The 71,879-nt window shown below is 44.5% G+C and overlaps 3 protein-coding genes across 8 annotated transcripts; 2 read left to right on the plus strand and 1 right to left on the minus strand.

Moving 5' to 3' along the window:
- Positions 1-20,216: 20,216 nt before the first annotated feature.
- On the plus strand, positions 20,217-38,984 carry cc068 (CC068 protein). Its single transcript, NM_001140764.1, is given in 4 exon segments — positions 20,217-20,303; positions 21,018-21,110; positions 28,314-28,404; positions 38,018-38,984. Coding segments are annotated over 4 exon segments (324 nt in total). The 5' UTR covers positions 20,217-20,284; the 3' UTR covers positions 38,139-38,984.
- An 8,258-nt stretch (positions 38,985-47,242) lies between these two features.
- On the minus strand, positions 47,243-66,375 carry LOC106593704 (5-azacytidine-induced protein 2). 2 transcript variants are annotated; one of them, XM_045696389.1, is made up of 8 exons: positions 66,140-66,375; positions 64,604-64,839; positions 61,460-61,576; positions 60,821-60,920; positions 59,164-59,297; positions 58,303-58,352; positions 53,574-53,704; positions 47,243-48,163 (listed from the first exon to the last, which is right to left on the minus strand). In XM_045696389.1, exons 2-8 carry the CDS (start codon positions 64,826-64,828, stop codon positions 47,724-47,726), a joined length of 1,197 nt encoding a protein of 398 aa, XP_045552345.1. In that variant the 5' UTR covers positions 64,829-64,839; positions 66,140-66,375; the 3' UTR covers positions 47,243-47,723. The 2 variants fall into 2 exon arrangements, with proteins under 2 accessions (XP_045552345.1, XP_045552338.1); XM_045696382.1 differs by having other exon boundaries at positions 64,604-64,861; positions 66,140-66,342.
- LOC106595099 (zinc finger CW-type PWWP domain protein 2) lies at positions 66,343-69,417 on the plus strand. 5 transcript variants are annotated; one of them, XR_006759314.1, is made up of 6 exons: positions 66,343-66,469; positions 67,044-67,391; positions 67,730-67,892; positions 68,175-68,301; positions 68,599-68,686; positions 68,896-68,948. XR_006759314.1 is itself a non-coding variant. In XM_014186471.2 (6 exons), exons 1-6 carry the CDS (start codon positions 66,432-66,434, stop codon positions 69,022-69,024), a joined length of 888 nt encoding a protein of 295 aa, XP_014041946.1. In that variant the 5' UTR covers positions 66,343-66,431; the 3' UTR covers positions 69,025-69,417. The 5 variants fall into 5 exon arrangements, 4 of the variants coding, with proteins under 4 accessions (XP_014041946.1, XP_045552353.1, XP_014041947.1 ...); XM_014186471.2 differs by having other exon boundaries at positions 68,604-68,686; positions 68,896-69,417; XM_014186472.2 differs by lacking the exon at positions 66,343-66,469 and adding an exon at positions 66,487-66,722 and having other exon boundaries at positions 68,604-68,686; positions 68,896-69,417.
- Positions 69,418-71,879: the final 2,462 nt, after the last annotated feature.

Genomic DNA, 71,879 nt, shown 5'->3' on the forward strand with positions numbered 1-71,879 from the left:
GTAATATTTTTAAAATTGTATAACTGCCATAATTTTTCTGGACCTCAGGAAGAGTATCTGCTGCCTTGGCAGGAACTAATGGGGATCCATAATACACCCCAGGAAGAGTAGCTGATGTCTTGGCAGGAACTAATGGGGATCCATAATAAACCCCAGGAAGAGTAGCTGCTGCCTTGGCAGGAACTAATGGGGATCCATAATAAACCCCAGGAAGAGAAGCTGCTGCCTTGGCAGGAACTAATGGGGATCCATAATAATCCTCAGGAAGAGTAGCTGATGTCTTGGCAGGAACTAATGGGGATCCATAATAAACCCCAGGAAGAGAAGCTGCTGCCTTGGCAGGAACTAATGGGGATCCATAATAAACCCCAGGAAGAGTAGCTGCTGCCTTGGCAGGAACTAATGGGGATCCATAATAAATACAAATACAAATACAGAACTAGGCTGTAGAGCCACAGAGCTAGGCTGTAGAGCCACAGAGCTAGGCTGTAGAGCCACAGAGCTAGGCTGTAGAGCCACAGAGCTAGGCTGTAGAGCCACAGAGCTAGGCTGTAGAGCCACAGAGCTAGGCTGTAGAGTCACAGAGCTAGGCTGTAGAGCCACAGAGATAGGCGGTAGAGCCACAGAGCTAGGCTGTAGAGCCACAGAGCTAGGCTGTAGAGCCACAGAGATAGGCTGTAGAGTCACAGAGCTAGGCTGTAGAGTCACAGAGCTAGGCTATAGAGTCACAGAGCTAGGCTGTAGAGCCACAGAGCTAGGCTATAGAGCCACAGAGCTAGGCTGTAGAGCCACAGAGCTAGGCGGTAGAGTCACAGAGCTAGGCTGTAGAGCCACAGAGCTAGGCTGTAGAGCCACAGAGCTAGGCGGTAGAGTCACAGAGCTAGGCGGTAGAGTCACAGAGCTAGGCTGTAGAGCCACAGAGCTAGGCTATAGAGTCACAGAGCTAGGCTGTAGAGCCACAGAGCTAGGCGGTAGAGCCACAGAGCTAGGCTGTAGAGTCACAGAGCTAGGCTGTAGAGCCACAGAGCTAGGCTGTAGAGTCACAGAGCTAGGCTGTAGAGCCACAGAGATAGGCTGTAGAGTCACAGAGATAGGCTGTAGAGCCACAGAGATAGGCGGTAGAGTCACAGAGCTAGGCGGTAGAGTCACAGAGCTAGGCTGTAGAGCCACAGAGCTAGGCTGTAGAGTCACAGAGCTAGGCTGTAGAGTCACAGAACTAGGCTATAGAGCCACAGAGCTAGGCTGTAGAGCCACAGAGCTAGGCTGTAGAGCCACAGAGCTAGGCTATAGAGTCACAGAGCTAGGCTATAGAGTCACAGAGCTAGGCTGTAGAGTCACAGAACTAGGCTATAGAGCCACAGAGCTAGGCTGTAGAGCCACAGAGCTAGGCTGTAGAGCCACAGAGCTAGGCTGTAGAGTCACAGAGCTAGGCTGTAGAGCCACAGAGCTAGGCTGTAGAGTCACAGAGCTAGGCTGTAGAGTCACAGAGCTAGGCTGTAGAGCCACAGAGCTAGGCTGTAGAGCCACAGAGCTAGGCTGTAGAGCCACAGAGCTAGGCTGTAGAGCCACAGAGCTAGGCTGTAGAGCCACAGAGCTAGGCTGTAGAGTCACAGAGCTAGGCTGTAGAGCCACAGAGCTAGGCTGTAGAGCCACAGAGCTAGGCTGTAGAGTCACAGAGCTAGGCTGTAGAGTCACAGAGCTAGGCTGTAGAGTCACAGAGCTAGGCTGTAGAGCCACAGAGCTAGGCTGTAGAGTCACAGAGCTAGGCTGTAGAGTCACAGAGCTAGGCTATAGAGTCACATAGAAAGAGAGCCACTGTCAAGTCAACTAGTGGACTCTGACACACACTCACCCACAGTTACTTCTGAAAGGTTCCAAAAAACGAATTACTCTTGACTTTACATTAAAAAGGTATCCATCAATCTTTATTTTATCTATGGGAGATGGAGATGTTGATAATTTGTCTCTGTGATAAAGGAAAGGCTGTCAGCCTATTCTTCATGATATGTACAGTAATTATGGATGAGAAAAGTTAAATAGGTTTTTTTTTTCTTCCTTTCACATGCCTGCTTTCAGAGGAACTCTCATCTCAGCATTCTTATTAGAGATGTATCTCTCTGAAAAGCTCTGTATGGTTTTCTCTCCGGCCATCCGCTGTATCTCGCCTTTGTTGGCATTAACAAGCCAACGAACCAAAAAGGGGATCTTTTCAACAGGTACAAAGTTTTCTTTCTTGTAATTAACTGAATTCAAGCACTCAGTGGTTCGCCAAAATGAAGAAGCCAAAAGAAGTATACTCCTGGAGAGAAGAGAGAAGAGAAAGGTGAAGATGTTCTCTGTGGAGCCGTTTAGTGCTCTTCCTGGATTCTATATGAAGTCCCATTCAAACAACATCTTCATCTCCCTCCTCTTCCTCCTCCCCAGCTTCGTCCTTTTAACACTTTGGAGTGAGCAGCACTGTACCTCATAATGAGACAACTCTGGGATAGGTAGGTTGGAGATCAGACAGACAGACAGACAGACTGACTGTCTTAATGACCAGTTTAAACACTGTACCTCATAATGAGACAACACTGGGATAGGTAGGTCGGAGATCAGACAGACAGACAGACAGACTGACTGTCTTAATGACCAGTTTAAACACTGTACCTCATAATGAGACAACTCTGGGATAGGTAGGTCGGAGATCAGACAGACAGACAGACACTGACTGTCTTAATGACCAGTTTAAACACTGTACCTCATAATGAGACAACACTGGGATAGGTAGGTCGGAGATCAGACAGACAGACAGACAGACTGACTGTCTTAATGACCAGTTTAAACACTGTACCTCATAATGAGACAACACTGGGATAGGTAGGTCGGAGATCAGACAGACAGACAGACAGACTGACTGACTGTCTTAATGACCAGTTTAAACACTGTACCTCATAATGAGACAACACTGGGATAGGTAGGTCGGAGTGCAGACAGACAGACAGACAGACAGACAGACAGACAGACAGACAGACAGACAGACAGACAGACAGACAGACAGACAGACAGACAGACAGACAGACAGACAGACAGACAGACAGACAGACAGACAGACTGACTGACTGACTGACTGACTGACTGACTGACTGACTGACTGACTGACTGACTGACTGACTGACTGACTGACTGACTGACTGACTGACTGACTGACTGACCAGTTTAAACACTGTACCTCATAATGAGACAACTCTGGGATAGGTAGGCTGGAGTGCAGACAGACAGACAGACTGTCTTAATGAATAGTTTAATCATGACAGAGAGAGAGATAGACTGAATGGTCTGTTTTGTTCCCCATGCCTCGTGCCCCCCCAGCCCGCCCCCCAGGTAGGCAGCCCGCCCCTCAGGCAGCCTGTTGAAGAAGGACCATCTGATGCCGATCTCTTGTTGCAGCCTTAAAGCCAGAAAAGCACAAGGCAGGAAAAGTAATTTTCTTCCAGCCATTCTCTTTGTGGCTTCTTCTTCTTCGTCCACTTTTCCTGTGTGCTCTCCTGAAGCTCCTTAATTACCTGGGTGAGTGGTCCCTCAAGTGAGAACCCAGGAGGCTGCTTTGTACCTTTCTTTCCCCCCGTCTCCTCTCTCTTCTTCTCTCCAAGATGGAAGTCATATTAACATTTCTTCTTCTTCTTCTTCTTCCCCACTTTCTCCCTGACGACGCAGTGGCAAAAAAAAAAAAACAGCCATTTTGTCTCACCACCTCCCAGTTTCCCTTCTGTCAGACATGATGATCTCGGGGTGCAACTTGTTGTACACAGTAACTACACTATATAGCGTACAGATTGGGGACAGTTTTCCAGTTGTTATACATTATCTGCAGATAATGTAGTTCTAGAATACGAACAATACATACAGTTAAAGGGGCAGTCTGCAGTTTGTTTTGGAGTAATACATGTATGATTTGTACCCATTGATTCTTCAATAATATATTCGTATAAATTCCTCCCCCTCCCCAATCAGATTCCCAAAATATAAGCCTGTTTTACTCCAATGTTTGTAAACAAACACTGTATAGCCTCAAAACATGGTTAAAACTATACTTTTGATATCATAAATGGCCGGTCCTTACATTCACAGCCCTGACTATGAATTTGAGAGTGGTTACATTTCTCCGGCCCCAATCCCTCAGCTGTTTACCAATATCCTCTTCTGAAATGGGAGGTTTTTCCTCCGCCAGTATATTTTTCCTTGAGTTCAATGATAAATGGATTCAGTCACCTTCCTAAACCCTTAAAGACACTAACCGTCAACTCCTTGTCTTTAGGATGACACATTTTCTGTGCTTTGTTCTGTGGAGAAGTTGTGACACAGCCCTGGGAAACGTACCTGTCCCTGTACTGGAGGTTATAGCAGGTATGACCCTGGACGGGCAGGACCCCGGACGGGCATGACCCCGGACTCCGGACGGGCAGGACCCCGGACGGGCAGGACCCCGGACAATGGTTTCCAGGAAACGGTGTGTGTCTCAGAGCCCAGAGTCTGGCTGTATCTGACAGATCTCAGAACAGATCATAGTGTCGTAGCGGGGAACAAAACCTCAAGCTGAAATCAGAGAAGCATCTCTGTTTCCTTATGCCCAGGAGTTACGCTATTTATGCAGCTCTCCATCATGTAAACTGACAGTGTGTGTGTGTGTGTGTGTGTGTGTGTGTGTGTGTGTGTGTGTGTGTGTGTGTGTGTGTGTGTGTGTGTGTGTGTGTGTGTGTGTGTTTTTTTTTCTGTGTGTCTGCATGCCTCTGTGTGAGTGTGTCGTGACTGAAGGTGCTGAAGCGTCTCTCCCTGCTGGCTCCACCTGAGGGTGAGTCCTCCTTTTAGGAGCCCCTCCGTGTCACTTCCTGCCAGCTCCTCGTAACACCTGCCAGACGCTGGTCCTCTCTGTTTATTCATCCCATCTGACACCGTAACAGAGAGCAGAGGGGGGGTCTTAATAACATCAGATCTCCCATGGCCAGCAACACAGTGTTTACGTCCCTAATGACACCCTATTCCCTATATAGTGCACTACTTTTGACACCCTATTCCCTATATAGTGCACTACTTTTGACACCCTATTCCCTATATAGTGCACTACTTTTGACACCCTATTCCCTATATAGTGCACTACTTTTGACACCCTATTCCCTATATAGTGCACTACTTTTGACACCCTATTCCTTATATAGTGCACTACTTTTGGTACCCTATTCCTTATATAGTGCGCTACTTTTGACACCCTATTCCCTATATAGTGCACTACTTTTGACCAGAGCTGGGCCTTGGTTAAGCAGCAAGCAATGCAGGTGTAGAAGCACGGTGGCTAGGAAAAACTCCCTAGAAAGGCCGGAACCTAGGAAGAAACCTAGAGAGGAACCAGGCTATGAGGGGTGGCCAGTCCTCGTCTGGCTGTGCCGGGTGGACATTATAACAGAACATGGCCAAGATGTTCAAATGTTCATAGATGACCAGCTGGGTCAAATAATTATAATCACAGTGGTTGTCGAGGGTGCATCGACCTGGCTAAGGCTTTCGGCTCTGTCAATCACCACATCCTTATTGGCAGACTCAACAGCCTTGGTTTCTCAAATGATTGCCTCGCCTGGTTTACCAACTACTTCTCTGATAGAGTTCAGTGTGTCAAATTGGAGGGCCTGTTGTCCGGGCCTCTGGCAGTCTCTATGGGGGTGCCACAGGGTTAAATCCTCGGGCCGACTCTCTTCTTTGTATATATCAATGATGTCGCTCTTGCTGCTGGTGACTCTCTGATCCACCTCTACGCAGACGACACCATTCTGTATACTTCTGGCCCTTCTTTGGAGACTGTGTTAACTACCCTCCAGACGAGCTTCAATGCCATACAACTCTCCTTCCGTGGCCTCCAACTGCTCTTAAATACAAGTAAAACTAAATGCATGCTCTTCAACCGATCGCTGCCCGCACCTGCCCGCCCGTCCAGCATCACTACTCTGGACGGTTCTGACTTAGAATATGTGGACAACTACAAATACCTAGGTGTCTGGTTAGACTGTAAACTCTCCTTCCAGACTCACATCAAACATCTCCAATCCAAAATTAAATCTAGAATTGGCTTCCTATTTCGCAACAAAGCATCCTTCACTCATGCTGCCAAACATACCCTCGTAAAACTGACCATCCTACCGATCCTCGACTTCGGCGATGTCATTTACAAAATAGCCTCCAACACTCTACTCAACAAATTGGATGCAGTCTATCACAGCGCCATCCGTTTTGTCACCAAAGCCCCATATACTACCCACCACTGCGACATTTACATTTACATTTACATTTTTAAGTCATTTAGCAGACACTCTTATCCAGAGCGACTTACAAATTGGTGCATTCACCTTATGATATCCAGTGGAACACTTTACAATAGTGCATCTAAATCTTTTAAGGGGGGGGGGGTTTAGAAGGATTACTTTATCCTATCCCAGGTATTCCTTAAAGAGGTGGGGTTTCAGGTGTCTCCGACCTGTACGCTCTCGTTGGCTGGCCCTCGCTTCATACTCGTCGCCAAACCCACTGGCTCCAGGTCATCTACAAGACCCTGCTAGGTAAAGCCCCGCCTTATCTCAGTTCGCTGGTCACCATAGCAGCACCCACCCGTAGCACGCGCTCCAGCAGGTATATGTCACTGGTCACCCCCAAAGCCAATTCCTCCTTTGGCCGCCTCTCCTTCGAGTTCTCTGCTGCCAATGACTGGAACGAACTACAAAAATCACTGAAACTTGAAACACTTATCTCCCTCACTAGCTTTAAGCATCAGCTGTCAGAGCAGCTCACAGATTACTGCACCTGTACATAGCCCATCTATAATTTAGCCCAAACTACTACCTCTTCCCCTACTGTATTTATTTATTTATCTTGCTCCTTTGCACCCCAGTTTTTCTACTTTGCACATTCATCTACTGCACACCTACCATTCCAGTGTTTAATTGCTATATTGTAATTACTTTGCCACCACGGCCTATTTATTGCCTTAACTCCCTTATCTCACCTCATTTGCACTGACTGTATATAGACTTGTTTTTCTACTGTATTATTGACTGTATGTTTTTTTATTCCATGTGTAACTCTGTGTTGTTGTATGTGTCGAACTGCTTTGCTTTATCTTGGCCAGGTCGCAGTTGTAAATGAGAACTTGTTCTCAACTTGCCTACCAGGTTAAATAAAGGTTAAATCAATAAATAAAGGGAAGAGGGTGCCATTTGGGACGAATGTCCAAATATTAAACGGCCTCCTTTAGGAGGAAGCTCCTTTAATGCCTGGAGCAGGAGGAGATAGCAGAAGGAGATAGTAGGAGGAGATGGCTGGAGGAAATAGCAGGAGGCTGGAAGAGATAGCAGGAGGCAGGAGGATATAGCAGGAGGCTGGAAGAGATAGCAAGAGGCTGGAGGAGATAGCAGGAGGCTGGAAGAGATTGCAGGAGGCTGGAGGAGATAGCAGGAGGAAGTAGCAGGAGGAAAAGCAGGACGCTGGAAAAGATAGCAGGAGGCTGGAGGAAAAAGCAGGTGGCTGGAGGATATAGCAGGAGGAGATATCAGGAGTCTGGAGGAGATAGCAGGAGGCGGGCGGAGATAGCAGGAGGAAAAAGCAGGAGGCTATAAAAGATAGCAGGCTATAAAAGATAGCAGGAGGCTTGAGACTTGCAGAAATCTCTGGAACATGCTAACATCTCTGACGAGTCTACGATTCGTATAACACTAAACAAGAATGGTGTTCATGGGAAGACACCACGGAAGAAGCCACTGATGTCCAAAAAAACATTGCTGCCCGTCTGAAGTTCGCAAAAGAGCACCTAGATGTTGCACAGCGCTACTGGCAAAATGTTCTGTGGACAGATGAGGAGATAGCAGGTGGAAAAAGCAGGAGGCTGGAGGAGTTCGCAAGAAGCTGGAGGAGATTTCAGAAGGCTGGAGAAGTTCGCAGGAGTACTTAGGAGGCAGGAGGATGTAGCAGGAGGATAGAGGAGATAGCAGGAGGCTGGAGAAGATAGCAGGAGGATATTAAAAGAGGATATAGCAAGTGGCTGGAGGAAAATGCAGGAGGCAGGAGAAGATAGTAAGAGGCAGGAGGAGATGGCATGATGAAATAGCAAGAGGCTGGAGGAGAAATCAGAAGGCAGGAAAAGATTGCAGGAGGCTAGAGGAGATAGCAGAAGGCAGGAGGAATTGCAGGAGGAGATAGCAGGAGGCTGGAGTAAATAGCAGGAGGCTGGAGGATAGCAGGGGGCTGGATGAGATAGCAGGAGGCAGGAGGATATAGCAGGAGGAGATAGCAAGAGGCAGGAGATAGCAGGAGGCCGGAGGAAATAGCAGGAGGCAGGAGATAGAAGGAGGAGATATCAGGAGGCTTGAGGAGATAGCAGGAGGAGATAGCAGGAGGCAGGAGGAAATGGCACAAGGAGATACCAGGAGGATATAGCAGGAGGAATTCGCAGGATTTTGGAAGAGATAGCAGGAGGCTGTAGGAGATAGCAGGCGACTATAAGAGATAGCAGGAGGAGTAGGCAGGAGGCTGGAGCTCTGAGCATCTGATATGACCCACCAGGCCAATATAAGGAGCAGCAGGTCTCCACCAGGCCTCCCCATCTGATATGACCCACCAGGCCACACACACACACACACACACACACACACACACACACACACACACACACACACACACACACACACACACACACACACACACACACACACACAAACACACACACACCAGGTCAATATAAGTAGCAGCAGGTCTCCCTGGCCCTGGCAGAAGGGAGGTTAGAAAAGTTAAACCCTATTAGACCACACATCACTGACCAGGCCAACTGCGGTCCACTCCAACTGTCTGTCCACACATCACTGACCAGGCCAACTGCGGTCCACTCCAACTGTCTGTCCACGCGTCACTGACCAGGCCAACTGCGGTCCACTCCAACTGTCTGTCCAGTGAAGGCTGGGCAGGAACACAAGGCCCCTGTCAGAGAGTGTTAAAGGGTCACTGCGTCCTTGTGCCCCTAAAACCTTACAAAGCCAACTATTAGCCGATCTGGTATCTACCCACCTACCTTCCCCAAAGACCAACATTTTTCATTAGATGGATACGGTCCTACAGATAGTGACCAAATCTGGGAAGGACAGGATGTTCATAAGGCGTCTTGTCCAGTTTTATGTCAGTCAGTCAGAGCCTCTCCAAAGGCCCCTTCCCCCACCGTGTAGCCATCCCTACATCCCCTCCTTCCCCCACCGTGTAGCCATCCCTACATCCCCTCCTCCCCCCACCGTGTAGCCATCCCTACATCCCCTCCTCCCCCCACCGTGTAGCCATCCCTACATCCCCTCCTCCCCCCCACCGTGTAGCCATCCCTACATCCCCTCCTTCCCCCACCGTGTAGCCATCCCTACATCCCCTCCTTCCCCCACCGTGTAGCCATCCCTACATCCCCTCCTCCCCCCACCGTGTAGCCATCCCTACATCCCCTCCTTGGCCCACCGTGTAGCCATCCCTACATCCCCTCCTCCCCCACCGTGTAGCCATCCCTACATCCCCCCTTCCCCCACCGTGTAGCCATCCCTACATCCCCTCCTCCCCCACCGTGTAGCCATCCCTACATCCCCTCCTCCCCCCCACCGTGTAGCCATCCCTACATCCCCTCCTCCCCCCACCGTGTAGCCATCCCTACATCCCCTCCTCCCCCACCGTGTAGCCATCCCTACATCCCCTCCTTGGCCCACCGTGTAGCCATCCCTACATCCCCTCCTTCCCCCACCGTGTAGCCATCCCTACATCCCCTCCTTCCCCCACCGTGTAGCCATCCCTACATCCCCTCCTTCCCCCACCGTGTAGCCATCCCTACATCCCCTCCTTCGCCCACCGTGTAGCCATCCCTACATCCCCTCCTTGCCCCACCGTGTAGCCATCCCTACATCCCCTCCTTGCCCACCGTGTAGCCATCCCTACATCCCCTCCTTCCCCCACCGTGTAGCCATCCCTACATCCCCTCCTCCCCCCACCGTGTAGCCATCCCTACATCCCCTCCTTGCCCCACCGTGTAGCCATCCCTACATCCCCTCCTTCCCCCACCGTGTAGCCATCCCTACATCCCCTCCTTGCCCACCGTGTAGCCATCCCTACATCCCCTCCTCCCCCCACCGTGTAGCCATCCCTACATCCCCTCCTTCCCCCACCGTGTAGCCATCCCTACATCCCCTCCTCCCCCACCGTGTAGCCATCCCTACATCCCCTCCTTCCCCCACCGTGTAGCCATCCCTACATCCCCTCCTTCCCCCACCGTGTAGCCATCCCTACATCCCCTCCTTCCCCCACCGTGTAGCCATCCCTACATCCCCTCCTCCCCCCACCGTGTAGCCATCCCTACATCCCCTCCTCCCCCACCGTGTAGCCATCCCTACATCCCCTCCTCCCCCCCACCGTGTAGCCATCCCTACATCCCCTCCTCCCCCCCACCGTGTAGCCATCCCTACATCCCCTCCTCCCCCACCGTGTAGCCATCCCTACATCCCCTCCTCCCCCACCGTGTAGCCATCCCTACATCCCCTCCTTGCCCCACCGTGTAGCCATCCCTACATCCCCTCCTCCCCCACCGTGTAGCCATCCCTACATCCCCTCCTTCCCCCCACCGTGTAGCCATCCCTACATCCCCTCCTCCCCCACCGTGTAGCCATCCCTACATCCCCTCCTCCCCCACCGTGTAGCCATCCCTACATCCCCTCCTCCCCCCCACCGTGTAGCCATCCCTACATCCCCTCCTTCCCCCACCGTGTAGCCATCCCTACATCCCCTCCTTCCCCACCGTGTAGCCATCCCTACATCCCCTCCTCCCCCCACCGTGTAGCCATCCCTACATCCCCTCCTCCCCCCACCGTGTAGCCATCCCTACATCCCCTCCTCCCCCCACCGTGTAGCCATCCCTACATCCCCTCCTTGCCCCACCGTGTAGCCATCCCTACATCCCCTCCTTCGCCCACCGTGTAGCCATCCCTACATCCCCTCCTCCCCCCACCGTGTAGCCATCCCTACATCCCCTCCTTCGCCCACCGTGTAGCCATCCCTACATCCCCTCCTCCCCCACCGTGTAGCCATCCCTACATCCCCTCCTCCCCCACCGTGTAGCCATCCCTACATCCCCTCCTCCCCCCACCGTGTAGCCATCCCTACATCCCCTCCTCCCCCCACCGTGTAGCCATCCCTACATCCCCTCCTTGGCCCACCGTGTAGCCATCCCTACATCCCCTCCTTGGCCCACCGTGTAGCCATCCCTACATCCCCTCCTCCCCCCACCGTGTAGCCATCCCTACATCCCCTCCTTCCCCCACCGTGTAGCCATCCCTACATCCCCTCCTCCCCCCACAGTGTAGCCATCCCTACATCCCCTCCTCCCCCACCGTGTAGCCATCCCTACATCCCCTCCTCCCCCCACCGTGTAGCCATCCCTACATCCCCTCCTCCCCCCACCGTGTAGCCATCCCTACATCCCCTCCTCCCCCCACCGTGTAGCCATCCCTACATCCCCTCCTCCCCCCACCGTGTAGCCATCCCTACATCCCCTCCTCCCCCACCGTGTAGCCATCCCTACATCCCCTCCTTCGCCCACCGTGTAGCCATCCCTACATCCCCTCCTTGCCCCACCGTGTAGCCATCCCTACATCCCCTCCTTGGCCCACCGTGTAGCCATCCCTACATCCCCTCCTTGCCCCACCGTGTAGCCATCCCTACATCCCCTCCTTGCCCCACCGTGTAGCCATCCCTACATCCCCTCCTTCCCCCACCGTGTAGCCATCCCTACATCCCCTCCTTCCCCCACCGTGTAGCCATCCCTACATCCCCTCCTCCCCCCCACCGTGTAGCCATCCCTACATCCCCTCCTTCCCCCACCGTGTAGCCATCCCTACATCCCCTCCTCCCCCACCGTGTAGCCATCCCTACATCCCCTCCTTCCCCCACCGTGTAGCCATCCCTACATCCCCTCCTCCCCCCTGTGTAGCCATCCCTACATCCCCTCCTTGGCCATTCTTCCAGGCTGTGAGTGAGGGGGATCTCAGTAATGTCTCAGCAGATGGGGTTGAGATGGGCTTTTAGAGAGGAGAGTGGTTTAGTCTGGGCGCAGGGAGCAGTGGGGGGGGGATCCGTTTCAGGGTCGATGGAGAGGAGATAATCAAACCGTTCCAGGTGAAGGGATTACCAACTACCAGAGGACTTCAACTGTTGATTCTATACCAGGGATTTGTCTTGTTAAATCTCTTCTTTCCAAAGAGACAATTTAAAGGTTTTTCTCCAAAGTTTTAATGCATGTTCCATATACCTTTTAAAATTAGTTTAATGCTAAACCAAGCATTCCGTTTAGGCTGGAACATAAATTCAGGAATGTGGCTTTAAACTGTCAGTTAGGAGCGAGCACAACCCTTTTAGTTTTCACCCCCACACCTTCACCTCCACCCTTCCCCAGACACTCCACACCTTCTGTGTTCCTCCTATTCTACTGCTATATTAATATCGTATTAATGAATTATAATTACAAGTGACAGTAATATAGGAAAGCACCTTCTCTACCCATGGTGACTATCCTCTCATTGTGACCGTGCCCTCGGCCCTGTACAGTAGACTGCCTTTTGTTCATGTTGTCGTAGGTCGTCCAGGTCACACAGGTTGGTGTCAGGATGCATTTCCTCTCCAACCAAGTGAGGGGGGTTTACCACAGCGCTGCAATCTGGGCCCACTTCTCAAGCCCACTAAACCCTTTGACACCGCAGTTTTTAATTAAAATTACATTACGAGTAATCAGCCGGAAGAGTTAGCCATGGAGGGAGGGGTGGGGAGGGAGGGGTGGGGAGGGAGGGGGGTGGGGAGGGAGGGAGGGAGGGGTGGGGAGGGAGGGGGGGAGGGAGGGGGGAGGGAGGGAGGGAGGGGGTGGGGGGGTACACTTCTTGATTACAAACCTGTGACGGATGAGTCTGTTGTCAGCCTGCTAAAGACAAGGGCAGGCTAATGCCAGGTCAGGTCTGGCCATGGGATTTGGAGGGGATGGGGAGGCTCCGGTCTGGCCATGGGATGGGATGGGATGGGGAGGGGAGGCTCAGGTCTGGCCATGGGATGGGATGGGGAGGCTCAGGTCTGGCCATGGGATGGGATGGGGAGGCTCAGGTCTGGCCATGGGATGGGATGGGATGGGGAGGGGAGGCTCAGGTCTGGCCATGGGATGGGATGGGATGGGATGGGGAGGGGAGGTTCAGGTCTGGCCATGGGATGGGATGGGGAGGCTCAGGTCTGGCCATGGGATGGGATGGGGAGGGGAGGCTCAGGTCTGGCCATGGGATGGGATGGGATGGGGAGGGGAGGCTCAGGTCTGGCCATGGGATGGGATGGGGAGGGGAGGCTCAGGTCTGGCCATGGGATGGGATGGGGAGGGGAGGCTCAGGTCTGGCCATGGGATGGGATGGGATGGGGAGGGGAGGCTCAGGTCTGGCCATGGGATGGGAGGGGAGGGGAGGCTCAGGTCTGGCCATGGGATGGGATGGGATGGGGAGGGGAGGCTCAGGTCTGGCCATGGGATGGGGAGGGGAGGGGAGGCTCAGGTCTGGCCATGGGATGGGGAGGGGAGGCTCAGGTCTGGCCATGGGATGGGATGGGGAGTGGAGGCTCAGGTCTGGCCATGGGATGGGATGGGATGGGGAGGGGAGGCTCAGGTCTGGCCATGGGATGGGGAGGGGAGGCTCAGGTCTGGCCATGGGATGGGATGGGATGGGGAGGGGAGACTCAGGTCTGGCCATGGGATGGGATGGGGAGTGGAGGCTCAGGTCTGGCCATGGGATGGGATGGGGAGGGGAGGGGAGGCTCAGGTCTGGTGAGTCATGTTTTCAGCACTTTTATTTCCGTGACCATGACTGACCAAAACTCGTTTTCTCATGCTCTCTAGCCTCTCTGCAGCAGACATATGGTGAGCAATATGTTTGGAACATTGAATTGCAATATCAAATTGCAATACATATTGAATCGTGCATGATAAATCATGATACAGTGGCAAGAAAAAGTATGTGAACCCTTTGTAGTTACCTGGATTTCTGCATAAATTGGACATAAAATTTGATCTGATCTTCATCTAAGTCACAACAACAGACAAACACAGTGTGGTTAAACTAATAACATACACATTATTGTATTTTTCTTGTCTATATTGAATACATAATTTAAACATTCACAGTGTAGGTTGGAAAAAGTATGTGAACCCCTAGGCTAATGACTTCTCCAAAAGCTAATTGGAGTCAGGAGTCAGCTAACCTGGAGTCCAATCAATGAGATGAGATTGGAGATGTTGGTTAGAGCTGCCCTGCCATATAAAAAAGGCTATTCACAAGAAGCATTGCCTGATGTGAACCATGTCTCATACAAAAGAGATGTTTGAAGACCTAATATTATGAATTGTTGACTTGAATTGTAACTGGGAAGGGTTACAAAAATATATCTTAAAGCCTTGATGTTCATCAGTCCACGGTAAGACAAATTGTCTATAAATGGAGAAAGTTCAGCACTGTTGCTACTCTCCCTAGGAGTAGCCGTCCTGCAAAGATGACTGCAAGAGCATAGTGCAAAATGCTCAGTGAGGTTAAGATGAATCCCAGAGTGTCAGCTAAAGACTTACAGAAATCTCTGGAACATGCTAACATCTCTGTTGACAAGTCTACGATACGTAAAACACAAAACAAGAATGGTGTTCATGGGAGGACACCACGGAAGAAGTCACTGCTGTCCAAAAAAACATTGCTGCACGTCTGAAGTTCGCAAAAGAGCACCTGGATGTTCCACAGCGCTACTGGCAATATATTCTGTGGACAGATGAAACTAAAGTTGAGTTGTTTGGAAGGAAGGAAGGAAGGAAGGAAGAAGGAAGGAAGGAAGGAAGGAAGGAAGGAAGGAAGGAAGGAAGGAAGGAAGGAAGGAAGGAAGGAAGGAAGGAAGGAAGGAAGGAAGGAAGGAAGGAAGGAACACAAAACACTATGTGTGGAGAGAAAAAAGGCACAGCACACCAACATCAAAACCTCATCCCAACTGTAAAGTATGGTGGAGGGAGCATCGTGGTTTGGGGCTGCTTTGCTGCCTCAGGGCCTGGACAGCTTGCTATCATTGACAGAAAAATCAATTCCCAAGTTTATCAACACATTTTGCAGGAAAATGTAAGGCTATCTGTCTGCCAATTGAAGCCCAACAGAAGTTGGGTGATGCAACAGGACAACGACCCAAAACACAGAAGTAAATCAACAACAGAACGGCTTCAACAGAAGAAAATACGTCTTCTGCAGTGGCCCAGTCAGAGTCCTGACCTCGACCCGATTTGAGATGCTGTGGCATGACCTCAAGAGAGCAGTTCACACCAGACATCCCAAGAATATTGCTGAACTGAAACAGTTTTGTAAAGAGGAATGATCCAAAATTCCTCCTGACCGTTTTGCAGCTCTGATCCGCAACTACAGAAAACGTTTGGTTGAGGTTATTGCTGCCAAAGGAGGGTCAACCAGTTATTAAATCCAAGGGTTCACATACTTTTCCCACCCTGCACTGTGAATGTTTACACGGTGTGTTCAATAAAGACATGGAAACGTATAACTGTTTGTGTGTTATTAGTTTAAGCAGACTGTGTTTGTCTATTGTTGTGGCCTAGATGAAGATCAGATCCAAAGGGTTCACATACTTTTTCTTCCGACTGTATATCTAGAATCGCAATAAATATTGTATCACCACTTAAGTATGGTGATAATATCGTATTTTTGACGTCCTTGGCAATTCCCAGCGGCACGCACACACGCACGCACGCACACACACACACGCACACACACACACACACACACACACACACACACACACACACACACACACACACACACACACACACACACAGCTGAGTGTTCCACCAACAGGTTGAGGCCACTGAGGTGTCAAGCCAGGTCGTCCCAGTATGGCGCATGGCTCTAATATTGTCTCATCTAGACTATGGTCTCAACTATACAGAACAGAGGGAGAGGAATCACATCTGGGAGAATGTTTCTGGGAACGTGGAGAAGTCTCCATACGAGGAGGAACTGTCATTTTACCCAATCAAGTATTGAGCGGTGAGACTGTTGTCCAATGACAGGGACAATAGCAGAAATCAAAGGACGCGCAACCTAGCCACAGCAACACCGGATATTTTATGTTGCCTGATAACTGTTTATGTCTGAACCTACAGCTGTTTATGTCTGAACCTACAGCTGTTTATGTCTGAACCTACAGCTGTTTATGTCTGAACCTACAGCTGTTTATGTCTGAACCTACAGCCGTTTATGTCTGAACCTACAGCTGTTTATGTCTGAACCTACAGCTGTTTATGTCTGAACCTACAGCTGTTTATGTCTGAACCTACAGCCCCCTGTCTGATAACTGTTTATGTCTGAACCTACAGCTGTTTATGTCTGAACCTACAGCTGTTTATGTCTGAACCTACAGCTGTTTATGTCTGAACCTACAGCTGTTTATGTCTGAACCTGCAGCTGTTTATGTCTGAACCTACAGCTGTTTATGTCTGAACCTACAGCTGTTTATGTCTGAACCTACAGCCTCTGTCTGATAACTGTTTATGTCTGAACCTACAGCTGTTTATGTCTGAACCTACAGCCTCTGTCTGATAACTGTTTATGTCTGAACCTACAGCTGTTTATGTCTGAACCTACAGCTGTTTATGTCTGAACCTACAGCTGCTTACTGTCTGAACCTACAGCTGTTTATGTCTGAACCTACAGCTGTTTATGTCTGAACCTACAGCTGTTTATGTCTGAACCTACAGCCGTTTATGTCTGAACCTACAGTTGTTTATGTCTGAACCTACAGCTGTTTATGTCTGAACCTACAGCCGTTTCTGTCTGAACCTACAGCTGTTTATGTCTGAACCTACAGCTGTTTATGTCTGAACCTACAGTTGTTTATGTCTGAACCTACAGCTGTTTATGTCTGAACCTACAGCTGTTTATGTCTGAACCTACAGCTGTTTATGTCTGAACCTACAGCCTCTGCACACACACATGATCTCACCAACGTACTGCTCCTCAACCAGGCTACAGATACCAAACACACACACACACACACACACACACACACACACACACACACACACACACACACACACACACACACACACACACACACACACACACACACACACACACACACACACACACACACACATATATACCCATCTACCAGTGGAGGTGACAGACTTGCTGTGGTCCCATTTTGCACCCAGCTCCTTGTCTCATGGTCGTCTCAAAAAAAAGCAGCTGCACGTTTCTCTTTGATTTCTCTCTCTGGTATTTTCTTTTGATGGACGGAAGAAGGGGAAGAAGAAAAACAACTCTGCCACCTTTCCTCTTCTAGTGGGCTGAAAGGAGACGTGGTGTTTAATGTTAGAGGACAGTGTGAGAACTGACGGCAGAGAGACAGACAGACAAACAGACGGGTCCTCTGCTTCTATCTGTTGTTGTGGTGGTCCAGGTGTTACATACTTACATATCAGACCTGTCGTAGATAGACCAGACACTGATACACAAACACCTGTGGGCCTCACATGAATTCCAGACTGCCAGTCTAGAGTCTACAATAGGCCTACACTTCACAGGTGATTGTGGTCAGCATCCAGCATGTTGCACAGCGGCTGTGAGAAGAGACTCCAGCACCACCTTGAATGCAGCTGTGGTCAAAGCTGAAGTACATCTAGGTGAATGTTGTTATTTCTATCGTATACCAAGTTTTTTTTGTAGGATGAAAGCCTGTTGCATGTCAGGTAAGCTGCCACTGTCATCTCTTCATTTGTTGTTGAAGACAATACATTAAGTTATTCACTTGGTAGATCCAGTCTCATTCAAACAGATCATTGAACCACTCTTTAACTTGACAGTTATGCGTGATGGACAATGTAATACACATTTTAAAGTGTACACGCTTCCAAACCAGCTGCCCACTGCACTGAGGATAGGAAACTCTGTCACCTCTGATAAATCCACTATAATTGAGAATTTCAATAAGCATTTTTCTACGGCTGGCCATGCTTTCTACCTGGCTACCCCTACCGCGGTCAACAGCACTGTACCCCCCCACATCTACTCGCCCAAGCCTTCCCCATTTTTCCTTCTCCCAAATCCAGTCAGCTGATGTTCTGAAAGAGCTGCAAAATCTGGACCCCTATAAATCAGCTGGGCAAGACAATCTGGACCCTTTCTTTGTAAAATGATCTGCCGAAATTGTTGCAACCCCTATTACTAGCCTGTTCAACCTCTCTTTCGTGTCGTCTGAGATTCCAAAAGATTGGAAAGCAGCTGCTGTCATCCCCCTCTTCAAAGGAGGGGACACTCTTGACCCAAACTGCTACAGACCTATATCTATCCTACCCCGCCTTTCTAAGGTCTTCGAAAGCCAAGTCAACAAACAGATAACCGACCATTTCAAATCCCACCGTACCTTCCCCGCTATGCAATCTGGTTTCAGAGCTGGTCATGGGTGCACTTCAGCCACGCTCAAGGTCATAAACGATATCGTAACCGCCATCGATAAGAAACAATACTGTGCTGCCGTATTCATTGACCTGGCCAAAGCTTTCAACTCTGTCAATCACCACATCCTCATCGGCAGACTCAATAGCCTTGGTTTCTCAAATGATTGCCTCGCTTGGTTCACCAACTACTTCTCTGATAGAGTTCAATGTGTCAAATCGGAGGGCCTGTTGTCCGGACCTCTGGTAGTCTCTATGGGGGTACCACAGGGTTCAATTCTTGTGCCAACTCTTTTCTCTGTATACATCAATGATGTCGCTATTGCTGCTGGTGAGTCTCTGATCCACCTCTACGCACACGACACCATTCTGTATACTTCTGGCCCTTCTTTGGACACTGTGTTAACAACCCTCCAGACGAGCATCAATGCCATACAACTCTCCTTCTGTGGCCTCCAACTGCTCTTAAATACAAGTAAAACTAAATGCATGCTCTTCAATCGATTGCTGCCTGCACCTGCCCGCCCGTCCGGCATCACTACTCTGGACGGTTCTGACTTAGAATATGTGGACAACTACAAATACCTAGGTGTCTGGTTAGACTGTAAACTCTCCTTCCAGACTCACATCAAACATCTCCAATCCAAAGTTAAATCTAGAATTGGCTTCCTATTTCACAACAAAGCATCCTTCACTCATGCTGCCAAACACACCCTCGTAAAACTGACCATACTACCGATCCTCGACTTCGGCGATGTCATTTACAAAATGGCCTCCAAACACTCTACTCAATAAACTGGATGCAGTCTATCACAGTGCCATCCGTTTTGTCACCAACGCCCCATATACTACCCACCACTGCGACCTGTACGCTCTCATTGGCTGGCCCTCGCTTCATACTCATCGCCAAACCCACTGGCTCCAGGTCATCTACAAGACCCTGCTAGGTAAAGTCCCCCCCTTATCTCAGCTCGCTGGTCACCATAGCAGCACCCACCTGTAGCATGCGCTCCAGCAGGTATATCTCTCTGGTCACCCCCAAAGCCAATTCCTCCTTTGGCCGTCTTTCCTTACAGTTCTCTGCTGCCAGTGACTGGAACGAACTACAAAAATCTCTGAAACTGTAAACACTTATCTCCCTCACTAGCTTTAAGCACCAGCTGTCAGAGCAGCTCACAGATCACTGCACCTGTACCTGTAGCCCATCTATAATTTAGCCCATACAACTACCGCTTCCCCTACTGTATTTATTTTGCTCCTTTGCACCCCATTATTTCTATTTCTATTTTGCACTTTCTTCCACTACAAATCTACCATTCCAGTGTTTTACTTGCTATATTGTATTTACTTTGCCACCATGGCCTTTTTTGCCTTTACCTCCCTTATCTCACCTCATTTGCTCACATAGACTTATTTTTCTACTGTATTATTGACTGTATGTTTGTTTTACTCCATGTGTAACTCTGAGTTGTTGTATGTGTCGAACTGCTTTGCTTTATCTTGGCCAGGTCGCAATTGTAAATGAGAACTTGTTCTCAACTTGCCTACCTGGTTAAATAAAGGTTAAATCAATAAATCAATATAAAAAAACAGGCCTTTGTAGTTCAAAGTTGTGGAGAACTGTGGGGATTGTAGTTCGTTCCACAGTTGAGTGACGCACGCGGAAGTAACGTGATGATGAAGAGAGGTGACTTTGCTTCAGTTTTGTAATGTTTTGATTCAGCAACACTGCTGATAATTATGGAAGCAACCAAAGCAGGTATTGTATAGACAATATGTTGAGTATCATTATCCTATGTCGCTCTTACGGCATTGTTATAGTTGTAAAGCATCTATAGAAAAGTGTGTTATCATACGCACATCCTTAAAAACATAACGTTAGGTTCTGGACTAACAAAGTCTAGGTAAAGAACAAGAAGGCCCAAGCACACTGTTAAAGCTCCCAATTCACCGCTTTATTGACAAAGTTTCGATCCCGACACGGATCTTCGTCGAATCGAAACGTTGTCAGTAAAGCGGTGAATTGGGAGCTTCAACAGTGCGGGGTCTTGTTCTTTACTAGTTGTAAAGCATGCTAGCATTAGCAGTTAGACGTCGCTAGCCAGGGCTAACTAAGCTAGCTTCAGTACAGTCAACATGTCATTCAATTGGCTAGCTAACTATCACGGTGAGCAAGTGTCGTAGCCGATTAAACGTTTAACTTTAAACTGTTTTCCTGACATACTAGCTAACTTAGCTGTCATACTTCTAATCTTCCACGTTCATCGCTTGCGAGCTCAGAAACAACTGGGTTACCTAGATGTTGTTAGCTATAGTTACCTAGCGTCTACTGTGTCTAACTAGCTAGCTAGTTTGATGGATATGCTAGCCCTGGTACAGCAGGGTAGCTATGACTGATGTGTGTGTGTGTGTGTGTGTGTGTGTGTGTGTGTGTGTGTGTGTGTGTGTGTGTGTGTGTGTGTGTGTGTTCCAGAGGAGCCTTTCCTGAGGCATGTGGAGACAGATGTACTCATACCCAAGATGATGAGGGAGAAAGCCAAGGAGCTCTGTGCTGAAAAGGTTACAGGTGAATATCTGAGATTAATAAAACACATGTGTTAGTTCCCTGAACAAATGCTTTAGGTCACAGCGGGCTTACAGTCTTGTGGCTCCCAGGATATATGATCTGGAACCCAAGATGCTCACAGAGATATATCCACCGTTCACCTTCGCTGTTTATACACATTGTATTGTTGAAGTCTCTATGCACCTTCCCAGTTACAATCTCAAGCAAAGGCCCTGTTAATGCCCTGAGCCATGACAGAGTATTAATGGATACCTCCCCTGTTATGTATATTTGTGTTTTTCTGTTGCGTTGATCTGGCTGTCATGCCCTGTCTGAAAACCAGTCAGAAGTAGATGACCCGATGAAGAAAAAAATACAGTCAAGATCAAACCTGATATGGTGGTTAAATATGAATATACCACTTGATACAATGAACTTCCTCTTTTCTGCCTCCAATGTCCTTTTTCTAGCAGTGTATCTGTATTATAAGGAGTGTAGACTGCTGATCTGATCTCGTTATTGCTCAACATGTAGGCCTAACAGAAACTTGGCAAATGTTCTTCTTTTTACAGGAAGATACTTGAAACAGACTGCAGTTGAATGTTTTTGTTACTAACATCTCTAAATTCACTTTATGCTGCTGACATCAACATTTTATTTATTTTTGAACCTTACGAAGACTCTGAGCCGCTGCTCTAATGTTGTGGTCCCGTGTGGCTCAGTTGGTAGAGCATGGTGTTTGCAACGCCAGGGTTGTGGGTTCGATTCCCACGGGGGACCAGTACTGGGGGGAAAAGTTTTTCAAAATCTATGAAATGTATGCATTCACCACTGTAAGTCGCTCTGGATAAGAGCGTCTGCTAAATGACTAAAATGTAAATGTTGCAGGGCAATTCCACGGCAACGGAATGATGCTGAGACTCAGATATTTCACTTTAAAATGTATGTCAAACAAAAAACAATTTTTTTGCAAAGTTAAACAAACCATACAACTCTATGCATAAAGACTACTTTTAACAATTTCCACCATTTTTTATTTTTTTTACATAAACACATTTTATGGATGAACAGTGCAGATGCACCATTTTGGCATGGCACCAGCTGCACAAACCGTCATTCTGTTACCAAAATGTACATCTGCATTGTTCAAGTAAATGTGTTTTTTTTGGTAAAATGTTCTTTGAAAGTTGTTAAAAGTAATTGTGCATGGAGTTGTATTGTTTGTTTTAAGTTGACAATCATTGGTTTTTGTTTTGGCGTCCATTTTAAAGTGAAAACGGCTCTGCATCATTCTGTTACTTTGGGATTGCCCAACAGCAACTCTCGGTGCTGCATAGGTACTTCGATTGTGGTTAGGCCTAAAGTCCTCTTCATCCTCTGAGGCTGCACGCCTGCTGCTGCTCGCCCAGAGAGACACAGCCTAGCCCTCGAGGTGACAGGGCTGTGGAAATCCCCTTCTGGTCTCCTCTCTGCCCCCTCCTTTTCACACCTCCACCCCAGCCCTAGCTGCTGTATTGCCTGCATACTACCCTATTTGTATTACTGATGCTTGCAGTGGCTGTTTGCTCTGACCTGTGTGTTTGTGCATGCGTGTATGTTATGTAATGTTGTTTAGTTAAATACAGTTCCATAAAACATCTGACCAGAGACGGTGTGTTTACTCTGATCAGAGACGGTGTGTTTACTCTGATCAGAGACGGTGTGTTTACTCTGATCAGAGACGGTGTGTTTTCTCGGTGTTTACTCTGACCAGAGACGGTGTGTTTTTTCTCGGTGTTTACTCTGACCAGAGACGGTGTGTTTTTCTTGGTGTTTACTCTGACCAGAGACGGTGTGTTTTCGTTTTACTCTGACCAGAGACGGTGTGTTTTTTCGGTGTTTACTCTGATCAGAGACGGTGTGTTTTTCTCTTTTACTCTGACCAGAGACGGTGTGTTTTTCTCGGTGTTTACTCTGACCAGAGACGGTGTGTTTTTCTTGGTTACTCTGACCAGAGACGGTGTGTTTTTCTCGGTGTTTACTCTGACCAGAGACGGTGTGTTTTTCTTGGTGTTTACTCTGACCAGAGACGGTGTGTTTTCTTGGTGTTTACTCTGATCAGGGACGGTGTGTTTTCTTGGTGTTTACTCTGACCAGAGATGGTGTGTTTACTCTGATCAGAGACGGTGTGTTTTCTTGGTGTTTACTCTGATCAGGGACGGTGTGTTTTCTTGGTGTTTACTCTGACCAGAGACGGTGTGTTTTCTTGGTGTTTATGCTGACCAGAGACGGTGTGTTTTTCTTGGTGTTTACTCTGACCAGAGACGGTGTGTTTACTCTGACCAGAGACGGTGCGTTTTCTCGGTGTTTACTCTGACCAGAAGCGGTGTGTTTACTCTGACCAGAGACGGTGCGTTTTCTCGGTGTTTACTCTGACCAGAAGCGGTGTGTTTACTCTCACCAGAGACGGTGTGTTTTCTCGGTGTTTACTCTGATCAGAGATGGTGTGTTTTCTTGGTGTTTACTCTGACCAGAGACGGTGTGTTTTTCTCGGTGTTTACTCTGACCAGAGACGGTGTGTTTTTCTCGGTGTTTACTCTGACCAGAGACGGTGTGTTTTTCTCGGTGTTTACTCTGATCTGATCTGATGACGACCCGTCGTGCAGCAGCTTCTTTCCCCACTAGTCTACCAGAATGACATCACCTCTCCAAACCCATGCCCTTTTCTAAGACACGTGTCCTTACTACTGCACTGATTTGATCAGCTACTTCAGAACAGTCAGCTCTCCATATCTCATCATCACATAGATTATTCTGTAGAGTCGATTTAATGTCAGTTTCATCTGGGGACTCGGATTAGGAGATTATCATTTTAGTGGGGGGGGGGAATAATCCCTCACTACTCCATACCTCCTCCTGAAGTCCCCTCCCTCTCACTACCACGTCGTCTCTAGTGGAGATCACTGGATAATGGGCGCGTCCTACGTGGCACCCTATTCCCTAATGGGCCCTGGTCAAAAGTAGTGCACTATATAGGGAATAGGGTGTCAGTTGGGAGGCTACCTCTGAGATCACTGTCACTATGGTCTTTTCTGTGACTGTGTTGGGTGACTGCTGATGTGTGATGGGATACCAGCGGCGGTGTCAGGCCCCAGTACAGTCCTCTGTGTTTCTGTTCTACTGATTTAGATTAGTCACACTGTTCTGCCTCTTCAAATTGCTTCTGCAGGTTTTCTGCGTTCGGATGAAAGCAAGTCGTGGTGATAATCACGCTGATCATAACAGGGAGATTATGATGATGGGTTTGCATCCCAAATGGTACCCTATTCTCTATACAGTGTACTACTGTTGAGCAAGGCTCTGGTCAAAAGAAAAAGTAGTGCACTTCGTAGGGTTAGGGTACATTGTCAATTTTGGGATGTATCCCATGGTTGTTTATGAGACGCTGGAGACGGGGGGGGGACGGGGGACGAACGAGGCTAATTAAAGTCTACCAAAGACCTGGCTAACAGCGTGAGAGACAAGGCCAGGACCCTTCAGCACCTCTTTAGCACCACCAACACAATGGCACCTTTCATCCACAACACCTTGATATCAGTTAAAGGATTGAAAGGAAAATACCTTGTTTATTTTTTTTTTATCTCTGTAGTCTTAACGCAGTTAGGCCTAATGGCTAACTCCATCTCTGTGTGATTCACCTTGCACTCAGCTGTTTGTCAGGGTCTCAACTGCTTGCCAAACATCATGTCTTTTTTAGGAAATGGTTAGAAAGGAGAATCCTTGTTAAGTCGACCATCTCAGCCCTAAATGTGTCTTCTATGGTCAAACTAAAAGAGACACACCGAGTTCTGTATGTTATTCAGAGTTAATATAGACCTCGTTGGTTTACAGTTAGCATGTTATTCAGAGTCAATATAGACCTCGTTGGTTTACAGTTAGCATGTTATTCAGAGTTAATATAGACCTCGTTGGTTTAGAGAGTTCTGTATGTTATTCAGAGTAAATATAGACCTCGTTGGTTTACAGTTAGCATGTTATTCAGAGTAAATATAGACCTGGTTGGTTTAGAGTTAGCATGTTATTCAGAGTTAATATAGACCTGGTTGGTTTACAGTTAGCATGTTATTCAGAGTTAATATAGACCTGGTTGGTTTACAGAGTTCTGTATGTTATTCAGAGTAAATATAGACCTGGTTGGTTTAGAGAGTTCTGTATGTTATTCAGAGTAAATATAGACCTGGTTGGTTTAGAGTTAGCATGTTATTCAGAGTAAATATAGACCTGGTTGGTTTAGAGTTAGCATGTTATTCAGAGTTAATATAGACCTGGTTGGTTTAGAGTTAGCATGTTATTCAGAGTAAATATAGACCTGGTTGGTTTAGAGAGTTCTGTATGTTATTCAGAGTAAATATAGACCTCGTTGGTTTACAGTTAGCATGTTATTCAGAGTAAATATAGACCTCGTTGGTTTAGAGTTAGCATGTTATTCAGAGTTAATATAGACCTCGTTGGTTTACAGAGTTCTGTATGTTATTCAGAGTAAATATAGACCTGGTTGGTTTACAGAGTTCTGTATGTTATTCAGAGTAAATATAGACCTGGTTGGTTTAGAGAGTTCTGTATGTTATTCAGAGTAAATATAGACCTGGTTGGTTTAGAGAGTTCTGTATGTTATTCAGAGTTAATATAGACCTGGTTGGTTTACAGAGTTCTGTATGTTATTCAGAGTAAATATAGACCTGGTTGGTTTAGAGTTAGCATGTTATTCAGAGTAAATATAGACCTGGTTGGTTTAGAGTTAGCATGTTATTCATAGATCATTAGTGTTGAGCGATTTAACGTCCGTTTCCTATTTCTTCCGGTTATTAAACAGCTACTTGACCGATGTCGGTTCAATTACTTGAATTCCATTTAGTTAGTTTTTTTGGGAGCCCAAATAATTCATGAGAGAAATCAAGTCAATAACGATGTGGGAAGCTGGGCTGAAGGGAGTTGTAGTTTTCATAAGTAAATATTCAAACTAAGTTCAGCGCAGAAACGTGGTAATTAACTATACTGAACAAAAAATATAAACGCAACATGTAAAGTGTTGGTTTCATGAGCTGAAATAAAATATCCCATACACACAAAAAGCTTATTCCTCTAAAATGTTGTGCAAGAATTGGTTTACATCCCTGTTAGTGAGCATTTCTCCTTTGCCAAGATAATCCGTCCACCTTACCGATGTGGCATATTGTGCTTTGGACAATATATGGCCACTCAAAAATGTGCAGTTTTGTCAAACAACACAATACCATGGATGTCTCATGTTGAGGGAGCGCGCAATTTACATGCTGACTGCAGGAATGTCCACCAAAGCTGTTGCCGGAAGATTGAATGTTCATTTCTCTACCATAAGCCACCTCCAACGCCGTTTTAGACAATTTGTCAGTACGTCCAACCGGACTAAAAACCACAGACCATGTGTAACCACTCCGTCCCAGGGATCGTCTGAGACCAGCCACCAGGACAGCTGATGAAATTCAGGACTATTTCTATCTGTAATAAAGCCCTTTTGTGGGGGAAAAAACTCATTCTGATTGGCTGGTTTCCTTATATGAACTGTAACTCTGTAAAATCTTGAAATTGTTGCGTTTTTATATTTTTTGTTCAGTGTATAATGACCATAATCCATTGCACCATTTTTTATTTTTATGGCACAGAGACGGATGAAAGAGGCGAAGCGAGACGTTTCACTCTTCACTAAAATCTGTCTAAAATGAATCCCAATGCGTTTCAATGAGCTTATTTTTGGACCTAAGCCTTCCCGCCTTTGGGACAAACACTCCCATTTTGTTAGGGCAGCGATATGAGCATTACGCCTGCTATGTTACGTTAGATACACACAGACCGCATAGACCACATGACAGAGGACTGTACACAACACAACTAGGAGAGGAGGTAGAGACAGTTAGTGAAAGTATGCCTTATCTTCTTTTGAAGAACTAGTCAAATGATTTGAGCAGACCGCTCTGCAGTGTACTTAGGCAGGCTAGCTAAATAGGGTGACTAAAGACCGTACAGTATGGGGAGCACATAGCGCTAGATGGCCTGGCTGGCTGCTTCTGTCTGAGCAGAGATCAGATGATTTTACTTTAAGGAATGAAAAGAATAAAGTCATCAAATAAAAACCAATTAAAATACGCAACTGAAATATTGTATTATTTCCTAGTAATTTCCTGTTCTATTGATGTCTACCCAATGTGGGCCTGACAGAGACAATATAACATTTTCAATGTTTTGGAAATTGAATTTTCTATTTTTCTATTTTAAAAGCTCTCAAATCATTATAACATCATTATTTCATAATACATTATCAAAACCGAAATCGAAAACCGTGATGATAAAAAAAAAATAAAAAAAAAAAATGGAACTGAAACTCGAACCAACCTCAAAAAGCCCTTATGGCTCAGCACTATTCTTCATGTATGGCCTCTCCTCCTCCTCTGTATGAATAGAAAGCCCTAATGGCTCAGCACTATTCTTCATGTATGGCCTCTCCTCTGAATGAATAGAAAGCCCTAATAGCTCAGCACTATTCTACATGTATGGCCTCTCTGAATGAATAGAAAGCCCTAATGGCTCAGCATTATTCTTCATGTATGGCCTCTCCTCTGTATGAATAGTTTAGATTGCTGCTCTTTTCCATTCATATTAATAGCCAGATAGGCCTGGTCTGTGTGAAGAACAGTTATAATGGGCCATGCCAGCCAGATAGTTACACTGGTGCCAATGTGGACAGAAACACCAACCACAAGTATGAATACATATGATAGTCAGTCTTTTACTTCAGCCTGGCGGTAGAGGAAACATTGGGGCTGGTAAGATAAGAGGCCTGTCAGTACTCACTACGGTAGTATCTACTTTGACCAGGCTTGTCACCGTGTGGCAGAGATGCCTAGCAGAGACGGTATGGTTGGCTGTCCCCTCTCTCTCCTCTCAGCCTGTGGCTACACTCAGATTGGCAGAGGGGGACAGATTTGAAAGAGACATGACCTTTTTAGACTGGGGCTCTTACCCTGGCTGCTTTTTAAAAAGCCCCTGTCAAGAGACTGGCTTCCTGATGGTGGTCATTTACTGGCTAAATCTATGTCTCCTTGCATCTATCTGGTTTCAGCGTTCAACCACTGCTGTAAAGAGACTGGCTTCCTGATGGTGGTCATTTACTGGCTAAATCTATGTCTCCTTGCATCTATCTGGTTTCAGCGTTCAACCACTGCTGTAAAGAGACTGGCTTCCTGATGGTGTTCAAGTGTCGGGATCAGAACGCTGCCCTGAAGGACTGTCTAACCGTACAGTGAGTCAACTAACTCACACCTCATGTAATCAATAAGGCTTCATAAAACATGTCTTTTATTTACACTTTAAAACAAATACATTTATTTTATTACCATTTAAGACCAAACAAATTATATCAAGTACAATACATGTATTTTTTTCTAGTATATTCTTCATACTAGTTCTGACTCAGTGTTCTAATGATAACTGTTCTTCATACTAGTTCTGACTCAGTGTTCTAATGATAACTGTTCTTCATACTAGTTCTGACTCAGTGTTCTAATGATAACTGTTCTTCATACTAGTTCTGACTCAGTGTTCTAATGATAACTGTTCTTCATACTAGTTCTGACTCAGTGTTCTAATGATAACTGTTCTTCATACTAGTTCTGACTCAGTGTTCTAATGATAACTGTTCTTCATACTAGTTCTGACTCAGTGTTCTAATGATAACTGTTCTTCATACTAGTTCTGACTCAGTGTTCTAATGATAACTGTTCTTCATACTAGTTCTGACTCAGTGTTCTAATGATAACTGTTCTTCATACTAGTTCTGACTCAGTGTTCTAATGATAACTGTTCTTCATGGTAGTTCTGACTCAGTGTTCTAATGATAACTGTTCTTCATACTAGTTCTGACTCAGTGTTCTAATGATAACTGTTCTTCATACTAGTTCTGACTCAGTGTTCTAATGATAACTGTTCTTCATACTAGTTCTGACTCAGTGTTCTAATGATAACTGTTCTTCATACTAGTTCTGACTCAGTGTTCTAATGATAACTGTTCTTCATACTAGTTCTGACTCAGTGTTCTAATGATAACTGTTCTTCATACTAGTTCTGACTCAGTGTTCTAATGATAACTGTTCTTCATACTAGTTCTGACTCAGTGTTCTAATGATAACTGTTCTTCATACTAGTTCTGACTCAGTGTTCTAATGATAACTGTTCTTCATACTAGTTCTGACTCAGTGTTCTAATGATAACTGTTCTTCATACTAGTTCTGACTCAGTGTTCTAATGATAACTGTTCTTCATGCTAGTTCTGACTCAGTGTTCTAATGATAACTGTTCTTCATACTAGTTCTGACTCAGTGTTCTAATGATAACTGTTCTTCATACTAGTTCTGACTCAGTGTTCTAATGATAACTGTTCTTCATACTAGTTCTGACTCAGTGTTCTAATGATAACTGTTCTTCATGCTAGTTCTGACTCAGTGTTCTAATGATAACTGTTCTTCATACTAGTTCTGACTCAGTGTTCTAATGATAACTGTTCTTCATACTAGTTCTGACTCAGTGTTCTAATGATAACTGTTCTTCATACTAGTTCTGACTCAGTGTTCTAATGATAACTGTTCTTCATACTAGTTCTGACTCAGTGTTCTAATGATAACTGTTCTTCATACTAGTTCTGACTCAGTGTTCTAATGATAACTGTTCTTCATACTAGTTCTGACTCAGTGTTCTAATGATAACTGTTCTTCATACTAGTTCTGACTCAGTGTTCTAATGATAACTGTTCTTCATACTAGTTCTGACTCAGTGTTCTAATGATAACTGTTCTTCATACTAGTTCTGACTCAGTGTTCTAATGATAACTGTTCTTCATACTAGTTCTGACTCAGTGTTCTAATGATAACTGTTCTTCATACTAGTTCTGACTCAGTGTTCTAATGATAACTGTTCTTCATACTAGTTCTGACTCAGTGTTCTAATGATAACTGTTCTTCATACTAGTTCTGACTCAGTGTTCTAATGATAACTGTTCTTCATGCTAGTTCTGACTCAGTGTTCTAATGATAACTGTTCTTCATACTAGTTCTGACTCAGTGTTCTAATGATAACTGTTCTTCATACTAGTTCTGACTCAGTGTTCTAATGATAACTGTTCTTCATGCTAGTTCTGACTCAGTGTTCTAATGATAACTGTTCTTCATACTAGTTCTGACTCAGTGTTCTAATGATAACTGTTCTTCATACTAGTTCTGACTCAGTGTTCTAATGATAACTGTTCTTCATGCTAGTTCTGACTCAGTGTTCTAATGATAACTGTTCTTCGTACTAGTTCTGACTCAGTGTTCTAATGATAACTGTTCTTCATACTAGTTCTGACTCAGTGTTCTAATGATAACTGTTCTTCGTACTAGTTCTGACTCAGTGTTCTAATGATAACTGTTCTTCATGCTAGTTCTGACTCAGTGTTCTAATGATAACTGTTCTTCATGCTAGTTCTGACTCAGTGTTCTAATGATAACTGTTCTTCGTACTAGTTCTGACTCAGTGTTCTAATGATAACTGTTCTTCATGCTAGTTCTGACTCAGTGTTCTAATGATAACTGTTCTTCGTACTAGTTCTGACTCAGTGTTCTAATGATAACTGTTCTTCGTACTAGTTCTGACTCAGTGTTCTAATGATAACTGTTCTTCGTACTAGTTCTGACTCAGTGTTCTAATGATAACTGTTCTTCATGCTAGTTCTGACTCAGTGTTCTAATGATAACTGTTCTTCATACTAGTTCTGACTCAGTGTTCTAATGATAACTGTTCTTCGTACTAGTTCTGACTCAGTGTTCTAATGATAACTGTTCTTCATACTAATTCTGACTCAGTGTTCTAATGATAACTGTTCTTCGTACTAGTTCTGACTCAGTGTTCTAATGATAACTGTTCTTCGTACTAGTTCTGACTCAGTGTTCTAATGATAACTGTTCTTCATGCTAGTTCTGACTCAGTGTTCTAATGATAACTGTTCTTCATACTAGTTCTGACTCAGTGTTCTAATGATAACTGTTCTTCGTACTAGTTCTGACTCAGTGTTCTAATGATAACTGTTCTTCGTACTAGTTCTGACTCAGTGTTCTAATGATAACTGTTCTTCGTACTAGTTCTGACTCAGTGTTCTAATGATAACTGTTCTTCATACTAGTTCTGACTCAGTGTTCTAATGATAACTGTTCTTCGTACTAGTTCTGACTCAGTGTTCTAATGATAACTGTTCTTCGTACTAGTTCTGACTCAGTGTTCTAATGATAACTGTTCTTCGTACTAGTTCTGACTCAGTGTTCTAATGATAACTGTTCTTCGTACTAGTTCTGACTCAGTGTTCTAATGATAACTGTTCTTCGTACTAGTTCTGACTCAGTGTTCTAATGATAACTGTTCTTCGTACTAGTTCTGACTCAGTGTTCTAATGATAACTGTTCTTCGTGCTAGTTCTGACTCAGTGTTCTAATGATAACTGTTCTTCGTGCTAGTTCTGACTCAGTGTTCTAATGATAACTGTTCTTCGTACTAGTTCTGACTCAGTGTTCTAATGATAACTGTTCTTCGTGCTAGTTCTGACTCAGTGTTCTAATGATAACTGTTCTTCGTACTAGTTCTGACTCAGTGTTCTAATGATAACTGTTCTTCGTACTAGTTCTGACTCAGTGTTCTAATGATAACTGTTCTTCGTACTAGTTCTGACTCAGTGTTCTAATGATAACTGTTCTTCGTACTAGTTCTGACTCAGTGTTCTAATGATAACTGTTCTTCGTACTAGTTCTGACTCAGTGTTCTAATGATAACTGTTCTTCGTGCTAGTTCTGACTCAGTGTTCTAATGATAACTGTTCTTCGTACTAGTTCTGACTCAGTGTTCTAATGATAACTGTTCTTCGTACTAGTTCTGACTCAGTGTTCTAATGATAACTGTTCTTCGTGCTAGTTCTGACTCAGTGTTCTAATGATAACTGTTCTTCATACTAGTTCTGACTCAGTGTTCTAATGATAACTGTTCTTCGTACTAGTTCTGACTCAGTGTTCTAATGATAACTGTTCTTCGTACTAGTTCTGACTCAGTGTTCTAATGATAACTGTTCTTCGTACTAGTTCTGACTCAGTGTTCTAATGATAACTGTTCTTCATACTAGTTCTGACTCAGTGTTCTAATGATAACTGTTCTTCGTACTAGTTCTGACTCAGTGTTCTAATGATAACTGTTCTTCGTACTAGTTCTGACTCAGTGTTCTAATGATAACTGTTCTTCGTGCTAGTTCTGACTCAGTGTTCTAATGATAACTGTTCTTCGTACTAGTTCTGACTCAGTGTTCTAATGATAACTGTTCTTCGTACTAGTTCTGACTCAGTGTTCTAATGATAACTGTTCTTCGTGCTAGTTCTGACTCAGTGTTCTAATGATAACTGTTCTTCGTGCTAGTTCTGACTCAGTGTTCTAATGATAACTGTTCTTCGTGCTAGTTCTGACTCAGTGTTCTAATGATAACTGTTCTTCGTACTAGTTCTGACTCAGTGTTCTAATGATAACTGTTCTTCGTACTAGTTCTGACTCAGTGTTCTAATGATAACTGTTCTTCGTACTAGTTCTGACTCAGTGTTCTAATGATAACTGTTCTTCGTGCTAGTTCTGACTCAGTGTTCTAATGATAACTGTTCTTCATACTAGTTCTGACTCAGTGTTCTAATGATAACTGTTCTTCGTACTAGTTCTGACTCAGTGTTCTAATGATAACTGTTCTTCGTACTAGTTCTGACTCAGTGTTCTAATGATAACTGTTCTTCGTGCTAGTTCTGACTCAGTGTTCTAATGATAACTGTTCTTCGTACTAGTTCTGACTCAGTGTTCTAATGATAACTGTTCTTCGTACTAGTTCTGACTCAGTGTTCTAATGATAACTGTTCTTCGTACTAGTTCTGACTCAGTGTTCTAATGATAACTGTTCTTCGTACTAGTTCTGACTCAGTGTTCTAATGATAACTGTTCTTCGTGCTAGTTCTGACTCAGTGTTCTAATGATAACTGTTCTTCGTGCTAGTTCTGACTCAGTGTTCTAATGATAACTGTTCTTCGTACTAGTTCTGACTCAGTGTTCTAATGATAACTGTTCTTCGTGCTAGTTCTGACTCAGTGTTCTAATGATAACTGTTCTTCGTACTAGTTCTGACTCAGTGTTCTAATGATAACTGTTCTTCGTGCTAGTTCTGACTCAGTGTTCTAATGATAACTGTTCTTCGTGCTAGTTCTGACTCAGTGTTCTAATGATAACTGTTCTTCGTACTAGTTCTGACTCAGTGTTCTAATGATAACTGTTCTTCGTGCTAGTTCTGACTCAGTGTTCTAATGATAACTGTTCTTCGTGCTAGTTCTGACTCAGTGTTCTAATGATAACTGTTCTTCGTACTAGTTCTGACTCAGTGTTCTAATGATAACTGTTCTTCGTACTAGTTCTGACTCAGTGTTCTAATGATAACTGTTCTTCGTACTAGTTCTGACTCAGTGTTCTAATGATAACTGTTCTTCGTACTAGTTCTGACTCAGTGTTCTAATGATAACTGTTCTTCGTGCTAGTTCTGACTCAGTGTTCTAATGATAACTGTTCTTCGTACTAGTTCTGACTCAGTGTTCTAATGATAACTGTTCTTCGTACTAGTTCTGACTCAGTGTTCTAATGATAACTGTTCTTCGTACTAGTTCTGACTCAGTGTTCTAATGATAACTGTTCTTCGTACTAGTTCTGACTCAGTGTTCTAATGATAACTGTTCTTCGTACTAGTTCTGACTCAGTGTTCTAATGATAACTGTTCTTCGTACTAGTTCTGACTCAGTGTTCTAATGATAACTGTTCTTCGTGCTAGTTCTGACTCAGTGTTCTAATGATAACTGTTCTTCGTACTAGTTCTGACTCAGTGTTCTAATGATAACTGTTCTTCGTACTAGTTCTGACTCAGTGTTCTAATGATAACTGTTCTTCGTACTAGTTCTGACTCAGTGTTCTAATGATAACTGTTCTTCGTGCTAGTTCTGACTCAGTGTTCTAATGATAACTGTTCTTCGTGCTAGTTCTGACTCAGTGTTCTAATGATAACTGTTCTTCGTACTAGTTCTGACTCAGTGTTCTAATGATAACTGTTCTTCGTACTAGTTCTGACTCAGTGTTCTAATGATAACTGTTCTTCGTACTAGTTCTGACTCAGTGTTCTAATGATAACTGTTCTTCGTGCTAGTTCTGACTCAGTGTTCTAATGATAACTGTTCTTCGTGCTAGTTCTGACTCAGTGTTCTAATGATAACTGTTCTTCGTACTAGTTCTGACTCAGTGTTCTAATGATAACTGTTCTTCGTACTAGTTCTGACTCAGTGTTCTAATGATAACTGTTCTTCGTGCTAGTTCTGACTCAGTGTTCTAATGATAACTGTTCTTCGTACTAGTTCTGACTCAGTGTTCTAATGATAACTGTTCTTCGTACTAGTTCTGACTCAGTGTTCTAATGATAACTGTTCTTCGTACTAGTTCTGACTCAGTGTTCTAATGATAACTGTTCTTCGTACTAGTTCTGACTCAGTGTTCTAATGATAACTGTTCTTCGTACTAGTTCTGACTCAGTGTTCTAATGATAACTGTTCTTCATACTAGTTCTGACTCAGTGTTCTAATGATAACTGTTCTTCGTACTAGTTCTGACTCAGTGTTCTAATGATAACTGTTCTTCGTGCTAGTTCTGACTCAGTGTTCTAATGATAACTGTTCTTCGTGCTAGTTCTGACTCAGTGTTCTAATGATAACTGTTCTTCGTACTAGTTCTGACTCAGTGTTCTAATGATAACTGTTCTTCATGCTAGTTCTGACTCAGTGTTCTAATGATAACTGTTCTTCATACTAGTTCTGACTCAGTGTTCTAATGATAACTGTTCTTCGTGCTAGTTCTGACTCAGTGTTCTAATGATAACTGTTCTTCGTGCTAGTTCTGACTCAGTGTTCTAATGATAACTGTTCTTCGTACTAGTTCTGACTCAGTGTTCTAATGATAACTGTTCTTCGTACTAGTTCTGACTCAGTGTTCTAATGATAACTGTTCTTCGTACTAGTTCTGACTCAGTGTTCTAATGATAACTGTTCTTCGTGCTAGTTCTGACTCAGTGTTCTAATGATAACTGTTCTTCGTGCTAGTTCTGACTCAGTGTTCTAATGATAACTGTTCTTCGTACTAGTTCTGACTCAGTGTTCTAATGATAACTGTTCTTCGTACTAGTTCTGACTCAGTGTTCTAATGATAACTGTTCTTCGTGCTAGTTCTGACTCAGTGTTCTAATGATAACTGTTCTTCGTACTAGTTCTGACTCAGTGTTCTAATGATAACTGTTCTTCGTGCTAGTTCTGACTCAGTGTTCTAATGATAACTGTTCTTCGTGCTAGTTCTGACTCAGTGTTCTAATGATAACTGTTCTTCGTGCTAGTTCTGACTCAGTGTTCTAATGATAACTGTTCTTCGTACTAGTTCTGACTCAGTGTTCTAATGATAACTGTTCTTCGTACTAGTTCTGACTCAGTGTTCTAATGATAACTGTTCTTCGTGCTAGTTCTGACTCAGTGTTCTAATGATAACTGTTCTTCGTACTAGTTCTGACTCAGTGTTCTAATGATAACTGTTCTTCATGCTAGTTCTGACTCAGTGTTCTAATGATAACTGTTCTTCGTACTAGTTCTGACTCAGTGTTCTAATGATAACTGTTCTTCGTACTAGTTCTGACTCAGTGTTCTAATGATAACTGTTCTTCATACTAGTTCTGACTCAGTGTTCTAATGATAACTGTTCTTCGTACTAGTTCTGACTCAGTGTTCTAATGATAACTGTTCTTCGTACTAGTTCTGACTCAGTGTTCTAATGATAACTGTTCTTCGTACTAGTTCTGACTCAGTGTTCTAATGATAACTGTTCTTCGTGCTAGTTCTGACTCAGTGTTCTAATGATAACTGTTCTTCGTACTAGTTCTGACTCAGTGTTCTAATGATAACTGTTCTTCGTACTAGTTCTGACTCAGTGTTCTAATGATAACTGTTCTTCGTACTAGTTCTGACTCAGTGTTCTAATGATAACTGTTCTTCGTGCTAGTTCTGACTCAGTGTTCTAATGATAACTGTTCTTCGTACTAGTTCTGACTCAGTGTTCTAATGATAACTGTTCTTCGTACTAGTTCTGACTCAGTGTTCTAATGATAACTGTTCTTCGTACTAGTTCTGACTCAGTGTTCTAATGATAACTGTTCTTCGTACTAGTTCTGACTCAGTGTTCTAATGATAACTGTTCTTCGTACTAGTTCTGACTCAGTGTTCTAATGATAACTGTTCTTCGTACTAGTTCTGACTCAGTGTTCTAATGATAACTGTTCTTCGTACTAGTTCTGACTCAGTGTTCTAATGATAACTGTTCTTCGTACTAGTTCTGACTCAGTGTTCTAATGATAACTGTTCTTCGTACTAGTTCTGACTCAGTGTTCTAATGATAACTGTTCTTCGTACTAGTTCTGACTCAGTGTTCTAATGATAACTGTTCTTCATGGTAGTTCTGACTCAGTGTTCTAATGATAACTGTTCTTCGTGCTAGTTCTGACTCAGTGTTCTAATGATAACTGTTCTTCGTGGTAGTTCTGACTCAGTGTTCTAATGATAACTGTTCTTCGTGGTAGTTCTGACTCAGTGTTCTAATGATAACTGTTCTTCGTGCTAGTTCTGACTCAGTGTTCTAATGATAACTGTTCTTCGTGCTAGTTCTGACTCAGTGTTCTAATGATAACTGTTCTTCGTGCTAGTTCTGACTCAGTGTTCTAATGATAACTGTTCTTCGTGGTAGTTCTGACTCAGTGTTCTAATGATAACTGTTCTTCGTGGTAGTTCTGACTCAGTGTTCTAATGATAACTGTTCTTCGTACTAGTTCTGACTCAGTGTTCTAATGATAACTGTTCTTCGTACTAGTTCTGACTCAGTGTTCTAATGATAACTGTTCTTCGTACTAGTTCTGACTCAGTGTTCTAATGATAACTGTTCTTCATGCTAGTTCTGACTCAGTGTTCTAATGATAACTGTTCTTCGTGCTAGTTCTGACTCAGTGTTCTAATGATAACTGTTCTTCGTGCTAGTTCTGACTCAGTGTTCTAATGATAACTGTTCTTCGTGCTAGTTCTGACTCAGTGTTCTAATGATAACTGTTCTTCGTGCTAGTTCTGACTCAGTGTTCTAATGATAACTGTTCTTCGTACTAGTTCTGACTCAGTGTTCTAATGATAACTGTTCTTCGTACTAGTTCTGACTCAGTGTTCTAATGATAACTGTTCTTCGTACTAGTTCTGACTCAGTGTTCTAATGATAACTGTTCTTCGTACTAGTTCTGACTCAGTGTTCTAATGATAACTGTTCTTCGTACTAGTTCTGACTCAGTGTTCTAATGATAACTGTTCTTCGTACTAGTTCTGACTCGGTGTTCTAATGATAACTGTTCTTCGTACTAGTTCTGACTCAGTGTTCTAATGATAACTGTTCTTCGTACTAGTTCTGACTCAGTGTTCTAATGATAACTGTTCTTCGTACTAGTTCTGACTCAGTGTTCTAATGATAACTGTTCTTCGATACTAGTTCTGACTCAGTGTTCTAATGATAACTGTTCTTCGTACTAGTTCTGACTCAGTGTTCTAATGATAACTGTTCTTCATACTAGTTCTGACTCAGTGTTCTAATGATAACTGTTCTTCATACTAGTTCTGACTCAGTGTTCTAATGATAACTGTTCTTCATGGTAGTTCTGACTCAGTGTTCTAATGATAACTGTTCTTCTGTACACCACTGTCTCTGTCTCTCAGCTACAGAGACTCGGCATTCTTCGAGGAGTGCAAGCAGGAGTACATCAAGGAGAAGCTGGAGTTCCAGAGGACAGGGGTGGCGGCTAAGAACCGCTCACAAAAACTTCCTACCAGCATGTAGATTCCAAATTGACCCCTGAACATGTTGCTTCCACCTGTCCAATCCTCTCAGATCTACAGGAGTGGTTAGGTAGCAGGGGCTAGGGGTCACGAGGTAGCTAGGGGTCACGAGGGTGGCAGGGGGAGGGACGGCTACTCACAGGGCTTTGCAGTGTGTGTATTGTACATCCGGTTGGGATGCTCATTGCCCCAACGGGAGGAACTAGATCAACGAAGGGACAGGAGACAGGAGGACATCCTAGGCCCTAAGGGACCTGTGTAACGACTATGAGCCAGGTTGGAAAGGTGTGTCTAAAGGCCTCCGTTCACCTGTATGTACAGAAAAGGAATCTCTTACAGATACATGTCCTCCACAGAGTCCCTCTGGTTGATCTGATCAAACAGCCATGATGGAAAAACACACTGTCCTCCTGTTTCAGAATGATCATTAATGTTTTGTTGATGATGCCGTCTGTCTGCTCTGCAGTTTGTGTATGTTTATGAAGAATTCTTTCTGTCAATGCTTTGGGAGTGTTTTCATGTTGAGCTTGTTAGCAACCAATACTGTCCAAAGTGAGATTGATTCCAAGGATAAGACCTGTCCAAAGTACATGAATAATATTCAAGGTGTTGACATCAACATCCTCCACTATGAGAATGTTCCAGATGGTTCCTAATTATACACAGATTGATACTGCGTAGAGGCTTATCCCATAATTAGGATTCACCGGTGAGTTGCCGTAACTAGTGGTGTGATGACAGGTGAAGCATTACGGACAGAGTTGTTGTAAAAAAAAGGTCTGATTATATAACATTTGACTTGACATTGTGTTAACGTACATATAAATAAAGACAAACGGATGTTCATAGCCTCTGTGTGTTGTGACTTTGGCTTTTTAAAACCATACAGGTGTCACAAAAATGACTTCCAGGTTCACAATCACCCTTTTCAATGTCCCTTGAAATCCCTATTTGAAGTGTTATTACTGAGTCACTTAGGCTTGTGACTGTCGTACCTCCACACAGCCTTGATTTATACTGGATGTGGATCACTGACTGTCACCCATATCTCATCTACCTTTTTAGATTACATGTGTTCATCTCTATTCATTTTATTCATACAAGCCTGGCGCTGTATGCTACAAGACAGGAATAGCAACACAATGAGCCGTGGCAGGGGCCATTTCAGTGTTCAGCTGTCAAGCAGTAGTCGCACAAGTAAGACAATTGTTCATGAAATATCACACACAATATCTGCCTATCGTAAATATTCACCCACTTGGATTTCTTCACATTTGTGTTAAAAAGTGTGATTATAATGGATTTAATTGTTTTTTTTGTCAATGATCTACATAAAATATTCTGTCAAAGTGAAATAAAAAAAAATAAAAAAGTTTTTAAAGGTTAATGAAAAATAGAACCCTAAAATACCTTAATTAGATAATGATTCACTCCCCTGAGTCAATACATGTTAGAAACACCTTTAGCAGCGATTACAGCTGGAAGTCTTTCTGGGAAAGTCTCTAACGGGTCGATCTCGATTCAGGAATGTATGCCTTTCTTACACACACTATTTATTTTCCAGTAGCTTAACGTGCGCACTCTGAATACATTTCATTCAACCGCTGAAAAACCTCCCACTTGGTGACCAATAGATATTTTTTTTCGTGGAGTTTTCATTCAATAGAAGTTCAGTACATTTATTTTAGCCATCCTTTTAAATACGGGGTGCATTTCATTAGAATTTAGTTGACAGACACTAGAATACATGGAGAGAACGGGGTCAGAATATAGGAATCAAGGGGGGGAAAAAAGCCATCTATGCATTTTCGCTTCCGTTTCACGACCAACTAGTAGATTTAAAAATACTCTTGATCTTCAAGATTATTTAGGCACATTTTAGGTTTAGGAAAGTATGCATGTATTTAAATTTAAAAAACCGGTTTGGAGAGCCTTTACGCACGAAATATGTTGATAAATAAAAAACAGTGGCTGAATTCATCCTGAAAGATGTCATATTCTAGCTCAATCCATGAAATATTGGAAGGTGGTGAAAGTGTACAATAGGGGTTGAACATTAGTCCTATAAATGTTCCCTAATTCTCACTAATCATGGAACTGTAATAACCACGGTCCAGTCGTGGTGAACCGTGCGCCAGGCTCCATGTTTAACCTGCTGCGCTGCGTGGGTTCCAGAATGATTCAATAGGCTACATGTCCCAAATCATTACACAACGACAGCCTAATATCATCCACTAACTCTAGCGACGCACAGGAACAATTTACAAGGACGTGACAGAGGAAATACATGTAAACGGAATGGAATGATTAAAAAAAAAAAATATGTGTGTATTACTGACGTGGCTCTCGATATTCGCTAATATTTAACATTTAACATTTATCATTGTAAAATAAAACGGAGAAAAGCCCAGATATAATCAAAACATTCTAAAGCGCACACACAACTCGGCAGGTTCAGCCCTACAGAAGCATATAGCTTGGATGTCCACATTTCATCCACGCAAATGATGAGGGCACACAATAACAATTCTGAATAATGGCGAAGGTATTTATATCCTATTTCACAGTGTAAAAGGGACCGCAATACACGTGATATGATTTTCAGTTTGGCTTCCATGTGGCTGGTTTCACATTCGTCTCCAGGGATCATAAGGAAAACTAATCTAAAACAATATGCTATGTATATTTACAATCGCCTTCTCCAAATGGAGTACTCATTTACCTAGGTTTTATCAATAGCTCTTATCAATTTATAAATTATGAAGGAATTAAGTCAAGGTCAGAATATATTTTGTTTTGCTATCTGTAAGACACACCTCCGCATAAAATGGGAATTGCATTCCATTTAAGAGCTTAACTCAAGTCGGAACAGAATCGGGACTTATTAATGTTTTACACACCTGGATTGTGCAATATTTGCCTTTTATTCTTTTCAAAATTCTTCAAGCTCTGTCAAGGTGTTGGGGATCATGGTTAGACAGCATTTTTTAAGTCTTGCCCTATATTTTCAAGCAGATTTAAGTCAAAACTGTAACTTGGCCACTCAGGAAAATTCACGTCTTCTTGGTAAGGAACTCCAGTGTAGATTTGGCCATGTGTTTTAGGTTATTATCCTGCTGAAAGGTGAATTCATCTCCCAGTGTCTGAAGCAGGTTTTCCTCTAGGATTTTGTCTGTGCTCAGCTCATCCCATTTATTTTTATCCTGAAAAACTCCTGTCTTAGCCGATGTTAAGCATACCCATAACATGATGCAGCCATCACCGTGCTTGAAAATAAGGAGGCAGTTACTCAGTGATGATGTGGATTTTCCCCAAACATAAGGCCAACAACTATATTCCTTTGTGGAGTCACTACATTGTTGTTGACCCATCCTCAGTTTTCTCCAATCACAGCCATTGAACTCTATAGCTGTTTTAAAATTCAGATGGGTCACAGAGTCAAGTGTTTTAAAATCGTCATGATGACATCCCTGAGCAGTTTCCTTCCTGTCCTGCAGCTCAGAAGGATCACTATCGTTGTGTCTGGGTGACGTAATACATCATCCACAGAATAATGATTCACTTGACCACGCTGAAAGAGATATTCAATGTCTGATTTGTTATTGTTACCAATCTACCAATCACTGCCCTTCTCTATGAGGCTTTTGAAAAGCCCCCTGGTCTTTGGAGTTTAATCTGTGCTTGAAATTCAACATTTGACTGAGGGACCTTCCAGATGTTGTATGTTGTATTATTTCAGACAGAGTGAGTTTATGTGATTTGTTAAGCCAAATTTTACACCTGTACTAATTGAGGCTTGCCTAAACAAAAGGGGGTGGATACTTCAGCAACTAATATACATAAGCTATAAAATGTGTATTCATTTGTAAATATATTTGTAAAATTATTTTTATTTTGACATTATGGAGTATTTTGTGTAGATCAATGATTTAAAAAATAAATAAAATCACAATTAAAACTATATTATTCATCCCTCATGGTAACAACAAAATGGGTAGAAATCCAAGGTGGGGTGAATACTTCTGATACCCACTGTACCTACAACAATGTGAAAAACTGGAAATCACAGCTAGCCAATCAACAGTATCCATGATAGAAGAACAAAGTGTATCTGAGCCAGTCAGTCTATAACTGAGATGTAGATGGTGGGGTTCTGATGCCGAGACACAATCTGATCTCATGTCGCTCATGTAAAACAACCGCTAGCTAAAAAATGATCATCCTGAATGAGAAATGACTAATATCATGGGACATAGAGTCTACTAGTTACAGCTTCATATTAATAATCCGTCTTTAGATTGCATGACTGTTTGAATGTTGAATAAGTACCGTATTGTTGGCAGTTCCACATCCACTACTCTCACTGGTTATATTACAGTACTTGGTATAACTGAAATAGGTCTCAGGGTTAGGACTGAAATAACCTGAATAACTACAGTATGTGTGATTGGGGTCACTTCCTGTATTTTATCATAGATACAGTTGCTCGACCTTTTCCCTGCTCTTCTCTGATGGAACTATTTTAGTCTACGAGACAGTCTCTCTCTCTCTCTCTGTGGGTTAACAAAAATGGCAATTCTTGCGCGTGCTGCTCTTCGGGTTGGTCAGTTATCCGTTACACAAAAATAGATGGTGAGTGAACGCCTTTATTCACACATTTTTTGGGGCAAATAGCGTGATCTTTATCCAACCTGTTTCTAACCAGTCAATAAATATTCCTCACTGGCAGTCCACAATATGTGTGTATCACAAAAAAAAAAAAAAAAAAAAACATGGTTTAGAATCTTGTAAAGTTAAGAACACAGGATATGAAGTCGTGAGTTATGAACCAAAAGACATTCAATCATTTATTTAATTTAAATCATATTTACATAAAGCGGTAGGTTCTAAAATATAATCCTTATCTACTGTACATTGCATTGTGGTCTGCAAATCTTTTACAGGAGTGAGTATGAAACAACTGCTGTAAAAATAACATAGGTTTAAAAAAAATAAAAAATAAAAATATAGAAATAATCATTGATCACAATTGTAAAGGGACTGTAGGAGAAAATGGAGGTAAGAGAAATCCCTTTCACCATCGTGGCCCTTTTCCAGACAAGACAGAAGTCACATGACATTTCTAGATGATATTTGACTTTATATCCATGGAGAGGCTTCCTCTATATTAGGACGCCTCTTAAAAACACTGGAGTGAACTCAACTCAGCCCGGCAGAACACTTCAGAAACATACGATACGACTCTACATGTGGATCTCAGCACCTCCCAAACGGCACACTATCCCCTACATAGTCAACTACTTTTTGTTCACCGGGTAGTGCACTAATATAGAGAATAGGGGGCCAAATGTTGCGTGCCCCACTGACCTGGTGGATATCCATCTCACAGGAAACAAGACTGTACAGCTACTGCACACCAACTCTCATATGATTAAATATGCTTCCCATAACACACCTCTTTCATATATAGATATATATATATATTATTGTATTGACATGGTTTTGGTGTAAAAGACAAGCCCTACTTCCATTGACTTCAAAACAGAATAGCTGAACCATAATACATTGGAAAAAAGTGAGTAATATAGAAATAAAGATAGCTTTTGACGTGAAGATACCAGGTACGGTGTGGATTTGGCCTGTAAGCCCACCAGAACTTGATACCAGGTACGGTGTGGATTTGGGCTGTGAGCCCACCAGAACTTGATACCAGGTATGGTGTGGATTTGGGCTGTTAGCCCACCAGAACTTGATACCAGGTATGGTGTGGATTTGGGCTGTAAGCCCACCAGAACTTGATACCAGGTATGGTGTGGATTTGGGCTGTTAGCCCACCAGAACTTGATACCAGGTATGGTGTGGATTTGGCCTGTAAGCCCACCAGAACTTGATACCAGGTATGGTGTGGATTTGGGCTGTGAGCCCACCAGAACTTCATACCAGGTATGGTGTGGATTTGGGCTGTGAGCCCAGCAGAACTTGATACCAGGTATGGTGTGGATTTGGGCTGTAAGCCCACCAGAACTTGATACCAGGTACGGTGTGGATTTGGCCTGTAAGCCCACCAGAACTTGATACCAGGTACGGTGTGGATTTGGGCTGTGAGCCCATCAGAACTTGATACCAGGTATGGTGTGGATTTGGGCTGTGAGCCCAGCAGAACTTGATACCAGGTACGGTGTGGATTTGGGCTGTAAGCCCACCAGAACTTGATACCAGGTACGGTGTGGATTTGGCCTGTAAGCCCACCAGAACTTGATACCAGGTATGGTGTGGATTTGGGCTGTGAGCCCAGCAGAACTTGATACCAGGTACGGTGTGGATTTGGGCTGTAAGCCCACCAGAACTTGATACTAGGTACGGTGTGGATTTGGGCTGTAAGCCCACCAGAACTTGATACCAGGTATGGTGTGGATTTGGCCTGTGAGCCCAGCAGAACTTGATACCAGGTATGGTGTGGATTTGGGCTGTAAGCCCAGCAGAACTTGATACCAGGTACGGTGTGGATTTGGCCTGTAAGCCCACCAGAACTTGATACCAGGTACGGTGTGGATTTGGGCTGTGAGCCCAGCAGAACTTGATACCAGGTATGGTGTGGATTTGGGCTGTAAGCCCAGCAGAACTTGATACCAGGTACGGTGTGGATTTGGCCTGTAAGCCCAGCAGAACTTGATACCAGGTATGGTGTGGATTTGGGCTGTGAGCCCACCAGAACTTGATACCAGGTATGGTGTGGATTTGGGCTGTGAGCCCAGCAGAACTTGATACCAGGTATGGTGTGGATTTGGGCTGTGAGCCCACCAGAACTTGATACCAGGTATGGTGTGGATTTGGGCTGTGAGCCCACCAGAACTTGATACCAGGTATGGTGTGGATTTGGGCTGTGAGCCCAGCAGAACTTGATACCAGTTATGGTGTGGATTTGGGCTGTGAGCCCACCAGAACTTGATACCAGGTATGGTGTGGATTTGGGCTGTGAGCCCATCAGAACTTGATACCAGGTATGGTGTGGATTTGGGCTGTGAGCCCACCAGAACTTGATACCAGGTATGGTGTGGATTTGGGCTGTGAGCCCATCAGAACTTGATACCAGGTATGGTGTGGATTTGGGCTGTGAGCCCAGCAGAACTTGATACCAGGTATGGTGTGGATTTGGGCTGTAAGCCCAGCAGAACTTGATACCAGGTATGGTGTGGATTTGGGCTGTGAGCCCAGCAGAACTTGTAGGGAGCAGTACTGGGTTAAAGGCCTTTATATTTCAGGGGATTTCTGCAATGCTTATTTGCCATGATACACTATATACACACACAAAAGTATGTGGACAGCCCTTCAAATTAGTGGATTTCAGCCATTTCAGCCACACCCGCTGTTGACAGGTGTATAAAATCAAGCGCACAGCCATGCAAACTCCATAGACAAACATTGGCAGTAGAATGTCCTTACTGAAGAGCTCAGTGACTTTCAACGTGACACCGTCATAGGATGCCACCTTTCCAACAAGTCAGTTCGTAATTTCTGCCCTGCTAGAGCTGCTCCGGGTCAACTGTAAGTGCTGTTATTGTGAAGTGGAAATGTCTAGGAGCAACAACGGCTCAGCCGCTAAGTGGTAGACCACATAAGCTCACAGAACGGGACCGCCGAGTGCTGAACCGCGTAGCGCGTAAAAATCGTCTGTCCTCGGTAGCAACACTCACTACCGAGTTCCAAGCTGCCTCTGGAAGCAACGTCAGCACGATAACTGTTTGTCGGGAGCTTCATGAAATGGGTTTCCATGGCAGAGCAGCTGCACATAAGCCTAAAATCACCATGCGCAATGCCAAGCGTCGGCTGGAGTGGTGTAAAGCTCGCCGCCATTGGATTATGGAGCAGTGGAAACACGTTCTCTGGAGTGATGAATCACGCTTCGCCATCTGGCAGTCTGACGGAGGAATCTGGGTTTGGCGGATACCAGGATGTTACCAATAAAGTTAGGTGGAGAAGGAATAATGGTCTGGGGCTGTTTTTCATGGTTCGGGCCCCTCAGTTCCAGTGAAGGGAAATCTTAACACTACAGCATACAATGACATTCTAGACGATTCTGTGCTTCCAACTGTGGCAACAGTTTGGGGAAGGCCCTTTCCTGTTTCAGCATGACAATGCCCCCGTGCACAAAGCGAGGTCCATACAGAAATGGTTTGTCGAGGTCGGTGTGGAAGAACTTGACTGGCCTGCACAGAGCCCTGACCTCAACCCCATCGAACACCTTTGGGATGAATTGGAACGCCGACTGCAAGCCAGGCCTAATCGCCCAACATCAGTGCCCGACTTCACTAATGCTCTTGTGACTGAATGGAAGCAAGTCCCCTCAGCATTGTTCCAGCATCTAGTGGAAAGCCTTCCCAGAAGAGTGGAGGCTGTTATAGCAGCAAAGGGGGGACCAACTCCATATTAATGCCCATGATTTTGGAATGAGATGTTCGAGGAGCAGGTGTCCACATACTGTTGGTAGTGTAATGTAAGTTGTACCAAATACAATACAAATTAGCCATCAGTATCTGAAACAACGGACAGATCAGCCTTGTTATGGGGTTTAGGACAAGGCAAGCTGTGTGGAGGTTTATACCTTGTGTTGTGTGGTTAAAAACAGCTTTTGGTGCTATTGGCCCAAACAGATTTTTAACCTTGTCAACCCAGGGAATCGATCCAGCAACCTTCCGGCTACTGGCCCAACGCTCTAACCGCTAGGCTACCTGCCGTCCCTCCACTCTAACCACTAGGCTACCTGCCGTCCCTCCACTCTAACCACTAGGCTACCTGCCGTCCCTCCACTCTAACCACTAGGCTACCTGCCGTCCCTCCACTCTAACCACTAGGCTACCTGCCGTCCCTCCACTCTAACCACTAGGCTACCCTGCCGTCCCTCCACTCTAACCACTAGGCTACCCTGCCGTCCCTCCACTCTAACCACTAGGCTACCTGCCGCCCCTCCACTCTAACCACTAGGCTACCTGCCTTGTGTTGTGTGATTGAAAACAGCTTCAGGTGCTACTGGGGGTATATATTCCAGTATCTGTTACAGCGCAGCTACACTATAACCTCTATATTATTAAGGACAGATACCGTAAGGATTGACTATATATCTTTATAATACATGACAAGGGGAACATGTAAAGAAGTCACATTTAAGGGGGGCTAAAATTGAAAAGCAGTCAGACTGTGGATTAGTTCACTACAGCTTTGAGCTCTAGTAAATACCAGTATGGATACACACACACACACACACACACACACACACACACACACACACACACACACACACACACACAGTCATAATCTGGCTGTCCAGACTCTCCATCATCTTTCCCTCTTGTGTGGATGAAATGTCCTTTCTCTGCCACCTGGTTCCCAGGGAGGGGAGTCATCAGTGTGTCTGGGCTGGGTCAGAGGGTAGCCCATCACAAGCTTCTCCTGTGGTTTGCTCTGTGGCTAGTTGAATCCTCCTGGAGCTAGTTCACCAGGCTGGAGAGTCCATAGGAGTTGTCTCCTCATCTTAAGGCAGGTTGGGTGTTGCACGGCAGGGCAGGCTTAGAGCCAGGGAGTCTCCACCTCAGTAGGGTGGGGGCTTGGCCCAGTCTCCATTAGGGCTTATGGGGGTACTACCCCTGGAGGAGTGGATGGGGCTGCCCTGGCTCAGACCCTGCCTTTGGCCCTCCCAGAAGAGGGCGTCGCTGGGTTTGGGCGGGGAGGGGAAGGACCAGGAGGAGTCATCTAGAGAGGCCTGGTTGAGAGGAGGAGGAGGCAGGAGGACAGGGCTGGTACTGTCCAGACCCAAGGCTCCAGGGTAGTGGCTGGACCAGGGACCGTTTGGCCAGTAGTCCTCCCTGAGACCCTCCAGAGCCGGGGGGCCCACGGGGGGCAGGCAGGGCCGGCCAGAGCTGGAGGGGACAGGGGGGGCGCTAGGGGCACGGGGCACGGACATGCGGACTGTTCGATGGTTCAGGTTCTTCTCCACATCGTCCAGGCACTGGACAGGGACAGTTGGTGCAGCTAGAGAGAAGGGCACAAACACTATTTATTTAACTTGACTGCTTCAAATCAGGTTGTCAGATAATTAGAATGTTTTACCTGGTTGTGTTCAGTAGACGTCAAACAGGAGGAAACATTTTGACACTGTTGTTTTGGTACTACCTGAACTGGTACAATGACACTAATTGTTGGCTTTCAGTTGCATTATGTTCTACTACGTTATGCCCTACTGAACAAGACCCAGTATTTAGCACCATCACCCTTGCCACCAACCCCAAAGCAGCACTCAAGAAAATAAATCCATTTCAACACACCAAAATCAAAAAAGCAACTCATCACACCTGACTGTTCATGAAGACCAGGGAACATTCATTAGGATCATTTCAGTTAGCGTGACTGGCTCTGGTAATCATTTCAGTTAGCGTGACTGGCTCTGGTAATCATTTCAGTTAGCGTGACTGGCTCTGGTAATCATTTCAGTTAGCGTGACTGGCTCTGGTAATCATTTCAGTTAGCGTGACTGGCTCTGGTAATCATTTCAGTTAGCGTGACTGGCTCTAGTAATCATTTCAGTTAGCGTGACTGGTTCTAGTAATCATTTCAGTTAGCGTGACTGGTTGTAGTAATCATTTCAGTTAGCGTGACTGGTTGTAGTAATCATTTCAGTTAGCGTGACTGGTTGTAGTAATCATTTCAGTTAGCGTGACTGGTTGTAGTAATCATTTCAGTTAGTGTGACTGGTTGTAGTAATCATTTCAGTTAGTGTGACTGGTTGTAGTAACCATTTGGGCTCAATAATCAACTGTAAATGCTGTTGATTGATATCCGTTATCCTCTAAGTTGGATGAGTGCCAGGCTAATTAATTAAAGACTGTTCCTGTGTACCTTTAGGGATGTGTGGTTGGGTTGGGTGATGCTGAAAAGGAATTAGTAAACAGTGTGTGAATATAGTAGACAAAATATTTATTAAGAAATTATTTATCTTACATTCAGTCAGCATTTTAGTTTATTTTTCTCCTCTAGAAATCAAAGTGACAGACAGACATGTAGACAGACATGTAGACAGACAGGCAGACATGTAGACAGACAGACATGTAGACAGACAGACATGTAGACAGGCAGACAGACAGACATGTAGACAGACAGACAGGCATGTAGACAGACAGGCAGACAGACATGTAGACAGGCAGACATGTAGACAGACAGGCAGAGTGCCAGACAGCCAGACAGGCAGAGCGCCAGAGCGACAGACAGGCAGAGCGCCAGAGCGACAGACAGGCAGAGCGACAGACAGGCAGAGCGACAGACAGGCAGAGCGACAGAGCGACAGACAGGCAGAGCGCCAGAGCGACAGACAGGCAGAGCGACAGACAGGCAGAGCGACAGACAGGCAGAGTGACATACAGGCAGAGCGACAGACAGCCAGACAGGCAGAGTGACAGACAGGCAAAGCGACAGACAGCCAGACAGGCAGATCGACAGATGAACAGACCGACAGACAGAAGAACAGCCATACAGACAGGCAGAGCGACAGCCATGCAGACAGGCAGAGGGACAGCCATGCAGACAGGCAGAGGGACAGCCAGGCAGAGCAACAGAACGACTGACAGACAAACAGCCATGCAGACACGCAGAGCGACAGACAGATGAACAGACCGACAGACAGAACAGCCATGCAGACAGGCAGAGCGACAGACAGATGAACAGACCGACAGACAGAACAGCCATGCAGACAGGCAGAGCGACAGACAGGCAGACACTGTAGTTTCCAGAGGCTGTATAGCTAATTGGGCTGAGTAGTGTGAGGAGAGACAGAGTGAGAATCACACCTCTGACGTTCCCTTCAGAACTAGACAGGCTTCAGAAACACACACAGGCCTGATTACGGCTTTTAGAGAGATGCATCCCTGAGATAACATGGCTTAGAAAAATATTTCAAGAGAATAGACATTTCTTTCTATGTAAAGAGAGTCAGAGCAGTTCAGTCAAACAGCTTACACACACACACACACACACACACACACACACACACACACACACACACACACACACACACACACACACACACACACACACACACACACACACACACTCTTTAATATGCAGCACAAACACATGCAACATTAGACACACACATCATTGGTTTTCTATCCAATCATCATGTTGAGCGGATAATAATAAAGTTTAAATGAGAGTTCCTCTGTGTTTGATGGAAGAGCAGGAGGGAGAGAGAGAGAAACAGTCTCATGAGAGTTTCCATTTGAATAAAAGTGATTCCGTAGGAAGAACCGCCGACGAATACAGATGCTCAGTGTCTTTGAATAAATACATCTCTCCCTTTTTCTCTCTCATCTACAAAACAGGATTAGTCTGGGATATTCACTACAATAAATATATTTGCTCTTTATATTTCATTCTAATTTACACCTCTTGTTTGGTCCCCTGTTCCACAAAGAGAATAGTAACCTACTAAATCTCTTGTTTGGTCCTCTGTTCCACAAAGAGAATAGTAACCTACTAAATCTCTTGTTTGGTCCTCTGTTCCACAAAGAGAATAGTAACCTACTAAATCTCTTGTTTGGTTCTCTGTTCCACAAAGAGAATAGTAACCTACTAAATCTCTTGTTTGGTCCTCTGTTCCACAAAGAGAATAGTAACCTACTAAATCTCTTGTTTGGTCCTCTGTTCCACAAAGAGAATAGTAACCTACTAAATCTCTTGTTTGGTCTTCTGTTCCACAAAGAGAATAGTAACCTACTAAATCTCTTGTTTGGTCCTCTGTTCCACAAAGAGAATAGTAACCTACTAAATCTCTTGTTTGGTCCTCTGTTCCACAAAGAGAATAGTAACCTACTAAATCTCTTGTTTGGTCCTCTGTTCCACAAAGAGAATAGTAACCTACTAAATCTCTTGTTTGGTCTTCTGTTCCACAAAGACAATAGCAACAAACTAAATCTCTTGTTTGGTCTTCTGTTCCACAAAGACAATAGCAACAAACTACATCTCTTCAGGGAAGAAAAACATCAGAACAGGAAAGAGAGATAGCTTTAATATCATCATATATCCTCTACCATTGTAGTGCTATGATAATAGCTGGGCTCTCTTTCTCCACCGAGCCTCCAGTAGAATCCCTCTTTCTCCACCTAGCCTCCAGTAGAATCCCTCTTTCTCCACCTAGCCTCCAGTAGAATCCCTCTTTCTCCACCTAGCCTCCAGTAGAATCCCTCTTTCTCCACCTAGCCTCCAGTAGAATCCCTCTTTCTCCACCTAGCCTCCAGTAGAATCCCTCTTCTCCACCTAGCCTCCAGTAGAATCCCTCTTTCTCCACCTAGCCTCCAGTAGTATCCCTCTTTCTCCACCTAGCCTCCAGTAGAATCCCTCTTTCTCCACCTAGCCTCCAGTAGACTCATCAACAACTTTTATTTTGAAAGATTCCTTGTTGATGGCATGTTGTTTTGCGATGTGTGAAAAACAGGTTGGATTTAGTTATCACTCCGAGAGAAGGGGGAACTCATGAGATGTTGACAAGGGAACTTGAAGAGAAAACATTCATTTCTCTACACTAAATAAGAAGTAGCAGTACGTCAGAAAATCTGCTCTTTAGTCTTTAGTCTGAGGCCCTCTCCCTCATACACAGGGATTCTGTTAATGAGGAGGGCACATTATCCTGGACTGTTCAGATAGAAATACATTACCTAGAAAATACACACATCTCTGCCATGTAGTATAGGGGATCAAGCCAGTTCAAGACATTTCTGTCTGCAACCTTCCAGAATGTCTGCTGAAAGAGCCTCAGCCAGGACTTACCTTGTCTGTTAGCTGCTAGCTGTGGTTTGTAACTCACCTCATCTGTTAGCTGCTAGCTGTGGTTTATAACTCACCTCATCTGTTAGCTGCTAGCTGTGGTTTGTAACTCACCTCGTCTGTTAGCTGCTAGCTGTGGTTTGTAACTCACCTCGTCTGTTAGCTGCTAGCTGTGGTTTGTAACTCACCTCATCTGTTAGCTGCTAGCTGTGGTTTGTAACTCGCCTCGTCTGTTAGCTGCTAGCTGTGGTTTGTAACTCGCCTCGTCTGTTAGCTGCTAGCTGTGGTTTGTAACTCACCTCGTCTGTTAGCTGCTAGCTGGTTTGTAACTCGCCTCGTCTGTTAGCTGCTAGCTGTGGTTTGTAACTCACCTCGTCTGTTAGCTGCTAGCTGTGGTTTGTAACTCACCTCGTCTGTTAGCTGCTAGCTGTGGTTTGTAACTCACCTCGTCTGTTAGCTGCTAGCTGTGGTTTGTAACTCGCCTCGTCTGTTAGCTGCTAGCTGTGGTTCATAACTCACCTCATCTGTTAGCTGCTAGCTGTGGTTTATAACTCGCCTCGTCTGTTAGCTGTGGTTTGTAACTCGCCTCGTCTGTTAGCTGTGGTTTGTAACTCACCTCGTCTGTTAGCTGCTAGCTGTGGTTTGTAACTCGCCTCGTCTGTTAGCTGTGGTTTGTAACTCGCCTCGTCTGTTAGCTGTGGTTTGTAACTCACCTCGTCTGTTAGCTGCTAGCTGTGGTTTGTAACTCGCCTCGTCTGTTAGCTGTGGTTTGTAACTCGCCTCATCTGTTAGCTGCCAGCTGTGGTTTGTAACTCGCCTCGTCTGTTAGCTGTGGTTTGTAACTCGCCTCGTCTGTTAGCTGCTAGCTGTGGTTTGTAACGCGCCTCGTCTGTTAGCTGTGGTTTGTAACTCACCTCGTCTGTGAGCTGCTAGCTGTGGTTTGTAACTCGCCTCGTCTGTTAGCTGCTAGCTGTGGTTTGTAACTCGCCTCGTCTGTTAGATGCTAGCTGTGGTTTGTAACTCACCTCGTCTGTTAGCTGCTAGCTGTGGTTTGTAACTCACCTCGTCTGCTAGCTGTGGTTTATAACTCACCTCGTCTGTTAGCTGCTAGCTGTGGTTTATAACTCACCTCGTCTGTTAGCTGCTAGCTGTGGTTTATAACTCACCTCGTCTGCTAGCTGTGGTTTATAACTCACCTCGTCTGCTAGCTGTGGTTTGTAACTCACCTCGTCTGTTAGCTGCTAGCTGTGGTTTGTAACTCACCTCGTCTGTTCGCTGCTAGCTGTGGTTTGTAACTCACCTCGTCTGTTATCTGTGGTTTGTAACTCGCCTCGTCTGTTAGCTGCTAGCTGTGGTTTGTAACTCACCTCGTCTGCTATCTGTGGTTTATACTCACCTCGTCTGTTAGCTGTGGTTTGTAACTCGCCTCGTCTGTTAGCTGCTAGCTGTGGTTTGTAACTCACCTCGTCTGTTATCTGTGGTTTGTAACTCACCTCGTCTGTTAGCTGTGGTTTGTAACTCACCTCGTCTGCTAGCTGTGGTTTATAACTCACCTCGTCTGTTAGCTGCTAGCTGTGGTTTATAACTCGCCTCGTCTGTTAGCTGCTAGCTGTGGTTTATAACTCACCTCGTCTGTTAGCTGCTAGCTGTGGTTTGTCTCCGAGCTTCTTCATCAGGTCAGACTGTTGTTTCAACACAGAGTGTAGAGAGGAGATCTCAGTGGCCAGGGCCTCATAGGACTGTAGAACTGCCTTATCGCTGTAAAATAACAATACAATACTACAATGAGACAAGACTACAGGACAACACTCCTACATTCATCTACTGGACTATTTCCATTTGCACAATACATACTTAAATCAGGACAGGAATACACAGATGACTATTTTTATATTTGTGAAAACAGTAATGCTGCCACTTTCCGCTGCTCCAAGCAATTCCATAATATTAAAATAAATAAATAAATGTATAATTGTTAATAGAAGAAAAATCCTTCAACATTTTACATTAACGGAAAGACCTAAATGCATATTTTAGATTATAGAGTCAAGATGCACAAGACAAGATGTTTTGAACATCAAAAAGGGAGTTAGAGACGTGATGTTGGTGGCAGCACCTGTAAGACTGCCTTGTAGAGGAGCACAGATCTCATGAACATGTTGACTAAACCGGACTCAGCAGAGAGAGAGACCACGGGATAAAAAAAAAAAACATCTACAGTGGTACTGATTTTCTACAGAATTATAATATATTTATTTGCCAAGTGCTTTTCAAACGTTACACTTAAAAAAAGATACTTGGGCTTAAAAAAAAAATTCTCTGTTATATTCACAGGATGGAGAAGGAATTGTTTCAGCCAGGCACCTGTTTGGGGTGATAAAAGACGATTACTTCGTTTCTCCATGAATGAAACGCTGGGTCTGTAGCGCCAACTAGTGGACATAATAATGTACTGGAGGTCTACTCCACGTTCCCAAATTAGATCAAATCCCTTTGTACTTGTCAAACGCTCCTGATGCAACAGCTGTAGTGGACTTTACAGGGAAATACTTCTTCACCAGCCATTTCAAAAACATGCAGAGTTTAAGTATGAAACATTTGCTGAATAAAAAATGGAAATAGTAACACAATAAAATAACAATAACGAGACTATATACAAGGAGTACTGGTACAGAGTCACTGTGCAGGGGTACCAGGTAGTAATGAGACTATATACAAGGAGTACCAGTACAGAGTCACTGTGCAGGGGTACCAGGTAGTAATGAGACTATATACAAGGAGTACCAGTACAGAGTCACTGTGCAGGGGTACCAGGTAGTAATGAGACTATATACAAGGAGTACCAGTACAGAGTCACTGTGCAGGGGTACCAGGTAGTTGAGGTAATATGTACATGTCGGTGGGGGTAAAAGTGTCTTGGCAATCAGGATAGATAATAAACAGAGTAGCCGCAACGTATGTGAAGAGTGTGAAAGAGTGAGTGTATATAGAGCCAGTGAGTGTGTATAGAGCCAGTGAGTGTAGATAGAGCCAGTGAGTGTAGATAGAGCCAGTGAGTGTAGATAGAGCCAGTGAGTGTAGATAGAGCCAGTGAGTGTAGATAGAGCCAGTGAGTGTAGATAGAGCCAGTGAGTCCAGTGAGTGTAGATAGAGCCAGTGAGTGTATATAGAGCCAGTGAGTCCAGTGAGTGTAGATAGAGCCAGTGAGTGTATAGAGCCAGTGAGTGTAGATAGAGCCAGTGAGTGTAGATAGAGCCAGTGAGTGTAGATAGAGCCAGTGAGTGTAGATAGAGCCAGTGAGTGTATATAGAGCCAGTGAGTGTAGATAGAGCCAGTGAGTGTATATAGAGCCAGTGAGTGTATATAGAGCCAGTGAGTCCAGTGAGTGTATATAGAGCCAGTGAGTGTATATAGAGCCAGTGAGTCCAGTGAGTGTATATAGAGCCAGTGAGTGTATATAGAGCCAGTGAGTCCAGTGAGTGTAGATAGAGCCAGTGAGTGTATATTACATTTACGTCATTTAGCAGACGCTCTTATCCAGAGCGACTTACAAAATGGTGCATTCACCTTATGATATCCAGTGGAGTATATAGAGCCAGTGAGTCCAGTGAGTGTATATAGAGCCAGTGAGTCCAGTGAGTGTATATAGAGCCAGTGAGTGTATATAGATCCAGTGAGTGTATATAGATCCAGTGAGTCCAGTGAGTGTATATAGAGCCAGTGAGTGTATATAGAGCCAGTGAGTGTATATAGAGCCAGTGAGTGTATATAGAGCCAGTGAGTCCAGTGAGTGTATATAGAGCCAGTGAGTGTATATAGAGCCAGTGAGTGTATATAGAGCCAGTGAGGCCAGTGAGTGTGTATAGAGCCAGTGAGTGTGTATAGAGCCAGTGAGTGTGTATAGAGCCAGTGAGTGTGTATAGAGCCAGTGAGTGTATATAGAGCCAGTGAGTGTATATAGAGCCAGTGAGTGTGTATAGAGCCAGTGAGTCCAGTGAGTGTATATAGAGCCAGTGAGTGTATATAGAGCCAGTGATTCCAGTGAGTGTATATAGAGCCAGTGAGTGTATATAGAGCCAGTGAGTGTATATAGAGCCAGTGAGTCCAGTGAGTGTATATAGAGTCAGTGAGTTTATATAGAGCCGTGAGTGTACAACGAGCCAGTGAGTGTATATAGAGCCAGTGAGTGTATATAGAGCCAGTGAGGCCAGTGAGTGTGTATAGAGCCAGTGAGTGTGTGTAAAGCCAGTGAGTGTGTATAGAGCCAGTGAGTGTATATAGAGCCAGTGAGTGTATATAGAGCCAGTGGGTGTGTATAGAGCCAGTGAGTCCAGTGAGTGTATATAGAGCCAGTGAGTGTATATAGAGCCAGTGAGTGTGTATAAGCCAGTGAGTCCAGTGAGTGTATATAGAGCCAGTGAGTGTATATAGAGCCAGTGAGTGTATATAGAGCCAGTGAGTCCAGTGAGTGTATATAGAGCCAGTGAGTGTATATAGAGCCAGTGAGTGTATATAGAGCCAGTGAGTCCAGTGAGTGTATATAGAGCCAGTGAGTGTATATAGAGCCAGTGAGTCCAGTGAGTGTATATAGAGCCAGTGAGTCCAGTGAGTGTATATAGAGCCAGTGAGTGTATATAGAGCCAGTGAGGCCAGTGAGTGTGTATAGAGCCAGTGAGTGTGTATAGAGCCAGTGAATGTATATAGAGCCAGTGAGTGTATATAGAGCCAGTGAGTGTATATAGAGCCAGTGAGTGTATATAGAGCCAGTGAGTGTATATAGAGCCAGTGAGGCCAGTGAGTGTGTATAGAGCCAGTGAGTGTGTATAGAGCCAGTGAGTGTGTATAGAGCCAGTGAGTGTGTATAGAGCCAGTGAGTCCAGTGAGTGTGTATAGAGCCAGTGAGTGTGTATAGAGCCAGTGAGTGTGTATAGAGCCAGTGAGTGTGTATAGAGCCAGTGAGTGTGTATAGAGCCAGTGAGTGTGTATAGAGCCAGTGAGTCCAGTGAGTGTGTATAGAGCCAGTGAGTCCAGTGAGTGTGTATAGAGCCAGTGAGTGTATATAGAGCCAGTGAGTGTATATAGAGCCAGTGAGTCCAGTGAGTGTATATAGAGCCAGTGAGTTGTATATAGAGCCAGTGAGTGTGTATAGAGCCAGTGAGTCCAGTGAGTGTGTATAGAGCCAGTGAGTGTGTATAGAGCCAGTGAGTGTGTATAGAGCCAGTGAGTGTGTATAGAGCCAGTGAGTCCAGTGAGTGTGTATAGAGCCAGTGAGTGTGTATAGAGCCAGTGAGTGTAAGCCAGTGAGTGTGTATAGAGCCAGTGAGTCCAGTGAGTGTGTATAGAGCCAGTGAGTTTTGCCAGTGAGTGTATATAGAGCCAGTGAGTGTGTATAGAGCCAGTGAGTCCAGTGAGTGTATATAGAGCCAGTGAGTCCAGTGAGTGTGTATAGAGCCAGTGAGTCCAGTGAGTGTGTATAGAGCCAGTGAGTCCAGTGAGTGTATATAGAGCCAGTGAGTGTGTATAGAGCCAGTGAGTCCAGTGAGTGTATATAGAGCCAGTGAGTGTGTATAGAGCCAGTGAGTCCAGTGAGTGTGTATAGAGCCAGTGAGTGTATATAGAGCCAGTGAGTGTGTATAGAGCCAGTGAGTGTATATAGAGCCAGTGAGTGTGTATAGAGCCAGTGAGTCCAGTGAGTGTGTATAGAGCCAGTGAGTGTATATAGAGCCAGTGAGTGTATATAGAGCCAGTGAGTCCAGTGAGTGTGTATAGAGCCAGTGAGTGTATATAGAGCCAGTGAGTGTGTGTTTAGAGCCAGTGAGTGTGTGTATAGAGCCAGTGAGTGTGTGTATAGAGCCAGTGAGTGTGTGTATAGAGCCAGTGAGTGTGTGTATAGAGCCAGTGAGTGTGTGTATAGAGCCAGTGAGTGTGTGTATAGAGCCAGTGAGTGTGTATAGAGCCAGTGAGTGTGTATAGAGCCAGTGAAAGCGAGATAAGATAGTGTTTATCAGCATGGGGACAACTGGCAGAGTTTGTTGTTTTGCAACAACTGATGCCTTGAATTTCTGTGGCATGTATCCTAGTCTATTCTAGTACGATCCGTCTATCTGAGTGGCATGTCCCAGTACTCAGACGAGTTTCTCATTGAAAGTGAAACCCTGTTGCTAGGTAAACTACAGACATAGATCTACCTGGCTCTGAGGTAAACAAAGCTTTGTCTCCATCTGGTGGCTGGTGTATGGCATCTACACTATGACAGGTGTTTCAAAATGGGGCTAATTTCTGCTTCAAATTTATTTAGTGAGATCTTTCCCTGGCGTCAAACCTGAAGAAGTATTCTGAGGAGATGAAGGACATACCTGGGGTTAGACTCCACGTGATTCTGGTCACAGTTCGTTCCAGAAGAATCCTAGGACGAGGAGAACATCAAAAGGGTTAGAAATTAAACCCTAGGAAAAGAGAGTCGTTTACAGACCATGTCTGGAAACGAAAGCCCAGCAAACTACACTGGCATTCTGGTTGCTCCACGATGTGTCTTCATGGACCTCAAAACAAAGGTTTTGGGTCCAACAGACCTTCACCGTGTGTTTTGGGTCCAACAGATCTTCACCGTGTGTTTGGGTCCAACAGACCTTCACCGTGTGTTTTGGGTCCAACAGACCTTCACCGTGTGTTTTGGGTCCAACAGACCTTCACCGTGTGTTTTGGGTCCAACAGACCTTCACCGTGTGTTTTGGGTCCAACAGACCTTCACCGTGTGTTTGGGGTCAACAGACCTTCACCGTGTGTTTGGGTCAACAGACCTTCACCGTGTGTTTGGGTCAACAGACCTTCACCGTGTGTTTGGGTCAACAGACCTTCACCGTGTGTTTGGGTCAACAGACCTTCACCGTGTGTTTGGGGTCAACAGACCTTCACCGTGTGTTTGGGTCAACAGACCTTCACCGTGTTTTTGGGTCCAACAGACCTTCACCGTGTGTTTGGGGTCAACAGACCTTCACCGTGTGTTTTGGGGTCAACAGACCTTCACCGTGTGTTTTGGGTCCAACAGACCTTCACCGTGTGTTTAAGTCAACAGACCTTCACCGTGTGTTTTGGGTCCAACAGACCTTCACCGTGTGTTTAAGTCAACAGACCTTCACCGTGTGTTTGGGTCAACAGACCTTCACCAGGACTTTTGTGAATGAAACACTTGCAGTTATATATCCCCATAGTCTTACCTCACAGTGTTCCTGCAGTCGGTGCTTCTCCAGAGTCATCCTCTCCAACTCCTCCTGCAGAGTATGGATCTTCAGTTCACTGTTGATCCTGTCCACCTGCCAGTAGTCCTGAGTACTGGTTAGAGACTTCATCACTACGGAGGGAGAGAACACACACACACACACACACGGTTAGAATACACTCTGTCACTTCTGGGTCATGTGACATCAGTCCCCATCAGTACTTCTTTAACTCTAGCTTGTCTGGGAGAAACATTCAACATCAGGGTAGAGAGAGGTGAACAGTGAACACTAGCTTGTCTGTGGGATAGTGGGCACATTGGGAGTTGAGCTTCTAGACTCAGTGTAAAGTCATAGGCATTAACTGTCCCTTGGACATTAGGGACAATCCTGGTCATTACACCTTGGCTGAGCGTAAAGGAAAGTCCCTGCCTGGTCATGATGACTCTGCCTGTCAGTCTGTTGGTGAGACTAAGGGGAAAACCTGGTAATGATACTGTCCCTTGGCTGAGGTTCAGTCCCTGGTCATTAAAGTACCTTGGCTGAGGTTAAGTCCCTGGTTGTTAAAGTACCTTGGCTGAGGTTCAGTCCCTGGTCATTAAAGTACCTTGGCTGAGGTTCAGTCCCTGGTCATTAAAGTACCTTGGCTGAGGTTAAGTCCCTGGTCGTTAAAGTACCTTGGCTGAGGTTCAGTCCCTGGTCGTTAAAGTACCTTGGCTGAGGTTAAGTCCCTGGTTGTTAAAGTACCTTGGCTGAGGTTAAGTCCCTGGTCATTAAAGTACCTTGGCTGAGGTTAAGTCCCTGGTTGTTAAAGTACCTTGGCTGAGGTTAAGTCCCTGGTTGTTAAAGTACCTTGGCTGAGGTTAAGTCCCTGGTCGTTAAAGTACCTTGGCTGAGGTTAAGTCCCTGGTCGTTAAAGTACCTTGGCTGAGGTTAAGTCCCTGGTCATTAAAGTACCTTGGCTGAGGTTCAGTCCCTGGTCATTAAAGTACCTTGGCTGAGGTTCAGTCCCTGGTCATTAAAGTACCTTGGCTGAGGTTAAGTCCCTGGTCGTTAAAGTACCTTGGCTGAGGTTCAGTCCCTGGTCGTTAAAGTACCTTGGCTGAGGTTCAGTCCCTGGTCGTTAAAGTACCTTGGCTGAGGTTAAGTCCCTGGTCGTTAAAGTACCTTGGCTGAGGTTAAGTCCCTGGTCGTTAAAGTACCTTGGCTGAGGTTCAGTCCCTGGTCATTAAAGTACCTTGGCTGAGGTTAAGTCCCTGGTCGTTAAAGTACCTTGGCTGAGGTTAAGTCCCTGGTCGTTAAAGTACCTTGGCTGAGGTTAAGTCCCTGGTCGTTAAAGTACCTTGGCTGAGGTTAAGTCCCTGGTCGTTAAAGTACCTTGGCTGAGGTTCAGTCCCTGGTCATTAAAGTACCTTGGCTGAGGTTCAGTCCCTGGTCATTAAAGTACCTTGGCTGAGGTTAAGTCCCTGGTCGTTAAAGTACCTTGGCTGAGGTTAAGTCCCTGGTCGTTAAAGTACCTTGGCTGAGGTTAAGTCCCTGGTCGTTAAAGTACCTTGGCTGAGGTTAAGTCCCTGGTCGTTAAAGTACCTTGGCTGAGGTTAAGTCCCTGGTCGTTAAAGTACCTTGGCTGAGGTTCAGTCCCTGGTCATTAAAGTACCTTGGCTGGTCTCCATCTCAGTCTTTAACTGCAGCAGCTCCATCTCTTTGGCCTGCAGCTGCTCATTCAGAAGCCTCTCTGACTCACTCTTCTCCCTCTTCTAGAGAAACACAGTTAAAGAAAGAGAGACATGAGAAAGAGTAAAAGAGGAAGAGTCAGTGAAGCAGGAGAAGAGACAGTTACAAAAAGACAGGATAACGAGAGGAAGAGTCAGTGAAGCAGGATGAGATACTGTTTCTGGACCTAGTGGACTGTCCACGCCAGCTGGACCTAGTGGACTGTCCACGCCAGCTGGACCTAGTGGACTGTCCACGCCAGCTGGACCTAGTGGACTGTCCACGCCAGCTGGACCTAGTGGACTGTACACGCCAGCTGGACCTAGTGGACTGTACACGCCAGCTGGACCTAGTGGACTGTCCACGCCAGCTGGACCTAGTGGACTGTCCACGCCAGCTGGACCTAGTGGACTGTACACACCAGCTGGACCTAGTGGACTGTCCACACCAGCTGGACCTAGTGGACTGTCCACACCAGCTGGACCTAGTGGACTGTACACACCAGCTGGACCTAGTGGACTGTACACACCAGCTGGACCTAGTGGACTGTACACACCAGCTGGACCTAGTGGACTGTACATACCAGTTTATTAAGCTCCAGTTGCAGGTCCTCCTTTTCCATGTAGATGCCACGGTAGGCACTGAAGGCCTTGTTGACGTACTGGGGTCCTTCAGGGGAAGGAGCTTCAGGTCTGAACAGCTACAGGTTACAACACAGCTACAGGTTACAACACAGCTACAGGTTACAACACAGCTACAACACAGCTACAGGTTACAACACAGCTACAGGTTACAACCACACGTCATCAGTTACAACACAGCTACAGGTTACAACACAGCTACAGGTTACAAACACAGCTACAGGTTACAACACAGCTACAGGTTACAAACACAGCTACAGGTTACAGCCACACATCATCAGTTACATCACAGCTACAGGTTACAGCCACACATCATCAGTTACAACACAGCTACAGGTTACAACACACAACTACAGGTTACAACACAGCTACAGGTTACAACACAGCTACAGGTTACAACTCAGCTACAGGTTACAACTCAGCTACAGGTTAAAACACACAGCTACAGGTTACAACACAGCTATAGGTTACAACACAGCTACAGGTTACAACCACACGTCATCAGTTACAACACAGCTACAGGTTACAACACAGCTACAGGTTATAACTCAGCTACAGGTTACAACACAGCTACAGGTTACAACCACACGTCATCAGTTACAACACAGCTACAGGTTACAACACAGCTACAGGTTACAAACACAGCTACAGGTTACAACACAGCTACAGGTTACAAACACAGCTACAGGTTACAGCCACACATCATCAGTTACATCACAGCTACAGGTTACAGCCACACATCATCAGTTACAACACAGCTACAGGTTACAACACACAACTACAGGTTACAACACAGCTACAGGTTACAACACAGCTACAGGTTACAACTCAGCTACAGGTTACAACTCAGCTACAGGTTACAACACACAGCTACAGGTTACAACACAGCTATAGGTTACAACACAGCTACAGGTTACAACCACACGTCATCAGTTACAACACAGCTATAGGTTACAACACAGCTACAGGTTATAACTCAGCTACAGGTTACAACCACACGTCATCAGTTACAACACAGCTATAGGTTACAACTCAGCTACAGGTTACAACTCAGCTACAGGTTACAACACAGCTACAGGTTACAACACAGCTACAGGTTACAACACAGCTACAGGTTACAACCACATCATCAGTTACAACACAGCTACAGGTTACAACTCAGCTACAGGTTACAACACAGCTACAGGTTACAACCACACATCATCAGTTACAACACAGCTACAGGTTACAACACAGCTACAGGTTACAACACAGCTAAAGGTTACAGCACACATCATCAGTTACAACACAGCTACAGGTTACAAACACAGCTACAGGTTACAGCCACACATCATCAGTTACATCACAGCTACAGGTTACAGCCACACATAATCAGTTACAACACAGCTACAGGTTACAACTCAGCTACAGGTTACAACACAGCTACAGGTTACAACCACACATCATCAGTTACAACACAGCTACAGGTTACAACACAGCTACAGGTTACAACACAGCTAAAGGTTACAGCACACATCATCAGTTACAACACAGCTACAGGTTACAAACACAGCTACAGGTTACAGCCACACATCATCAGTTACATCACAGCTACAGGTTACAGCCACACATCATCAGTTACAACACAGCTACAGGTTACAACACAGCTACATGTTACAACACAGCTACATGTTACAACACAGCTACAGGTTACAACACAGCTACAGGTTACAACACAGCTACAGGTTACAACCACACGTCATCAGTTACAACCACACGTCATCAGTTACAACACAGCTACAGGTTACAACACAGCTACAGGTTATAACTCAGCTACAGGTTACAACCACACGTCATCAGTTACAACTCAGCTACAGGTTACAACTCAGCTACAGGTTACAACTCAGCTACAGGTTACAACTCAGCTACAGGTTACAACTCAGCTACAGGTTACAACACAGCTACAGGTTACAACACAGCTACAGGTTACAACCACATCATCAGTTACAACACAGCTACAGGTTACAACTCAGCTACAGGTTACAACACAGCTACAGGTTACAACCACACATCATCAGTTACAACACAGCTACAGGTTACAACACAGCTACAGGTTATAACTCGGCTACAGGTTACAATCACACGTCATCAGTTACAACTCAGCTACAGGTTACAACTCAGCTACAGGTTACAACACAGCTACAGGTTACAACACACAGCTACAGGTTACAACACACAGCTACAGGTTACAACACACAGCTACAGGTTACAACACACAGCTACAGGTTACAACCACACATCATCAGTTACAACCACACGTCATCAGTTACAACACAGCTACAGGTTACAACACATCTACAGGTTATAACTCAGCTACAGGTTACAACACAGCTACAGGTTACAACTCAGCTACAGGTTACAACTCAGCTACAGGTTACAACTCAGCTACAGGTTACAACACAGCTACAGGTTACAACACAGCTACAGGTTACAACCACACATCATCAGTTACAACACAGCTACAGGTTACAACCACACGTCATCAGTTACAACACAGCTACAGGTTACAACCACACGTCATCAGTTACAACTCAGCTACAGGTTACAACTCAGCTACAGGTTACAACACAGCTACAGGTTACAACACAGCTACAGGTTACAACACAGCTACAGGTGACAACACAGCTACAGGTGACAACACAGCTACAGGTGACAACACAAGCCTCTACAAGAACAGGATGACCTCAACACATTGATAAGTGACAATGTTTTACTGTGAGAACAGCCCCTGATAATAGAGCTAGATGTACTTCGACCATCTGAGGTTTTATCTGTCCCCCCCTAGATGTACTTTGACCATCTGAGGTTTTATCTGTCCCCCCCTAGATGTACTTTGACCATCTGAGGTTTTATCTGTCCCCCCCCAAAAAAATCAATGACCCTATCGGGATAATAAAGTTGTATTTTACTGCTACTGCTGAGAACTTACTTTCTGTATCAAGGTGTGCATGTATGAAGTTAGAGCAGAGTAGGTTTATTACCAACATATTTTGGGTGCTGAGTCAGCTGACTGTTGTGTCTTAATGAAGCCCCTCCCCATCCTGTACCTTATCTTCCAGTTGTTTAACTCTCTTCCTCAGCAGTGTGTTCTCTCTCTCCGTGTCTCTCAGCCTCTTCTTGATGTCCTCGTATGCTGTGACCAAGGCAAAGTGGGAGGCTACAGACTCATCCCCGGCACACACGGACACGGGGCTCTCCCCTGCTCCACCGTACGCCGTCTCATGCTTCAGAATGCAGATATCATCCTCCACTGCCTCCATGCCAAGCTCCATGCCAGACCGAGCTAGTAGAGAGCAGAGGTAGACCTGAGGAGTCAGTTATACACAACTAAGACAATACAATAATGCCAAGCTCCATGCCAGACCGAGCTAGTAGAGAGCAGAGGTAGACCTGAGGAGTCAGTTATACACAACTAAGACAATACAATAATACCAAGCTCCATGCCAGACCGAGCTAGTAGAGAGCAGAGGTAGACCTGAGGAGTCAGTTATACACAACTAAGACAATACAATGATGTCATGAGTTTGACATAGAGTTGCATATATTTGGGAACAAATGTATTTATTTCCAGCATACTTTAGAATGACAATCGTTGTGTGCCATGCCAGTTGTGCTACAAGTCCAGGATTGAGATTCTAGCGATGAGTTGACTTCACTCTTTGAAAATGCAGCGAAAAGGTCAAAAATAAATAGGAGGAGCCGTTCGAACTCCGTCAATAGGAGGAGCGGGTCGAACTCCGTCAATAGGAGGAGCGGGTCGAACTCCGTCAATAGGAGGAGCGGGTCGAACTCCGTCAATAGGAGGAGCGGGTCGAACTCCTTCAATAGGAGGAGCGGGTCGAACTCCGTCAATAGGAGGAGCGGGTCGAACTCAGTCAATAGGAGGAGCGGGTCGAACTCCGTCAATAGGAGGAGCGGGTCGAACTCCGTCAATAGGAGGAGCGGGTCGAACTCCGTCAATAGGAGGAGCGGGTTGAACTCCTATCTCATTCTTATCTTAGCCATAACAAGCTGCGGTGGGCTTGGCTGCTTGAGCAAGACACCACGATAACCAGCTCTGGGACACAACATCGGGAGTCTGTGTTTTGGTTGGATTCCCAACATCCTGACGGTGTGTCTCAATGTTACACGATAACGGAAGTGAGAGCTCACTGTTGCGTCAAAGAGAAACCAAAACCAATGTTGTATGTCATGACACTTGTTGAAATCAATCTGTTATTGAAACGATTAGTTCAAACCATAATCAATTATTACCTGTTAAAACAATTAGTAAATATATCAGGTTGTCATAAAATAAACACGTCCCTTTCCACCACACCAGGAAACAAATCAAAACATCAGCATTTCGAAGGACGTTAGCATAGCTAGTTAGCAACTCGGGACAGGCCATTATTCAATATGGATCAACCCTAACTAAAGACTGATGTGTTATCTAGCGTGCTAAATTGGTCATCTGGACCTTACAACTGTGAGCCAGTTTGCGATGACAGTCTTATAGCTGTTAGCTGGCAGCTAAACGATACAAGAATACGCAACCAGCTGATGATCAATTGATACTAGCTAGCCGCGTTAGCTTATTTTACCTGGTTGATGTTGTTTTCGACGATATCACGTTGTGTATCTATCGAGCATGGTTTGGTACCAATTTACAGGACGACTGTGATGCCAAAATATAGCTCTGTTGTAAATCGTTATTTTAGATGTTTTCGATATAAAATACATTTGTGGTTAAACATGAACCAGGAAACATCCACCGTCTTGTGAAATGTCACTTTCAAAACTTCCGGGGTGATGTGATTTTCAAAATAAAAGCCCCGACGTCATCCTCGACTTTAAAAAACGATTAATCTGGTTGTAGCTAAATATGTTACTCGGATGAATACTATAATATTTGAAAAGCTTCCAAACTATGGGTTAGAGATTATAGAAACAATATCATGTGTATTCATACTATTTTGTTATGACATGAACAGCATTTCTGGTCTCGGGCTTCTACTGACCTCTCCTCCGCAAAGTTTGATACTCGATTCTTTTGCCTGTCCGGGTAGCTAGCAAAATGCTAAATTAGCGAGCTAGCTTGCTAAATTCGCTAGTAGTAGTGATACACATTAGCGATTCAATCTGTGTAAGGTTAAATACATTTATTCGGGGATAGCTAGCCAGCCAGTAAGTAACTATCAATATATTTTGAAACGACTTGAACGAAGAGGGACGTTAGCTAGGCGCTAATAAGAAGGATTTTATCCAAAGCTAGAATGTTGTTAGCCAGCTAGCTAACGTTAGCTAGAATCATGACGATCTAAATGTGTGGATCGTTAGCAAAGGCCATTCATTCATAGTCTAGCTAGTAACTCAGTATATGAAAAAATATTTGCTAGCAAGTAGACTTGGCAAATACATTATAGACCGCTGACGCTAATTATTTATTTTCTCTATGACAATATCAGATGGGCTAGCTAGCCAATATGTTTGTGTTTGCATGTTTAGGTCAGCCAAGATCGCTCAGTTCAGCTGTAAAAAAATGAGTCTTCTTCCAGACCTGAATGCCAATGAGGATGAAACATCCTACTATGCAGACAAGACCTGGGTCCAGTGCGAGTCTCCCAGATGCCTGAAGTGGAGACTGGTACCAAAGGGTGATGAAGCGGTGGCTGAGCTGGACCATGGCAAGTCCTGGCACTGTCATATGAACCCAGACCCTCTCTTCAGCCACTGCAGCATCCCTCAGGGCCCTTTCCCCAAGAACTCCCAGTTGAAGGAACATGGCCTGAAGGTTGTGTACTCCCTGCTTCCTGTCGGGAGCCTGGTGCTGGTGAAAGCATGCAACTGGCCATGGTACGGGATGGTTGGCAGTTGGTGCTTATGTGTCGGTTTCTAGGACTCAGATCAAGGCTAGGCCTGAAAGGGCTTTTTAGTCCAGAAATAGGTTTCATCTAGTTCCATAAAAACAGGCACTAACCCTAGACCTGAAAGGGCTTTTTAGTCCAGAAATAGGTTTCATCTAGTTCCATAAAAACAGGCACTAACCCTAGGCCTGAAAGGGCTTTTTAGTCCAGAAATAGGTTTCATCTAGTTCCATGAAAACCGTCCCTTAGCCACTACAGTTAGTTCTATTGAATTCATCCATACCAGTCTCAGATAAAGCGTTAACTAATCATTGTTGCTCTCTCCAGGTGGCCAGCCATTCTAAGTCCAGACCCCAACGTGGAGGAGTATGTGAGGCTGGACAGCGAGGGTTATGTGGAGCACTACCATGTTGAGTTCCTGGGGAAACCTCACACCAGATACTGGGCTGCTACCAAGCATGTAGAACTCTACGACACCTCCTTCACTAAAGTATGTATCTTTTTCTTTGTGTGCCAGCTTAATGTTAGTTAGTGAAGGCGAATAGAGATGAAAGATTCAGTGATATGACGAGACATACTCTATCTTGGAGGGAATGAAAAACATTTGAAACATTTTGAGCTGTTTTTTCCAGACACAGATTTAGCCTGGTCCTAAACTAGAATAAAACCTCTCAATGGAGAATCTCTAATAAAAATGTTTTATTTTTATTTTATTCCAAAACTAGGCTTAATCTGTGTCTGAGAAACAAAATAAAAGTGTTTTCCGGCATAGCCCAAATGCAGGAACCTGCGAGGTGCTATGAGGAAGTCGTATGAGGTGGCGATGGAGGAGGTGGCTAAGGTCATGGAGATGGGATGTGAGGAGAGACTGCAGATCAGCCACTTCCAGCCTCAGGAATGTGAGTAGACTTACATCTGAATAACTGCATTAATAGTCTCTGAGGTACTGTCACCTGACCACTGTCTTTTTGAACATGTTGCATTTGTTCTTTAATTGTCAGAATTGTCCCAGAATTGGGTTCTAATGTTTCATATTTGAAGTAAGTTTAATATTTGAAATAGGTTTCATATTTGAAATAGGCAGAAAAATACATTCAGATATATGGAGATGGTGCCATGCTGTTGTTCAAATAGTTCTGTGGTGATAATGTGTTGATTCTGTGTTGCATGATGTGACCCCTGTGACTGTGTGTCAGTGCAGTGTTGAGTCAGGCTCAGAGGTTAATGCATGCTATTGAGAGGATGCTCAGACAATGCTCCAACCAGCAGGACAACCAGAGCAAGGTAGACACATTTGGGTTCTAGTAACTTCTGTATTTTACTAACAATCTCCTGGGTATCCAGTATCCAGTGCTATTAGAATGTTTCTGCAGACAACAACCCAAAAAATGTGACACTGTACATACATCAATGATTGACTATTTTGAATGAGATAAATGATGACGCTGTGTTGTATTTGGCTACGTGTTCTGTGTGTATTGATGTTGTGACAGCGGGACCAGATGATTAGGATGTGGGACGACAGCATCGAGGAGGACGGAGACACTCTGATCATAGAAGGTTTCAGGTTTGACAGCGCTGCCTGTCTGGAAGACCTGATGACTGCAGGAACCAAGAAATAAGATATTTTTTAAACAAGATATTTTTTAAACAAGATATTTCCAGAGAGTTTTTCTTAAAGACATGTTAATCCTTTCCCCTTTAAAGTGCTTTATATTTATGATATTTATTTGAAATGTTATATTGTTGTAAAATATTTGATACTGTGGTCTTTGTTCAAGAAAATATACATTGTGGTGACTGGCATTATAAAGAAGCCTTCAACCTCACTACAGTCTTCTCTGTTTGGCCCGTTTGTTAAATCTCTCACCGTGTTCATTTATTCTCAAGTTGTCATTTTATGTTATTGCTATATTGTTATTCCAGTGCAATACGGCTGCATGTTGTATTCCTCATGCTGTTTACAGTTCAGAGAATGTAAGAAATAAACATTGGTATCAGACAAGAAAACCATGGGGGTGCATCAACAATCACTTCTTAATTGCCTAAGGATAATGTACTGTATATATCAGTATGGTGCAGGATAATGTACTGTATATATCAGTATGGAGTAGGATAATGTACTGTATATATCAGTATGGTGCAGGATAATGTACTGTATATATCAGTATGGAGTAGGATAATGTACTGTATATATCAGTATGGTGCAGGATAATGTACTGTATATATCAGTATGGAGTAGGATAATGTACTGTATATATCAGTATGGTTCAGGATAATGTACTGTATATATCAGTATGGAGTAGGATAATGTACTGTATATATCAGTATGGAGCAGGATAATGTACTGTATATCAGTATGGTGCAGGATAATGTACTGTATATATCAGTATGGTGCAGGATAATGTACTGTATATATCAGTATGGTGCAGGATAATGTACTGTATATATCAGTATGGTGCAGGATAATGTACTGTATATATCAGTATGGTTCGTAGGATAATGTACTGTATATATCAGTATGGTGCAGGATAATGTACTGTATATATCAGTATGGAGCAGGATAATGTACTGTATATATCAGTATGGTGCAGGATAATGTACTGTATATACAGTATGGAGCAGGATAATGTACTGTATATATCAGTATGGAGCAGGATAATGTACTGTATATATCAGTATGGTGCAGGATAATGTACTGTATATATCAGTATGGTGCAGGATAATGTACTGTATATACAGTATGGTTCGTGATAATGTACTGTATATATCAGTATGGTGCAGGATAATGTACTGTATATATCAGTATGGTTCAGGATAATGTACTGTATATATCAGTATGGTGCAGGATAATGTACTGTATATATCAGTATGGAGCAGGATAATGTACTGTATATATCAGTATGGTTCAGGATAATGTACTGTATATATCAGTATGGTGCAGGATAATGTACTGTATATATCAGTATGGTGCAGGATAATGTACTGTATATATCAGTATGGTGCAGGATAATGTACTGTATATATCATTGGAAACCCAACTTGGTCTACATGGACAAGTTCTGGCCTGGTTTAGATCTTATCTGTCGGAAAGATATCAGTTTGTCTCTGTGGATGGTTTGTCCTCTGACAAATCAATTGTAAATTTCGGTGTTCCTCAAGGTTCCGTTTTAGGACCACAATTGTTTTCACTATATATTTTACCTCTTGGGGATGTCATTCGAAAACATAATGTTAAATTTCACTGCTATGCGGACGACACACAGCTGTACATTTCAATGAAACATGGTGAAGCCCCAAAATTGCCCTCGCTAGAAGCCTGTGTTTCAGACATAAAGAAGTGGATGGCTGCAAACTTTCTACTTTTAAACTCGGACAAAACAGAGATGTTTGTTCTAGGTCCCAAGAAACAAAGAGATCTTCTGTTGAATCTGACAATTAATCTGGATGGTTGTACAGTCGTCTCAAATAAAACTGTGAAGGACCTCGGCGTTACTCTGGACCCTGATCTCTCTTTTGAAGAACATATCAAGACTGTTTCAAGGACAGCTTTTTTCCATCTACGTAACATTGCAAAAATCAGAAACTTTCTGTCCAAAAATGACGCAGAAAAATTCATCCATGCCTTTGTTACTTCTAGGCTGGACTACTGCAATGCTCTACTTTCCGGCTACCCGGATAAAGCACTAAACAAACTTCAGTTAGTGCTAAATACGGCTGCTAGAATCCTGACTAGAACCCAAAAATGTGATCATATTACTCCAGTGCTAGCCTCCCTACACTGGCTTCCTGTTAAGGCAAGGGCTGATTTCAAGGTTTTACTGCTAACCTACAAAGCATTACATGGGCTTGCTCCTACCTATCTTTCCGATTTGGTCCTGCCGTACATACCTACACGTACGCTACGGTCACAAGACGCAGGCCTCCTAATTGTCCCTAGAATTTCTAAGCAAACGGCTGGAGGTAGGGCTTTCTCCTATAGAGCTCCATTTTTATGGAATGGTCTGCCTACCAATGTGAGAGACGCAGACTCAGTCTCAACCTTTAAGTCTTTACTGAAGACTTATCTCTTCAGTAGGTCCTATGATTAAGTATAGTTTGGCCCAGGAGTGTGAAGGTGAACGGAAAGGCTGGAGCAATGAACCGCCCTTGCTGTCTCTGCCTTGCCGGTTCCCCTCTTTCCACTGGGATTCTCTGCCTCTAACCCTTTTACAGGGGCTGAGTCACTGGCTTACTGGTGTTCTTCCATGCCATCCATGGGAGGGGTGCGTCACTTGAGTGGGTTGAGTCACTGACGTGGTCTTCCTGTCTGGGTTGGCGCCCCCCCTTGGGTTGTGCCATGGCGGAGATCGTTGTGGGCTATACTTGGCCTTGTCTTAGGACGGTAAGTTGGTGGTTGGAGACATCCCTCTAGTGGTGTGGGGGCTGTGCTTTGGCAAAGTGGGTGGGGTTATATCCTGCCTGTTTGGCCCTGTCC

The sequence above is a fragment of the Salmo salar genome, chromosome ssa02 (assembly GCF_905237065.1).
Source record: "Salmo salar chromosome ssa02, Ssal_v3.1, whole genome shotgun sequence".
In the NCBI taxonomy this organism is placed as follows: Eukaryota; Metazoa; Chordata; class Actinopteri; order Salmoniformes; family Salmonidae; genus Salmo; species Salmo salar.

Excerpts from the sequence above, each read along its gene's own strand:
- LOC106593704 (XM_045696389.1), bottom strand. The coding sequence starts at position 64,828 with ATGGAGCTTGGCATGGAGGCAGTGGAGGATGATATCTGCATTCTGAAG. Across the intron at positions 61,577-64,603 it reads TTAAACAACTGGAAGATAAG|CTGTTCAGACCTGAAGCTCC; the intron begins GTACAGGATGGG and ends TGTAACCTGTAG. Across the intron at positions 59,298-60,820 it reads TGAGATGGAGACCAGCCAAG|TGATGAAGTCTCTAACCAGT; the intron begins GTACTTTAATGA and ends CTCCCTCCGTAG.
- LOC106595099 (XM_014186471.2), top strand. The coding sequence starts at position 66,432 with ATGAATACTATAATATTTGAAAAGCTTCCAAACTATGG. Across the intron at positions 67,392-67,729 it reads AAAGCATGCAACTGGCCATG|GTGGCCAGCCATTCTAAGTC; the intron begins GTACGGGATGGT and ends TGCTCTCTCCAG. Across the intron at positions 68,302-68,603 it reads CCACTTCCAGCCTCAGGAAT|TGTTGAGTCAGGCTCAGAGG; the intron begins GTGAGTAGACTT and ends GTGTCAGTGCAG.